This window comes from Eriocheir sinensis, chromosome 43 (assembly GCF_024679095.1).
Source record: "Eriocheir sinensis breed Jianghai 21 chromosome 43, ASM2467909v1, whole genome shotgun sequence".
NCBI classification, from domain to species: Eukaryota; Metazoa; Arthropoda; class Malacostraca; order Decapoda; family Varunidae; genus Eriocheir; species Eriocheir sinensis.
The window spans coordinates 2,003,926-2,070,000 of record NC_066551.1 but is presented as its reverse complement, the minus strand read 5'-3'; the positions used below and the strand labels follow the sequence as shown (position 1 = coordinate 2,070,000).

At 45.4% G+C, this 66,075-nt stretch overlaps 4 protein-coding genes and 1 non-coding gene across 7 annotated transcripts in view; 2 read left to right on the top strand and 3 right to left on the bottom strand.

Moving 5' to 3' along the window:
• Nucleotides 1–5,539: 5,539 nt before the first annotated feature.
• Nucleotides 5,540–29,654, top strand: LOC127010309 (uncharacterized). Of its 2 annotated transcripts, none has more exons than XM_050884175.1 (14): nucleotides 5,540–5,684; nucleotides 6,602–6,838; nucleotides 12,079–12,208; nucleotides 13,026–13,169; nucleotides 14,991–15,152; nucleotides 16,321–16,549; nucleotides 17,199–17,449; nucleotides 18,611–18,798; nucleotides 19,489–19,730; nucleotides 21,692–21,805; nucleotides 22,309–22,441; nucleotides 24,703–24,890; nucleotides 26,662–26,994; nucleotides 28,292–29,654. In XM_050884175.1, exons 1-14 carry the CDS (start codon nucleotides 5,588–5,590, stop codon nucleotides 28,514–28,516), a joined length of 2,673 nt encoding a protein of 890 aa, XP_050740132.1. In that variant the 5' UTR covers nucleotides 5,540–5,587; the 3' UTR covers nucleotides 28,517–29,654. The 2 variants fall into 2 exon arrangements, with proteins under 2 accessions (XP_050740132.1, XP_050740130.1); XM_050884173.1 differs by having other exon boundaries at nucleotides 24,685–24,890.
• Nucleotides 29,655–31,817: 2,163 nt separating this feature from the next.
• Nucleotides 31,818–37,756, top strand: LOC127010306 (putative methyltransferase-like protein 7A). 2 transcript variants are annotated; one of them, XM_050884170.1, is made up of 5 exons: nucleotides 31,822–32,919; nucleotides 33,665–33,825; nucleotides 35,378–35,512; nucleotides 35,989–36,107; nucleotides 36,500–37,756. In XM_050884170.1, exons 1-5 carry the CDS (start codon nucleotides 32,816–32,818, stop codon nucleotides 36,803–36,805), a joined length of 825 nt encoding a protein of 274 aa, XP_050740127.1. In that variant the 5' UTR covers nucleotides 31,822–32,815; the 3' UTR covers nucleotides 36,806–37,756. The 2 variants fall into 2 exon arrangements, with proteins under 2 accessions (XP_050740128.1, XP_050740127.1); XM_050884171.1 differs by lacking the exon at nucleotides 35,378–35,512 and having other exon boundaries at nucleotides 31,818–32,919.
• Nucleotides 37,429–43,262, bottom strand: LOC127010308 (low molecular weight phosphotyrosine protein phosphatase-like). The gene is made up of 4 exons (XM_050884172.1): nucleotides 43,097–43,262; nucleotides 40,679–40,863; nucleotides 38,752–38,913; nucleotides 37,429–38,060 (listed from the first exon to the last, which is right to left on the bottom strand). Exons 1-4 carry the CDS (start codon nucleotides 43,140–43,142, stop codon nucleotides 37,980–37,982), a joined length of 474 nt encoding a protein of 157 aa, XP_050740129.1. The 5' UTR covers nucleotides 43,143–43,262; the 3' UTR covers nucleotides 37,429–37,979.
• Nucleotides 43,263–51,992: 8,730 nt separating this feature from the next.
• Nucleotides 51,993–66,075, bottom strand: part of LOC127010304 (uncharacterized) — a 90,210-nt gene continuing 76,127 nt past the window's right edge. Inside the window, exons 3-8 of the mRNA XM_050884168.1 lie at nucleotides 59,555–59,629; nucleotides 57,633–57,817; nucleotides 56,652–56,850; nucleotides 54,983–55,089; nucleotides 53,257–53,493; nucleotides 51,993–52,957 (exon numbers count right to left, since the gene is read on the bottom strand). Coding sequence (XP_050740125.1) covers nucleotides 53,350–53,493; nucleotides 54,983–55,089; nucleotides 56,652–56,850; nucleotides 57,633–57,817; nucleotides 59,555–59,629 — 710 coding nt within the window. The 3' untranslated portion in view covers nucleotides 51,993–52,957; nucleotides 53,257–53,349. The remainder of the gene's footprint in view (nucleotides 52,958–53,256; nucleotides 53,494–54,982; nucleotides 55,090–56,651; nucleotides 56,851–57,632; nucleotides 57,818–59,554; nucleotides 59,630–66,075) is intronic.
• Nucleotides 65,753–65,825, bottom strand: Trnav-aac (transfer RNA valine (anticodon AAC)). Its single transcript has one exon. It is a non-coding gene; the product is annotated as a tRNA-Val (tRNA).

Here is a 66,075-nt window from a genome sequence, read left to right as displayed (position 1 = left end):
ACTCGTCATCTCTGTCTTACCTCATCCTCTTCCTCGGCCGTTACCTTGGTAGATCATTTGCAGGGTATTAGTTTGTCCATTCGAGTTTCCTAAGAGCTTACTATGGGCGACTTTTACGGGGTTAATGACTCCCCTTACTCCTTCAGTTCAGAGATGTCAAAACACTCACCTAAGTACACGTTGTTTAAAAGAAGAAAAAACAAAGAATCAAAACAAAGGAAGAAGAGGAGAGATTCATTAAGCTTGGGTCCAGGGAAATCAAGAAACTCACGTTGCTTAAAAGAAATAGAGAAAAAAAACCCGGACAGCTGAGGAGATAAAGAGGAAATTTAAGCTTGTGTTCAGAGATGTCACGGAACTCCCACTCAATTACTCATCCACATTATTCATTATCATTATTATTTTTTTTACAGCAAGGGAGGCAGGTCAGGGGCAAACAACACAACAACAACAATAACAACAACAAGAAAGAGACCCCCAAGACGCTGTTAAGAAAAAACGAAAAAAAATGAGAGGTCAAAAACGGGCAGCCAATACCCCCTTCCCTCCCTTTCTCTCCTCCTCCTCCTCCTCCTCCTCCTCCTCCTTCTCCTCCTCCTCCTCCTTCTCCTCCTTTCCCTTCCCTTCCCCCTTGTCTCTCTCACTCATAACCAATTGCCTTTTTTTCACACTCATCATATCCTCCTCCTTCTCCTTCTCCTCCTCCTCCTTCCCTTCCTCCTCCCTTCTCTCCCCCTTTCCCCTTGTCTCTCTCACTCATAACCAATTACCTTTTTTTTTCACACTCATCATATCCTCCTCCTCCTCCTCCTCCTCCTTCTCCTTCTCCTTTCAATATTACTCCTTAGCCTCAACCCGTCCACTCTCCCTTCCATACCTCCCTTAAGAGCGCTCGGTCACTCACTCTCGACCATTCTAAGAGTTCGATGATCTTGCGTTGTTCACTGTCAAGATCACGAAGGTAACAGAGGAGACAAAGAAGACTGATAGAGAAGGAATATTTGCGAGCTTTTTTTTCATTATTATTATTGTTATTATTATTATTATAGTAGTAGTAGTAGTAGTAGTAGTAGTAGTAGTAGTAGTAGTAGTAGTAGTAGTAATGGACGAGTAAGCAGAAAGACAAGAACAAAGAAAGAAGGAAAGAAAGAACGAGAAAAAAAAACCTTAGCGATGATTATATTAAAAAATGATAACTAAATAAAGGAGAAGGCAGAAGAGAAGTAAAAAGAAAAGAAGGAAAAGTATAAAGAAGAGGAAGAAAAGGAGGAAGAAGAGGAGGAGGAGGAGCAGGAGGAGGAGGAGGACAAATGGGAACAAGAGATGAATGAATGAGTTTGATTAAGGCAAAAAGAATAGGTCATGTTAAAATCCCTTTCTGCACCTCCATCACCACCATCACCACCATCACCACCACCACCACCATCACCATCACCACCACCACCACCACCCTTGTCCAGCATGCAGAGTCAGGCAAAGGGGAGTATAAAGGGGTTGACGCTCCCCTTATCTACCCTATGATAGTACAAGCCATTAATAGGACTGATGTTATCCTCAAGACGGACATCATAGGCATAGGAATACTAATGATGGTTAACAAGTGCTACTACTACTATTACTACTACTACTACTACTACTATTACTACTACTACTACTACTAAATTGTTTCTTCTGCTTCTTTTTTCTTTTTTCTATCTTCTTTCTTCTTCTTCTTCTTCTTCTTCTTCTTCTTCTTCTTCTTCTTCCTCTTCTTCTTCTTCGTCTCTCATCTATAATGTAATACCTTTTCGCACACTAAAATCACCCTCCTCCTCCTCCTCCTCCTCCTCTTCCTCCTCCTCCTCCTCCTCTTCCTCCTCCTCCTTCTCATTATCATCATTCTTTCGTCTTTTTAATTTGTACATTTTTTTTCTCTTCACCACCAAAAAAAAAAAAAAAAACGATTACTACATATAACTGCAAGAGGAGGAGGAGGAGGAGGAGGTGGAGGAGGAGGTGGAGGAGCTGTTGGCATGCTGTAATGTAAATATAATGTGCGTATGTCATCAAAAGAACACACACACACACACACACACACACACACACACACACACACACACACACACACACACACACACACACACACACACACACTTTGCAACCTCCTTAAATCATTCATGACCACCATCAGACAGGTAATACCCTCCCCTCCTTCCCCCCTTTCTCTCCTCCTCCTCCTCCTCCTCCTCCTCCCCTTCCTCTATCTCCATTCCCTCCCCCTTCCCCTCCTCCTCGCTTTACTCATGACCTATTACCTTTTTGTACACTCAGCTCCTCCTTCTCCTCTTCCTCCTTTTCCTCCTCCCCCTCATCGTTTTCCTTCTTCTCATTCACACCAAGTCTTCCCTTCCTTTCTCCTCTTCACCTTTTCCTACCTTTCCCATCTCTCGTTTCTCTTATTGTCTCCACTATCACCTCATCCCTCCTTCTCTTCTTTCTTCCTCTTCTTTTCCTCCCCGAAGTAATGTTATCCTTGTATAAGTCCATGGTAAGACCGCACCTCTAACACGCCGTACAGCTCTGGTCCCCTAATTACGGGAAGGATATTGAATTACTGGGATCAACGACGCGCTGCGCAGTGATCCCGCCCTTGACGCCTAAACCGTATGAAGAATGATTCGACTCAGTCTCTTTACACTGCAAAAGAGACGCTTACGAGGGGATATGATTCAGCTCCTCAAGTACCTGAAAAAGCTAAGTAACATCGACCAATCCAAGTTCTTTAAACTGGAAACCAACTCAAGAACATGAAATAACGTTTTACACATTCAAGGGAGGTGATGTAATGCAGACATTGGCAGGAAGTCTGAAACCGAGCCATCCGCCATTGGAACAGTCCCCCTTCAGAGGTGGTTATATGAATACCACCAACTTCTTTCGTGGCGTCAGGAGTAAACTGAGTACCGAAGCGCTTTCGTCTGCCCGTCGGGTACCAAATGGCTGTCGAGCAGATTAATTACCAGAGCGGACAACCCCGTAATGAGCCAATAGTCTTTTTTATGGCTGCTTTTCCACGTGTCCATGTTTGTTGATTTCCCCTTCTCAACCTCCCCTTGTAAGCGAAAAAGGAAATAAATATCCTTAGATTTTTCGATGCGTTCAACCCCCTTGAGACACGGTTCCTTCCTCTTCACTTTCCTCCCCCCACCCCCCCCAACCCCCCAACCCTTAAAAAACGGTAATACGAATTTTATCACCAGGAGACTCCTCGTTATTCCCCCTTTCTTTCCCTCGCCCCCTTCCCTTCCTCTCTTCCCACTCCTCTCCTTTCTCCCCCTGTCCTTCCCTCTCTCGCTTCCCTGTCCCCGGCCAAATGCTCTCTTCCCTTTCTCACCCTTTCCTCCCCGTCTCTTTCCCTCTCTCCTTTACCCTCTCTCTGCCACTCCCCCAATCAGGCAGAAAAATATATCAAAAATTCTCTCTCTCTCTCTCTCTCTCTCTCTCTCTCTCTCTCTCTCTCTCTCTCTCTCTCTCTCTCTCTCTCTCTCTCTCTCTCTCTCTCTCTCTCTCTCTCTCTCTCTCTCTCTCTCTCTCTCTCTCTCTTCCCCTTTCTCCCTTTTTCTTCCCCTTCCTCTTCCCCTCACCTCCTCCCTTTACTTCCCGTTCTTCTCTTCTATTCCCCTTCCTTCCCTTCTCTTCCCTTTCCTTCCCTTCTCTTCCCCTTCCTCCCTTCGCCCCCCCTTCCCCACCCTCTCTTCCTCCCCTTCACCCAACTTCTTCCCTCCATTTCCACTCTGTCACCCCCCTCCCACCTTCCCTTCTCCCCAGCCAGCGTTGAATGGCCTTTAATCGGCGCAGGGATCGTCGCCCCTCCTCTAATCATCCGCTGTTTGCGCCTCGTTAGTGAAGCGTGAGGGCGTAATTAATTAAGGTCTAACGAAGTACCTGCTCACTGAAGGACCGCTCACTTGCTGTTTGCCCGGCCTGCTGCTAGTTCCGCTTCTGCTACTGTTACTACTACTACTATTACTACTACTACTACTACTACTATTATTACTACTACTTTTATTTCTGCTATTACTATTACTGTTACTACTACTACTACTAATGCTGTTATTATTTTTTTTTAGTACTACAACTATTGGTACTATTATTAATGTTCATACTACTACTACTGCTACAACTATACTACTTCTACAACTATTTCTTATACAGATACCACTACTATTCCTATTACTATTGCTACTACTACTACTACTACTACTACTACTTCTACTAATGCTACTTCTACAGCTACTACTGCTGCTATTAATACAACTGATGGTAAGGGAAGTAAAGGGAGAAGAAAACGAAGAAAAACAATAACAAGAAATGGGACAACAAAAACTAAACAAAGGGAATATATAAAGAAAATTCGATACCACTCAAGCTTCCTGCCCCCCCTCCCCCACTCCCCCCAAAAAAGCGACACCACCCTTGCTTCCTGCCCCTCCCACCCCCCTTACCCCCCGCCAAAAAAAAGGAGCTCTCGGGCTAAGAAACGCAATAAAATAACACACTAACAAACGCCGTAAGAAATAGAAAAAGGAAATAAGAAAGTTCAATGTAACACCCAATTCCGCACAGCCATATTTCACTCCAATCTTAAACACACACACACACACACACACACACACACACACTCAACCCACTAACCAAACATTGACCTAACTTTCCGCCTTTGATGTCTCGGCTGAAGGTCAAACATTGCACTTGGTTCGAACCCCCTTGCTGGTTATGTGCCTTCAGAGTGACTAGAGAATAGGGATTGATCAACTATTGGGGCGTTTGATCTTGGCGCCACAACTGCAGGGTCATGTTGCGCTGAATAAAAGTCTACATGAACTATATTTTAATTCTATAACAAACAGTAATTAATTAAGGATAGGGAAATTAGATATGGGAGTGTGTGTGTGTGTGTGTGTGTGTGTGTGTGTGTGTGTGTGTGTGTGTGTGTGTGTGTGTGTGTGTGTGATATGGTAGAGGAAAGAAGGAAGGAAGGAAGGATGGGAGGAAGGAAGGAAGGAAGGAAGGAAGGATGGAAGGACGGAAGAAAGGAAGGAAGGAAGGAAGGAAGGAAAGAAGGAAAAAAGGGAGGAAGGAGAGAGGGAGGGAAAGAAAGAAAGAAAGAAAGAAAGAAAGAAAGAAAGAAAGAAAGGAAGGAAGAAAGGAAGGAAAGAAGGAAGGAACGAAGGAAGGAAGGAAGGAGAGAGTGAGGGAAAGAAAGAAAGAAAGGAAGGAAGGAAGGAAGGGAGAAAGGAAGAAAGGATGGGGAGGAAGAGAGGGAGGAAGGAAGGAAGGAAAGAGGCAAAGAAAAAAAGGTGTAAGGAAATAAATAAGTCAAAACAATAAAATAAAATAAAAACTATATAGCAATCCAATACTTATGAAGGTTCAAGTGCATGGTGGTGGTGGTGGTGGTGGTGATGACGATGATGATAATGGTGATGACGATAGTGATGACGATGGTAGCAGAAACTATGTCATGGCTATATTAGAAGAAGAACTCTAACCATCTATTTTTCCTTTCAGAGAGTGGTGGTGGTGGTGGTGGGCGTGGTAGGAGAGCATGGCGAGGCTTAGTGGAGGTGGTGGTGGTGGTGGTGGTGTAGTGGTGATGGCGGCAGTGGTCGGGGTTGCTGTGTGTATCCTTTTACCCAATGGAGGTGAGTAGCAATGCACACACACACACACACACACACACACACACACACACACACACACACACACACACACACACACACACACAGACATACCTTCTCATCCTCATCCGTATTCAATAACTTCAATCTTACTCAACCTCACAATTCTTCACTTCACATCAATCACCCTTTTCTTCCTTCACTAAGCCCTTCACATCTACCTAATTTTTTTTTCTTGATTCTACGATGCAACTAATTTAACCACATCAACCCATCTCATCCCTTCACACACGTACTTAATCTCCCCTTTAATTCTATACAACCAACCTAACAGCCATACCTTCCCATATGTTCAATCTTCTCTTCACTTCCCTTCTTCTTCCCTAACCAACCTAACCATCAAGCCTTAATTCCCATATGCATCCTCTTCCCTTCAATTCCCTTCTTCTTCCCTTCCCTTCTTTAATTCTATATAACCAAACTAACCACCAAACTTTAATTCCCATATACTTTTTCTTCCCTTCCCTTCCCTTCCATTCTTATTCAAAGGTTTTACGATACAATCCACCTAATCCACTACTGACCCTTCCATTATACTTCATCTTCCCTTCAATTCCCTTCTCCTTCCCTTCCCTTCCCTTCCATTCTTATTTTTAGGTTTTACGATACAATCAACTTAATTCACTACTGACCCTTCCAATATACTTCTTCCCTTCCCTTCCCTACTTAGTTTTATGTTCAACGATACAACGAACTCAATCACATCAACCCTTCCATACACTCAATCTTCCTTTCATTTCTCTTCTTCCCTTCCTTTCTCTTATTATTATTTTTATGCTATATGATACAACCAACCTAACCACCACTCCCATGCACACAAACACACAATCTTCCCTTCAATTCCACTAACCTAACCTAACCTCCCTTCTCACCCCCGCCAGGAGAGTGCGTTCGAGCGTTTTCCTTCCAGCCAACAAACATGCCTAGCCCGATCTCCCGCGCCTGGCTCTTCCTTCAACCTCCTTTGGGAACTGGAGGAGGCGCTACCCCATCCTCCTCCCCCATCAGTAGTCTTAGCGTGTGTCTATGGCTGAAGGTCAACTTTTTCCGGGAGAAGACTTACGTGTTCTCTTATGCAACGTCGGACAAGGACAACAACGAACTCAATATGTCAATCAGTAAGTGCTGGGAGGTGTCTGTATGTGTGTTATATAGTAAGTTAGTTGGTAGGTTGGTAGGTTAAAGAAATGGGACGGGGAGTGAGTGGAGGGTGGGAAACGGGGATAAATAAGGGAAAGAAATGGGAAGGTAGGGTGAATGGAAGGGTGGGTGGGAGGAAGAGGGGAAAAGGAGGGGAAAAGTTTGGAAAGTTTCGTTTAGTCGGCGCAACATCTGTGGTCATATGCCGGAGAGAGACAGAAAGGGAAGGAATTATAGGAGAAAGGAACAGATCCAGGGAGACGGGACACAACCCCCGATTAATACCTGGTACCCATTCACTGCTGGGTGGACAGGGGCGTAGGGTATCGGAAAAGCCGCAAAAAAGGAGGGGAAAGGCAGAGAGGGGACGGAAGAGGAAGAAAGGTATGGGGGAGGGAAGAGTGGGAAGGAAAGGAAGAAAAGGTAGAGAGAAAAAAGAAAAGGAGAGAAAGAAAAGAAATAGGAAAGGAATAGGAGGGTGAGAGGAAGATGAAGGCGGGGATGAAAGGAAGGAAGAGAAATCAAGGTAAAGGGGAGGGAAGGGTGAGAAGGAAAGGAAGAAAAGGTAGAGAGAAAAGAGAAAAGGAGAGAAAGAAAAGTAATAGGAAAGGAATAGGAGGGTGAGGGAAGATGAAGGCGGGGAAAGGTTAGTAAGGAAGGAATCATGTATTTAAGTTAGATAGCATGTTAGTTAGTTAGTCTGTTAGTAGGCCCGTTAGTGCATTAATAAGTAAGTTGATTTCTTTGCTTATTTCTTTGTTAGTATGTTAGATAGTTAAATAGATAGTCAGTAGGTGAGTAAGTTCGTTAGTTAGTTAGATTAGTTAGGTTGTGAAGTACTTAGTTAACTAGTGTGCGTGCGTGTGTGTGTGTGTGCGTGTGTGCGTGACCCATTGACTAACGCGAGAGAGAAAAATAGTTCCCTAGTACTTTGCTCTAACGTAAGGGGAAAAAAAGGAGGAAAAGTAACAAAGAAAATGGGAGAAAAAAAATGTAAGAAAAAAGTAATGGAGTTGGTCCAGGAAAGGGTATTGATTATTTACGTGGTGGTGGTGGTGATGGTGGTGGTGGTGGGGGTGGTGATGGTGATAGTGGTGATGGAGGCAAAATAAGCGATCAAAAGGAGGTTATTTTCACATATTAATCAATGCAAAACAACTCTTATGGCATTTGATATGAAGTGCAATGATGATGATGATGATGATGATGATAGCTTACTACTACTAGCTATAAAACAATGACTACTACTACTACTACTAATAATAATAATAATAATAATAATAATAATAATAATAATAATGTTACTACTACTACTACTACTACTACTACTACTACTACTACTACTACTACTACTACCACTACTACTACTACCACTACAACTACTAACACACACACGCACACACACACATTATGCATACCTACACTACACTTCCTATGAGTACTTTCCTTGTCTTTCTTTCTTTCTTTTCTTTGTTTTTCTTACTCATCCTGTCTTTGTTTTTATTTCCTTGGGATCTTTTCATTATCCTTTTTTCTTTCGCTATATTTTTTCCCCTCCATTCACGCACCTGAGTCACACCTGTCCAAGATCCTGACACCTTAATGAGTGGATACCTGTGTGTGTGTGCGTGTGTGTGTATGTGTGTGTGCCTATGTGCGTGTCTACCTATCTACATCTATCTATCTATCTACATACCATTGTGTACATTTTTCCGGGGCTTACTCCTCTCCCTTCCCTCTCTTCTCCTTCCCTTTCTTCCTCCTCCTTCCCTCACCTCCCTTCCGCTTTCCTTTCTTTCCCTTCCCTCTCCTCTCTCTTTCCTTTACCTTTCTTCCCCTTTCCTTCTCTTACCTCATTTTCCTTCCCTTCTCTTTCCCTCTTCCCCTCGCCTTCCTATTTTCCCCATTAATTCTTCCTCATTTGTCCATCCTTCCTCCCCTCACTTGCATCCTCCTCCCCTCTTTCCTCTTCTCACCTTCCCCTCTTCTTTCCTATTGCCTTTTTCCTCCTTTTCCCTTCCCTCTTCTTCCATCTCCTAACTCTCGTCAACTTCACCTTCTCCTATATTCTTCCCTTTCCCTCTTTTCTTCCTTCAGCTCCTTCTTTCTCCTTTCCTTCCCATCTCCTCCTCTGTTATCTTCATTTTCCATTCTTTTCCCTCCCTTCCCATACCTTTTCTTTCCTTTCCTTCTCTCCCTCTTTTCTTCAATTACCTTTTCCCCGCCTTCATCTTCCCCTCTCTGTTCTTTCATTTTTCCTCTTCCTACCCTCCCCTCCCATTCCTCTCCCCTCTCCCTCCTATTCCCATCCCTTATTTATGCCCTTTCTCCACCCTCCCCTCCCATTTCTGTATCCTATTCTTGTCCAATTTCTTCCTTCCTTTTACCCAACCTGTCTGTCACACCTGTAATAATCCCTTTAATAATGCATACACGAAATAGTTTTTTTTTATGTTCTTTATTTATTTTTCATTTATCTTTCCATCTCTCTTACGTTGCCCTTCTTCCCCCTTTCTTCTATTCCTCTCTTCCTTCCTCTTACCCTCCCTGGTCTTCATCCCCTCTCTCTCCTCTTTTTTCACTTTCCTTCCCTTTGCCTTCCCATTTTCCCGCCCTTCCTTCCTATTCCCTTTAACCTATTCTTGTCCCCTTTCTTCCTCCCTTTCACCTTACCTGTCCGTCACACCTGTAATAATCCTCTCAACAATACATACACGAAATACCTTTTTTTTCCTATCTGTTCGTCATTCATCTTTCACTAACCTAACCTAACCTACTTGACCCTCCAAGCGACTCAAGACACGGAGAAGACTTAGCGTGACTCTACTCTGACTTACGAAAGAGCTGTGCGTAAGTAGGTGAGTGAGTGAGTGAGTCAGTAGGGCAGCAAGTCAGTCAGTTAGTGAGTGAGTCAGTAGGGCAGTAAGTCAGTTAGTTAGTAAGTTAGTACGTCAGTGTCAGTTAGCTAGGCGTTAATCTACTTCCTGTCCCCTCCTCCACTTGGTCAGTCAGTAAGGTAGAAACCGTTTAGAGACTGTCGTTCGTTTTTGAGTTGGTAATAAATGACGTTTCTTACAAGTCAGGTGTGGAAAATAAAGGTAATTGTGTGTGAAGTGAAAAAAAAGTAATGAAAGAGAAAGAGTTTAGAAGATGCCGTTGGTTTTTGAGTTGGTAATAAACGTTTTAGAAGCTACCGTTGTTTTTGAGTTGGTAATAAGCCGTTTAGAAGCAATATATGTTTTTTTGAGTTGGTAATAAACCGTTTTAAAAGCTACCGTTGTTTTTTGAGTTGGTAATAAACCGTTTTAAAAGCTACCGTTGTTTTTGAGTTGGTAATAAACCGTTTTAAAAGCTACCGTTGTTTTTTGAGTTGGTAATAAACGTTTTAAAAGCTACCGTTGTTTTTGAGTTGGTGATAAACCGTTTAGAAGCTACCGTTGTTTTTTGAGTTGGTAATAAGCCGTTTAGAAGCTACAGATTTTTTTTTGAGTTGGTAATAAACCGTTTAAGTAGCTGTATATGGTTTTCGAATCGATAATAAAGCGTTTGGAACCTGCCGTTGGTATTTGAGTTGGTAATACTGTTTAAAAGCTGTCGATCTTTTTTTTTTTTTGTAATAATGACGTTTCTTAGTAAGGGAGAGATGAGTTGAGTCGTCGGTCGGGAGTCTTGCCTTTATAACGGCCCTCCCCGATTTCTTTTTCTTTGGTCTGGTCTGTCTGTCTTTCTTTTTTTTGTTTCTTTATTTAAAATTCTTCTCTCTCTCTCTCCTTTTCTTTTTTCTTTTTTCCAAAAAATAAAAATAGTACTGTCTTTACTGTCTCCATTTCTGTGTTTTCCATTTCTGTGGGAGAGCTTGAAGTACTACCATAAATTACTCCCAATCAACATTAACAGCTGCTATTATTCTTCCGTCTTTCGTCCACACTTCGACCTCGAAACACCAGACACAAATTACAGGTATGCTTACGAACACACCTTCCGCTACCCCCACACGGCGCCATGCATGTATTCCGCTTCCCATTAACGTGTTTCTGCTTTTTACTTGAGCCGCGTTTTCTTCTTTCGTTTTTTCGGGTGTCAGAAGAGAGAAGAGGAATGGAAGAAAGAGGCGAAGGAAGAAAAAGAGGAAGGGGGATGAGGGAAGGGAAGACGGGATGGTGAACACAGGAAAGAAGAGAGGCAAAAAAAAGAGGAAGGGGAATGAGGGGATAGAGAAGACGAGGGAGGGGAAGACGGGATGGTGAGAACAGGAAAGGAGGAAAAAAAGAAGTAAGAAAAAGAGGAAGGGGAATGAAGGGACAGAAAAGACGAGGGATGGTGAAAACAGGATGGTGAAAAGAAGAGGAAAGAAAAAGGGGAAGGGGAATGAGGGATAGAGAAGACGAGGGAAAGGAAAGACGAGAAAGTGAAAAGAGAAAAGAGGGGAAAAAAATAGGAAAATAAGTGTAGTTTCCTAACGCACAATGTCTTGCTGTTTGTTTCTTTGTTTTGCTTTCAAGAACGACACGATGAGAGAGAGAGAGAGAGAGAGAGAGAGAGAGAGAGAGAGAGAGAGAGAGAGAGAGAGAGAGAGAGAGAGAGAGAGATATGACGAGAGATAAGAGATAAAGAGATAGACACACAAACAAACAGACAGGGAGACAAACAAAGAGATAAGGAAAACACACTCTTCCAGGAATCAGTTATTTGTATGCTTAAGTGTATTTTTAGCTTCACTTTACTTCCTTATTTATTGTCAGTAATTACGAGACTTTGAGAGGAACAAAAACTGGACAGGAATACTAAGGAGGGCATGAAATAAGGTAGAAGTATTGGTGGTAGTAGTAGTAGTAGTAGTAGTAGTAGTAGTAGTAGTAGTAGTAAGTGGAAAAGAAAGAAAGAGGTGACGAGGAAAAAGTGGAGGTGGGAAGAAAAAGAGGGAGAGGAAAATGTGACGAGGAAAAGAGGTGAGGAAAAAGTGGCAGTGGTAGTGGTGGTGGCGATGGTAGTAGTAGTAGTAGTAGTAGTAGTAGTAGTAGTAGAAGTGGTGGTAATTAACGTCAAGGTGTTTATCATATTTACCTGGAAGAAGGGATTACCTACTTAACACCCACACCCACCCACCCACACACCCACACACCCACACACACACAAAGCTATTATCAGACCACCCCTCTACTCCCCCCTCCCTCTCCTCCCCCTGCCCCCTTTCACCCGTTTCCCTCCCCCCCCACAGAGGAGACGAGCATGTTCTTGGCGGTGGGGGCCAAGTACCTGTACGGGCTGCGCAATGCCTCCTACGTGCCCGGCATCTGGTACCACGTCTGCGCAACCGTCAACGACTCCTTCACCCTTTATGTTGACGGGTGAGGACGCGGGGTAGCTCCTAGTGTGTCCTTTCTTCCTCCTCACTTCTGCTTCTTCTTCTTCTTCTTCTTCTTTTCTTCTTTTTCATTTTTTCTCTTTCTTTTTCTTTTTCTTCTTTTTCTTTTGCTTCTTCTTTTCTTCTTCTTCATTTTTTTTCTTTTTTTCTTCTTCTTTTCTTCTTCATTTTTTCTTTTTCTTTTTCTTCTTGTTCTTCTTTTCTTCTTCATTTTTTTTATTTTTCTTCTTGTTCTTCTTTTTTTCTTCTTCTTCTTCTTCTTCTTCTTTTTCTTCTTCTTCTTTTCTTCTTCACTTTTTTTTCCTTTTCTTCTTCTTCTTCTTCTTCTTCTTCTTTTTTCTTCTTCATCTTCTTCCTTCTTCTTATCCTTTTTCCTCCTCCTTCTTTTCCTTTTCCTGTTTCTTTTCCTGTTATGTTTTTGTTTCTTAGCCTCCTTTTCCTCCTCCTGTTTCTGTTTGGTTCTGTTCCTCCTCCTCCTCCTCCTTTTGCTCTTGCCCCTCCTCCCCTTCTTCTCCTCCTCACCCCTTCAAATCGATTTAATTTTGCTTCTTATACTTCTTCTTCCCCTCATCCTTTCTCATTCAGTCCTCCTCTACTTTATTCCTTCTCCTCAAATAACTTAAAAACATGAAATGAATCAGTAACCATAAAAAATAATAAGCTTTTAATGTCCCCAATGAAAACTAATCTTTCTTTCCGCACCCACCCCCACCCATCCTCTCCCGAACAACCCCCTCCCACTCCACACATACACCCTCACACACCCTCCCTCTACACTCCCCTCCCCCCCCTACACACAGCGAGGAGCAGCCCCCGACCGATCTGAGCCAGAGTCCCCGCAGCATCCTCCTCAACGGCTCCCTCGTGCTGGGTCAGGAGACGGACCTGGTCAACGGCGGATTCCAGGAGCAACAGAGCTTTTCCGGCATCATCACGGGCTTCAAGTAGGTGGAGGGGGGGCGTGAAGGAGGGGTGAAGTGTGTGTTGTTGTTGGTGTTGTTGGTGGTGGTGGTAGTGGTGGTGGTGGTGAGGATGGGGAGGAGGCGAAGAGTAATGAATATGGAGAATGACATATACAGAAATACAGAACATTATGATGAACAGATAGGAGAAGCATGGAAGAGGAGGAGGAGAAGGAGGATGAAGAGGAGAAGGAGTACTGAATAAGGAGAAAGAAGACATTGAGAGGGATAAAGACAAGAAGAAAGAGAATTAAGATGAACAAGAAAAAAAGGAGAAGCAAGGAGGAGGAAGAGAAGGAGGAGGAAGAGAAGGAGGACTGAATAAGAAGGAGAAATACATTGAGAGGGATAAAGACAAGAAGAAAGGGAATTAAGATGAAGAAAAAAAAAGAAGAAGAAGCAAGGAGGAAGAAGAGAAGGAGGATGAAAAAGAGAAGACCAACACTAACCCCACAATAATAACAATAAAAAAAAAGAATAACGAGAAAGACACACAAACAGCCAGCCAGACAAAACAAAGACACAGAGACCCAAACAAACACCGCTGCCCTATACAACAACAGCCTAACACCCACCAATCGAAGGCACCTTTAACCGAGAAGGGATAAACCACGAGACAGCAAACCGAGAGGACCCAGGCACTATTAGGACAGGAGGCTGCACAAAGGCCCAACGAAGAATAAGAGAGACAATAATACTTAGGACGCAACGTAATAGATTGAAAGACTTATAGACAACAATGAACAAAAAGTGACATATTGGACGAAGAGACACGAGGTTACGATATGAACTAAGGGTTGAGGTATAGTGATGGACCATGGAAGAATAAGAGAGACAATAATACTTAGGACGTATCGTAAAGGATTGAAAGACTTAGAGGCAACAATGAACAAGAAGTGACATATTGGACCAAGAGACAAGAGGTTACAAAATGGACTAAGGTAAAGTGAGGAACCAAGGAAGAATATAAGAGACAATACTTGATCGAAACGTAATAGATTGAGAGATTGAAAAACATAACATTGAACAGATGGTAACATATTGGACCAAAGGACGATAGGTTACGAAATGGGCGAAGTGCTGAGGTGGAGTAATGGACAATCTCTTAATAAACCGATTATTATTATTATTATTATTATTATTATTATTATTATTACACACACACACACACACACACACACACATTTGATAAGGCTTTCGTAGGAGTTGTGGGCACGTCCATTTGGTAGTTTGATGACCCTGGTGGTAGGCTGACAAAGGCTCTTGACCGGGGACGTGAACAAACACTCGTGAGAACCTCTTTTTCGGGCCGTTGGAAATACGAGTAATTGATGTGAGAGCCGGAAGTGATGAAGAATGCAGACCTTTGGGGGATGACAGTGCTATAGACGCAACGTAATGGATTAAAAGGGGTGAAAGAGGCGATCAAGGGAAGCTCAACAGGGCAATGCAAACACTCTTCACGGCTACCCATTCACACACACACACACACACACACACACACACACACACGCACCGACACAGACATGGCTCAAGAGACAGACGCAAACACCGCTCCTGTACACACACACACACTAAAACACCTAGTCTTCTCTATTCGAAAACAAAATAATAATAAAAAACAATAAATTACATCTATAAGTAATGACCAAAAACATGATAATGATGATGATGACAATAAGGATGATGATAATGATGATTAACTAAACAAAATTAAACTAATTATCTAAACAAACCCATTCCTTCCCCCCTCCCCCCTTAAATACCCCCTTCCTCCTCTCCCCTATCTCCCCCCTCCCCCAGCCTCTACAGCCGCGCACTGAGTAAGCCGGAGGTGCGCGCCCTGGCCACCTGCTCGGGGTCTGGCAGCGAGGGCGACCTTCTGGCGTGGTCACGGGCGGAGTGGACACTGGAAGGGGACGTGGAGGAGCTGGAGGTACAGGAGAAGGAGTACTGCGTCAGGAGGTGAGTGGAGGAAGGAGGGAGTGTGGGAGGGAGGGAGAAGTGTAGAAGGGAGAGGGAGGATTGAGGAGCAAGGAGTGAGGAAGAGAGAGAGAGAGAGAGAGAGAGAGAGAGAGAGAGAGAGAGAGAGAGAGAGAGAGAGAGAGAGAGTGAGAGAGAGAGAGAGAGAATGGAGAGAGAGAGTGACGGAATGAGTGGAAAGGAAATGTAGATAATGAGTATATTAGTAAAAGAATGACGGTCGTAAATAATTCTCTCTCTCTCTCTCTCTCTCTCTCTCTCTCTCTCTCTCTCTCTGTCTATCCCTGTCTATCCCTTTTCTACCAACGCCAACTTCCTAATGAGAGAGGTGACAAGCGCTCTTTCATCCCTCAAGTCTACGCATTTCCCCCCCTATTTTCAGTAACCCTATTTCAGCCCTATTCCCAGTCGCTACTTCACTATGTCCACCTCTATAGGTATTACTGTTATTATTTATATTAGTATCATTATTGATACTTTATTGCTATTTTATGTTCGTTATCTTCACTGTAATATCACGTTTTACGTTATTATTATTTATATTATTATCATTATTATTATCATTCCTATTTTCAGACGTGGCTTTAATATTTTATGTTCGTTATCTTCACTGTAATTTCATTTTTCAAGGCTTTTTTTTCTGATATAGAGTAACGTAGATGTAAATAATCTTAATTTTCATTATATTTACTAATAACTAATTTTTCCAGCTTTAACACATTTTCCTGTCTATTAATCTTCACTTTCCAGGAGCGTCATATATTTAGCTATACTCGTAATATGCATGTTCGTTATCTTCACCGTTTTCTCCCTTCCCAGGCGTATAACAAGTATCTTTAACCATTCTTCCTGTTCGTTATCTTCACCGTTTTCTCCCTTTCCAGGCGTATAACAAGTATCTTTAACCATTCTTCCTGTTCGTTATCTTTACCGTTTTCTCCCTTTCCAGGCGTATAACAAGTATCTTTAAACATTCTTCCTGTTCGTTATCTTCACCGTTTTCTCCCTTTCCAGGCGTATAATAAGACATAGTTTTAGCCACGCTTCCTGTTCGTTATCTTTACTGTATTCTCCTTTTCCAGGCGTATAACAAGACGTCGCTTCAACCACTCTTCCTGTTCGTTATCTTCACCGTTGTCTCCCTTCCCAGGCGTATCTTCACCGTGTTCCCGGAGCTGAGGGTGAACAAGGAGGCGCGGCAGTGGTGCGTCAATCTCAAGAGCATCATGGCCGTGCCGCGCCACGCCGACGACAACGAGAGGCTCTACGGCGCGGCGCTGCCCTTCCTCGACCAGTGCCGCCCGCCCAACCACGCCAAGGGCTTCATGTGGCTGGGAGCGACGGACGCGGGGGAGAACGGCGTGTGGACTGACTTGGAGGTGGGCGGTGGTGGCGGTGGTGGTGGTGGGTGGTGGTGGTGGTGGTGGTGGTGGTGGGTGGTGGTGATGGTGGTGGTTGGAAAGTTTCGTTTAGTCGGCGCAACATCTGTGGTCATATGCCGGAGAGAGACAGGAGGGGGAAGAAATTATTGGGGAAGGGAGCAGACCCCAGGAGACGGGACACAACCCCCGATTAATACCTGGTACCCATTCACTGCTGGGTGGACAGGGGCGTCGGGTATCGGAAAAGCCGCCCAAATTTTTCCACTCCGCCCGGGAATCGAACCCAGGCTCTCTCGATTGTGAGCCGAGTGTGCTAACCACTGCACCACGAAGCCCCCGATGGTGGTGGTATAGCAGTGTTCACCTTTGTCTCCTGTTCAAAGGTAGATTGCACGTGTGAGCTTTTCCTCTTTTATTTTTTATCTCATGCACTGCTTTCTCCTTCAAAAAGTTCATCCATTTCTTCTTCTCTTTATCCAGCTTCACTCTCTCTCTGGGGTGGCAATCTTCCCATGCAAACGCCTATTACTTCTCCCCACATAAACACACTCGTTCAAACCACCTTTTCCTTACTCTTTTCACCTTCTCCCCGCTTCTTTTCACCTTCCCATAAACTCCCACACATTCCCTTTCATCCCCACCCAAGGGCGTTCCTCTCAACTTCACGAGCTGGAGCGGAGATTACGCGTCGTCGGTGAGGGAATGCGCCACGTATCTCATCCCGCCGGACAACCTCAAGTGGAACCACGTGTCTTGCCGCAACACCTACAGGTTCTGCTGGGCGTGCGAGGGCGAGATGCCGGCGATGCTCAAGATGCGGGGCCTGTGCGAGGATCAGGACCCGAAGGCATCGTGGTTTGTCCTGCATCAGCGAGAGGGACAGAAGCCATCCTTTAGGTACGCTGGACTGTTTTTTTTTCTTTTTTTTACAACAAAGGAGACAGCTCAAGGGCACAAAAAAAAGCAAACAATAATAAAAAGAAAGCCCGCTACTCGCTGCTCACAGTTACTTGTTAATTCCTGTTATTTTTTTTTTAGGTATTTTTTAGATGTTTTTCGGTAGACCTTTTTAGCCAGAGTGATTTTTTTTTTCTCTTTGGTGTTTTGGGTTTTGTTGGTTGTTAGATTTTGGTTCTCGGTTTTCTTTGTTCTTATTTTACTGTTTTATTTTTATATATTTTTGAATTCCTCTTAGTTTGTTCTGTTTCTTTTATCCTTCTTATACTTTTTGTTTCTTTTGTTTTCTCCGTCGCTTTTTTTCATCATCATTTCGTGGAAAATATGGGACCTTGCCGATAAATGTCTCTCTACCGTGAAACATAATGCGATCATTCTAATGTTTGTATGTATGTATGTATGTATGTATACTATGCTTAGCCCATGCTCTGCTTCCTGACCTAATATCAAATACGAAACCTTGCTAACGAATGAGTATATATAGGTATGAATATTTTTGACCGTTGTTCTATTTCAAACGAAAAAAAAAATAATTCCTTGCACCTCACGGAATATGGAACCTTGTTATGTATGTTATGTATGTATAAGTATGTGAATGAATGTATGTATGTATCAATGTTTCTTGCCCTTGTCCCATCTCCCTAACTTTACAAAATTTCCTTGCACCTCACGAAATACGGAACCTTGATATGTATGCTATGTATGTATAAATATATGTATGAATGTATGTATGTATCAATGTTTCTTGCCCTTGTTCCATCTCCCTAACTTTACAAAACCAACTCCATTCCCCTCACGAGCCCCACCCCACCCCGACAGAGGCTTCACCAAGTACGTCATTGTGCCTGAGCGACGCTATGTATGTATAAGTATATGAATGAATGTATGTATGTATCAATGTTTCTTGCCCTTGTCCCATCTCCCTAACTTTACAAAATTTCCTTGCACCTCACGAAATACGGAACCTTGATATGTATGCTATGTATGTATAAGTATATGAATGAATGTATGTATGTATCAATGTTTCTTGCCCTTGTTCCATCTCCCTAACTTTACAAAACCAACTCCATTCCCCTCACGAGCCCCAACCCACCCCGACAGAGGCTTCACCAAGTACGTCATCGTGCCTGAGCGGGATGGCGAGAGCGGGCGGGAGGACTCGTGGCAGCTGGTGAACCAATGGATCAACAAGACCGTGGCTGTGCATCACGCCCACGACGTGTCCTACCCGCTGGGCACGAGGGAGTGGCGCCTTGTGACGGACTACGACGTGTGCGGCGAGGAGAAAGGTGAGGGGCGGGGATGGTGAAGAGGATGGGGGAGGGAGGGACATGGATGGAAGATAAGTAAGGTAACATAGGGGTAGAAGATTACAGGGTAGGAATTAAATCTATATTATTAACCCGTCCGCTGCGATTGGCACGGATTTGGCCTTCCCTGGTAGCCTGGTAACACATATATAGCCCCAGGTGAAGAGGATGGGGGAGGGAGGGACATGGGTGGAAGATGTGCTGGGTGGTAGTAAGGTAACATAGGCGTAGAAGATTACAGGGAAGGAATTAAATGTATATTATTAACCCATCCGCTGCTATTGGCATGGATTTGGCCTTCCCTGGTAGCCTGGTAACATATGAGGCACTTAGTAACATACTGTACCAAGCGCCACATATAAAAAGACGCCTGGTACACTATGTTATTAGGGGCCTCATATAGTCCCAGGTCTTTCTCTGCTTCTGTGGTGGATAGTGGAGTGTTTCCCATGTGGTACTGGTGTGCTGGATATTCCCTCCCATGGTGCAGGAGTGGAGTGACGAAATGAGTGGAGAGAAAAGGAAATGGAAGTAAAAAAAATGACGGTCGTGATTAGATTCTCTCTCTCCCTATCTATCTACCTGTGTATGTCCTGTCAATCTCTTCCTCTCTTCTCCCCGTCTCTTTCCCTCTCTTCTCCGCTCCCTCACTCTCCCTTTCCTCCCCAGACACACCACACCTGCTCTCCCTCTCCGCCTGCCACGACACCGAGTTCACCTGTGGGGATGGCACCTGTGTTCCCCTGAGCCAAAGGTGCGATCTGCGTGTCAACTGCCCCGACAACACGGACGAGATTGGATGCGAGAAACTCCAGCTGCCGGAAGACTACCTCGCTTCCCTCACCCCCGCCGGCGTCGACCCTGGCCCCCTCACCCTCAACCTTTCCCTGGACATTCTTGGCTTCTCGGAGGTAAGGGAGAGTAGAGTTTGAACCCCTCTTACCCTTGGCCACTGGTAGAGTTTGAACCCCTCTCACTCTCAACCTCTCCCTGGAAATCCTTGGCTTCTCGGAGGTAAGGGAGAGTAGAATTTGAACCCCTCTCACCCTTGGCCACTCCCTGGACATCCTTGGCTTCTCGGAGGTAAGGGAGAGTAGAATTTGAACCCCTCTCACCCTTGGCCACTCCCTCGACATGATGATGAGAAGGATTAACTACACAAAGAAACATAAGAAACTAAACAAACAAACTAAGCAAAAAAATTATCGGGTACCAAACTATCCCCCAAAAGCTAGCTATAATTCATTTTTTGACCCATAATTTGGATTTCGTGACGTTACTGCTGCGGAAATGACCGTTTTGGGGCTAAGGGTCATATTCTTAAACATTTCGACGCCCAAACACACATATCTGACAAGGCTTACGTAGGAGTGGTGGGCATTTTCACGGGTAGTTTTATGACCCTTCTGACTGGTTGACCCTTCTTCTGTACCATGAATCTAAATAAGCACTCATTAGAACCCGTCTGATCTCCTTTAAGGCCTTTGGAAATAGTTGATGTGAAAGGTGGGAGAGTCTGAGAATACCGCCCTAAAATCCACAAATGCGATGTTCTGAATACGATACTATGAAGGAGCGGGTAGCGAACTGGTATCTAACTGGTATCTGGGCCACAACCACCCCCAAAAAAACACTATCACTAACTTCTTGACCCATAACTCAGATTCCACACTAATCTTAGAGCAGGGATTGAACTAACCTAACCAAACTTAACAGAGAGAGAGAGAGAGAGAGAGAGAGAGAGAGAGAGAGAGAGAGAGAGAGAGAGAGAGAGAGAGAGAGAGAGAACTTGCTCTGACTCATGGCTAATAGATAAACAAACATCCGTCCACTTGATATACCTCTCTCTCTCTCTCTCTCTCTCTCCAAGCACGCACGAACACACACACACACGGCATATCAACACGTCTGTGCCTCTTCACACATACAACAGACAGACCTGACACCTGCGCGGCACGAACTAAATAAAAATCAATAAAAAATTGCTACCCCCTCATGGTTTTGAACCATGGCCACGCTCCAGTGACGCCTCGAGCTAGAACCACACCACCAGGTCGGGGGTCTCCTAGGGATGCTGCGAACAGTGAAGGCATGCATCCTGAGGCACGCCACTCCTGCAGGCTCGCGCTCTGGGTTCGAATCCGCCTAGGAACAGCCAATATTTTTATTTTTTATTTTTTTTTCATTCTCTTTACATATGGAGTGTTGTAGATGACAGAAAACGGGCGATTTTTTTCCTCCTTATCATCCCATCCTCCTTCCCCTCTCCTCCTCCTCACCACCACCTCCTCTCCTCCTCCTCCTCCTCCTTCTCCTCCTGTCAGGGATTACAGGACGTGATCAAATAGTCCCCCGACCTATGTGGTATGGAAAGCATATATGGGCAATGTTGGGAGCAAACTATAGCTGCGCGTGACCTCGGTGCTCCTCTCCGACTCATGTTCCCTTCAGCCCATGGGGAGTATGAACAATATCCGGGTTACCACAGTCTATGAACGGCCCGGGCAAGTTTAAGACTACTTTGGTTACAAGAGCGCGCCGAGAGCTGGGATCGAACTCGCAACCTCTGGGCCGCGAGTCGAGCACCAAACCCACTGAGCCACCCGGACCCTCGTAACGGAATTTGGGTCAGGCAGTCTCTTCCTCTTCCTCACCACCCTCTCCTCCTTCTCCTCTTCCTCTTACTCCTCCTTACTATCCCCTCCTCCTCCTCCTTCTCTTTCCCTCTTCTCCTCCTCCTCTCCTCCTTCTCCTTACCCTCTCCTTCTCCTCCTCATCCTTCTCCTAGTCTTCGTCCTCCTCCTTCTCCTTCTCCTCCTATTTCTCCTCTTACTCCTCCTCCTCCTCACCTCCTCTTCCTCCTCCTCCACAGATCAACCTCCGGGACCTGAAGCTCACAGTGGACCTCGCCACGAGCCTCTCCTGGTACGACCAACGCCTCCAGTACCGTAACCTCAAGGCCATCCAGGAGATCAACCACATCCCGGTGAGCCCACGACCACGCTACGACCACACTACGACTTCGACTACGACTATGACTTTCCTCTATTAATTCCTTCCTTCGTTTCTTTGTACTCCTCCTTTCTCTTCTGCTCATCATCTTTCCATCCTTCCTTATTTCCTCAGTTCTTTCTTTTGCACTCATTTTATTCCTCTTTTCTCCTACTCACTGTTTTTGTTACGCCTCCTCCTCCTCCTCCTACTACTACTATTACTACTACTACTACTATCTATCTATCTATCTAACTATCTGTCTATCTGTCCATTAATCTACGTATCACACTATCTATTATTCCTCCGTGCTCTCAATCAAATAACGATGAATCAGAGAAAGAAAAAAAAAATCATTACCACCAAAACAAAACAAAAATATGCTAAAAACAAACTAATCCAGAAAAAAAAACAATAACCACTCCCACTCCCTCTCCCTCTCTCTCTCTCTCTCTCTCTCTCTCTCTCTCTCTCTCTCTCTCTCTCTCTCGCTCACAGACGTCGGAGGTGTGGACGCCCAAGGTGGAGTACGTAAACGCAGACTTCCCCCGCATCTCCACCACCACACCAATCCTCAATGTACGAAAGGAGACGGAACCCGAACCAGACGACCCCTCTGCGCCCCTGCACGGTGAGGGGAAGGGATGGGGAGGGATGGGAAGTGATGGGAAGTAATGTGGAGTGAGGGGGAGTGAAGGGAACTGATGGGAAATTGACGGAAAGTGATCAGGAGGGATGGGTAGTGATGGAAAGTAATGTGGAGTGAGGGGGAGTGAGGGGAACTGATGGGAAATTGATGGGAAATGATGGGAAGGGAGAGGGAGGGATAGGGAATGATGGGAAGGGATGGGGAGGGATGGGCATTGATGGGAAGTAATGTGGAGTGAGGGAGACTGATGGGAACTGATGGGAAATTGATGGAGAGGGAGGGGAAGGAATAGGTAGTGATGGGAAGAGCTGTAAAGTGATGGGAGGGGATGGGGAGGGATGAGAAGGGCTGTAAAGTGATGGGAAGGGATGAGGAGGGATGCGCAGTGATGGGAAGTAATGTGGAGTGAGGGGGACTGATGGGAACTGATGGGAAATTGATGGAGAGGGAGGGGAAGGGATAGGTAGTGATGGGAAGGGCTGTAAAGTGATGGGAGGGGATGGGGAGGGATGAGAAGGGCTGTAAAGTGATGGGAAGGGATGGGGAGGGATGCGCAGTGATGGGAAGTAATGTGGAGTGAGGGGGATTGATGGGAAATTGATGGGAAGTGAGGGGGAGAGATAGGGAGTAATGGGAAGGTAGTGGGAAGGGCTGTAAAGTGATGGGAAGGGATGGAGAGGGATGAGCGATGTTGGAAAGGGATGAGATGTGAGGGGAAGGGCTGGGAAATAGATAGGGAATGTTGGAAAGTAATGAGAAATTGATAGGGAGTGATGGGAAAGAAATGGGAAGGGATGGAAAGTGATGCAAAGTGATGGGAAAGTGATGGTGAGTGAGGGGAAGGGATGGAAAGTGATGGGAAAGTGATGCGAAATGATGTGAAGGGATGGTGAGGGATGGGATGTGAAGGAAAGGGATGGGAAGTGAGGGAAAGAAATGGGAAGGGATGGGAAGTGATGCAAAGAGATGGAGTGATGGGAAGGGATGGAAAGTGAGGGGAAGTGATGGGAGTGATGGAGAGTGATTGGAAAGGGATGGGAAGGGTTGGGAAGTGATGAGAGGGGATGGAAAGTGAGGGGTAGGGATGGGAAGGGAGGGGAAATGATGGGAAGGGATGGGAAATGATGGAAAGGGATGAAAAATGATGGGAAGGAAGGGGAAATGATGGAAAGGGATGGGAAGTGATGGGAAGGGTTGGGAAGTGATGAGAGGAGATGGGAAGTGAGGGGTAGGGATGGGAAGGGAGGGGAAGTGATGGGAAGTGATGGGAAGGGATGGGAAACGATGGGAAGGGTTGGGAAGTGATGGGAAGGGATGGGAAACGATGGGAAGGGTTGGGAAGTGATGGGAAGGGATGGGAAATGATGGGAAGGGATGGGAGGGGATGAGAAGTGAGGGGTAGGGATGGGAAGTGAGGGGAAATGAAGGGATGGGATGGAAAGTGAGGGAAAGTAATGGGAAGTGATAGAAAGTGATGAAAAGTGATGGGAAGAAATTGGAGAGGAGGAGAGGGAAAAGGAGGAATTGGAAAAGCACAAAGATATAAAAAGAAGACAATGGAAAGATGAAGAAGAAAATGGGATAGGAATGAAAGGAAAGGAAAACAGGGGAAGGGTGATGGGTGAGGAATGAAGGAGAAGAAGAAGGCGTAAGGAAAGAAGGAAGAATGAAGAAGGAAACTGGGCTAAGATAAGTTGTCTTTCTTTAATGATGAAGTTGAAGGAAGTTGACTAATTTTCTTTCTCTTTTTCTTTTGCTTCCATCATCCCTAACATCCTCGTCCTCTTCGTCCTCGTCCTTGTTCTTGTCCTCGTCCTCGTCCTCGTCCTCCTCTTCCTCCACGTCATCCTTTCTTTCCTCCTTTTCCTCTTCCCTTCCTTCGCATGCTCGTCTTCCTCCACAAACATCACCTTCTCTTCTTCCTCCACAAACATCACCTTCTCTTCCCTATACCCTTTTTTCTCCTCTTTGTTTTCCTCCTTTTTTCTCTTCCTCCTTTTCTTCACATACACACCAAACCCTCCTCTTACTTTCCCCTTCCTCCTCCTTCTCTTCCTCTTGTTCCCCTGTTTCTTCCTCCCCTATCATCTTTCTCTTCTTCCTACTCCTCCTCTTCTTAAAACTCACACCAAACCATCCTATTGCCCTTCCATACCCTCTCCGAACTCCTTACCTCCTTCCTCCTCCTCCTGCTCCTGTTCCTTCTCCTTCTCTTCACCCCTCAGCCACCTTTTCCCCGACAGATGAGGTCTACCTGGGGCGAAGCAACCCTCTACGCCTGAACCAGAAGGTGAACGCGCCCTTCACTTGTAACATGAACCTGCGGAACTTTCCCTTCGATACCCAACACTGTACGCTTCTCCTCCGCCTCACCTCGGCTCGCAGCGACTTTCTCACCTGGGGACACCTGAATGTTTCCTACCTGGGCGAGGTGAGTTGGGGGGGAGGTAGGAAGAGAGAGGGATGTTGAGGAAGGAAGTGGAGATGGGAGAGAGGGAAAGTTGGAGTGAAGGTAAGGGAGGAGAGGGGAAAGAGGGGGTGGAGGTAAGGAGGAGAGAGGAAGAGTGGGGGTGAAGAAGGGAGAGGGAGGTAAGAAGGAAAGAAGAATAGTAATAGAGTTATGGGTAGGAGGTAAGGAGGAGAGGGGAAAGGGCGGGTGGAGATAGGCAGTAGGTAGGGAGGGGAAAGTGAGAGAGGGGGAGAGGGTGACTGGAGGTAGAGGGAGAATAAAGGGAGAAGAAAGGAGAATTGAGGTGGAGGTAAGGGGTGGAGGTCGTGATGCTAGTAGGGAGGAGAGAAGAGGGGAGGGGAGGCAGGGGGAGGAGGAGGTAAGTGCAGGGTAAGTTAGAGAAAGACTGACAGAATGGAGGTGAAGGGATGTTAGTGAGGAGACAAATAGGGGAGGAAGACTGAGAATGGAGGTGAAGGGATGTTAGTGGGGAGACAAATAGGGGAGGAAGACTGAGAATGGAGGTGAAGGGATGTTAGTGAGGAGACAAATAGGGGAGGAAGACTGAGAATGGAGGTGAAGGGATGTTAGTGAGGAGACAAATAGGGGAGGAAGACGGAGAGAATGGAGGTGAAGGGATGTTAGTGAGGAGACAAATAGGGGAGAAAGACTGACAGAATGGAGGTGAAGGGATGTTAGTGAGGGAAATAAATAGGGAGGAGACTGAGAGAAGAGGTGAAAGGGATGTGAGTGGGGAGACAAATAGGGGAGGAAGACGGAGAGAATGGAGGTGAAGGGATGTTAGTGAGGAGACAAATAGGGGAGAAAGACTGAGAGAATGGAGGTGAAGGGATGTTAGTGAGGAGACAAATAGGGGAGAAAGACTGAGAGAATGGAGGTGAAGGGATGTTAGTGGGGAGACAAATAGAATAGAAATGGTTTGAAAAGAAGGAAAGGAGAAAGAAAAATAAGTATAGGAGTTTCAGTGGTGTTGCGTGGTGGTGATGATGATGGTGTTGCGTGTTTAGTGGTGATGAATGAGTGTGTGTTTCGCTGGTTTAGTGTTGCGTGCATGGGAATGAGTTTGTGTTAGGACTGAAAAAGAAAATTACACACAGAAAAAGAGCATTAAAATTCTCTTTCATCTCATGTCTCTCGTAAATCATCGTCGTAATGTGTGTTTTTAGGACCTGTTGTTTGATTTACGAGTACTGGTCCTCCTCCTCTTCCTCCTCCTCCTCCTTCTTCTTTTTCTTCTTCTCCTCCTCCTCCCCCTCCTTGTCCTTCTACGCTTCCTTCCTTTTTTTTCGTTTTTATCTTCCTCTCATGTCTGCTTCCTCGATTCCTGTACCTCCTCCTCCTTTTCCTCCACTTCTCCTCTTCCTTCTCTCTCCACTCCTCCTCCTCCTCCTTCTTTTCCTCTTCCTCCTTCACCTCTTCGTCATACTACGTTTTTCTTTCTTTCATTCCTCTCCTTTCATTCCCTCTGCTTCTTCTTTTTCACTTTGTCCTCCTCTTCCTGCACGTTATACTTATCCTTCACACTCGTTTCCTTCTTCTTCTTCTCCTCCTCCTCCTCCTCCTCCTTCACCTCTTCGTCATTCCACGTTTTTCTTTCTTTCATTCCCTCTGCTTCTCCTTTTTCACTTTCTCCTCCTCCTCTTCTTCTACGCTTCATTCACCCTCGTTTCCTTCTTCTTCCCCTCCTCCTCCTCCTCCCCTTACCCACCACCTTCATCCCCTTCTCCACCAGACGCTGCTGACGGAGTACGAGATCGGCACGGTGCTGGCGGCTAAGCGGGAGGAGGACAGGTACAGCGTCGCGGTGATCCAGGTGACATTCTACCGGCGATTCTGGTTCTATGTCACCTCCGCGTACCTGCCCACCATCATGCTCATGCTCATCAGCTACGCCTCGCTCTTCTGCAAGCGTGAGAACAGCGATCTACGCGTTATGATGTCCCTCACGACGCTCCTGGTGCTGTACGCGCTCTACCAGCAGATATCGGATGGGCTACCGCGGACCTCATATACTAAGGCCGTCGATGTCTGGTGCTTTTTTGCCATCACGCTTATCTTCACGAAGGTACGTAGAGGGGAAAGGGTGAGGAGAGACATGAAGAGAAAAGTCGGAAAGTTTCGGTTAGTCGGCGCAACATCTGTGGTCATATGCCGGAGAGAGACAGAAGGGGAAGGAATTATGGGAGAAGGGAACAGACCCCAGGAGACGGGACACAACCCCCGATTAATACCTGGTACCCATTCACTGCTGGGTGGACAGGGGCGTAGGGTATCGGAAAAGCCGCCCAAGAACGTAGGAGAGAAGAGAGAGTGGAGAGTGGAGTGAGGGGAGAGAGAGGGAGATAGAAGAAAGATTGGAGAGTACAAGAACATAGGAGAGTACAGGGAGTGGAGGATGAGGAGTAAAGGAGTGGAGGAGTGGAAATAGAGAAGGAGTGTAGAAGGGAGGATACAGAAGTGAGGAGAAGAACATAGGAAGTACATTGGAACATAAGAGAGGAGAGGGAGGGAGGGATTTTAGGGAAGAAGTGTGAGGGGTATGAAGGAGTGGGGAGAGAGAGGGATTGGGGGAAGAAGAGATAGAGAGGGAAGGAATGGAGGAAAAAGAAAGGAAGTGAAAAGGAAGACCGAGAAAAAAAAGGGGTATGAGGGAGTGGGGAGAGAGAGGGAGATTGGGGGGAGAAGAGATAGAGGAGGAGGGAGTGGAGGAAAAAGAAAGGAAGAGAAAAAGAAAAGCGAGAAAAAAAATACACGGAAGAAAAGATTGAATGAAAGTATGAGAATGATGACAAAACTAATAACAAACACAACAAACAAGACAACGATGACGATAATGATGATAACAATGACGCTAATTAACCTCCAAACACAGGTAATTGAGGTATTGAGGTATGGGGAGGAGGTAAGGAAGGGGAGGGGAGAGGAGGAGTATGATGATGATGATGATGATTAAGATGACGCTAATCAACCCCCAACACAGGTAATAATCGAGGTATTGAGGTATGGGGAGGAGGTAAGGAAGGGGAGGGGAGAGGAGGAGTATGATGATGATGATGATGATGATGATTAAGATGACGCTAATCAACCCCCAACACAGGTAATAATCGAGGTATTGAGGAATGGGGAGGAGGTAAGGAAGGGGAGGGGATAGTAGGAGCATGATGATGATGATGATGATAATGGTAATGATGATGATGATTAAGATGATGATGATGATGATGATGATGATGATGATGATGATGATTACAATGACGCTAATTAACCCCAAAACAGGTAACCATCCACATGCTATAATCGACGTTCTGGGATGATGATGATAACCCTAATCACCCCCCCCCTCTCCCCCACCCCACCCCCCGCAGGTCATCTTCCACGTGCTGATCGACGTGGTGGGCAAGATTCAGCTGCGTCGGAAGCGGCAGGTGATGGAGAGCGGCGGCCTCAGCATGTGGACCGCGGTGGAGGAGAAGGCGCCGCAGGAGGGGGCCGACCGCCTCCTGCTGTGGGCGCGGGGCTGTTACGCGGCGGTGGTGCTGATCTTCGTGGTGGTGTACTGGGCGGTGGTGCTGACCAATATGGACTACTGAGAGGGACGCTAACACCACTCATACACCCCTTCGCTACACCACCACAAGATACAACACCTCCAGACTTCACCATTTCAATACCAATATGGACCACTGAGAGGGACGCTAACACCATCCATACACCCCTTCGCTACACCACCACAAGATACAACACCTCCAGACTTCACCATTTCAGTACCAATATGGAGCATGGAAGAGCCGATAACACCACTCATACACCCCTTCAGTACACCACCAGAAGCTACACCATCACACCATCCAACACTTCATTAGACCGTCACAGGCTATACCACTTCACGACAGACCACACCACTTCAGTAAACTACCACACCGCTACACCACAGATATTGTTCTTTACACCGCCCCAACACCAGTTCATTAGACCATCACATGATATACCACATCAGTACTTCACCACTTCAGTACACCACGTCATATGATATCTATACCACCTAATCGCTAAGCCACGACTTTCCTCCCCAAACATGAAGCTTCGAAGTCCAGTGGTTAGCATAGATACACAATGCTATAAGGAGACTACAAAAGGCAAGAGGTTCTCCACGATGCAGCTCCTGAGGCCGTATACACAAGGCAGCTCCTGATATGACGGGTGTTGTGTCCCTCCTACCGAGTGTGTGTGTGTGTGTGTGTGTGAGATGTGTGCCCAGCGATCCGTCACATCTTACAGTAGTCGGAGAGGGTACTGTCTGGCGATCAAGAGCCTATTACGTGATCAGGCTATAGTGAATTATGCCCCTTCCCATTTCAGAGCCATAGATGCGCCGACACCCCAACCAGCAACCCCTCCCCTTATACACACACCAGCACCCCCCCCCACACACACACCACCTAAATATATATTGTTACGACCGTTTCAAATTCCCAACACGCAACACGGCGAAAGTTTAGTTACAACACGACACACACACACACACACACACACACACACACACACACATATGCCAAACCCCTTCTCTTGTGATTTAGTCTTAGCAATTATTCTCATCATTAATGTTAAGATAGACCTACTTATGATATAGCTGGAATACTCCCAAAGATTGCACGATAATATATAGAGTACATTTATTTTTCTTCTCAATGTATAAAAAAAAAGTAGTCAAATAAATGGATGAATATATGATGATGTTTTCTTGTCATTTTCTTTTACAACTTTCTTTTTTTTTTTTTTTTTGCGTTTGCCTTTGTTTGCCTGTGTATATGCATTTCACAACCTTACGAAATGAACTATAAATGGAAAAGTGAACAGGAAGGAAAGACTGAAAAAGAAAGTAAACACGAAAATGACAAAGAAGGAAAGATTTAATACGAAAGAAGGCAAACAAGACCTCAACCAAACATCACGAAATAATAAAAAAAAAAGCAAACAGGAAGGAAGGAAGGAAAGACTGAAAAAGAAAGTAAACACGAAAATGACAAAGAAGGAAAGATTTAACACGAAAGAAGGCAAACAAGACCTCAACCAAACATCACGAAATATAAAAAAAAAGAAACATCCCAAACAAATAAACGTAACAAAAATAGATAAATAAATAAATGTGAAATAAATCAAATACATCAAAAAAACATAAGGGAGTGGAAAATCTATAGGCCTATACAAAGCATCTCCTGTGAACCTAACCCCACCTAACCTCACTATCCAGGAACTCATCTAACCTCTCCTTGAATGCATCTATCATAAATAAACAAAGTAAATCAGCAATTCCACTAAAATTAACACAAAAAGAACATAAATAAACAATACAAGTGCGTCTAGTGGGCCTATTTTGTTCCTTGTTTTATTGTTTGCCCTTGAGCTGTCTCCCTTGCTGTATAAAAAAAAATACTACAGAAAAAAAAATTGTACTCACCAACCGAAGTGCCAACGATGACGAGGAAGCGGCAGGGAGAGAGAGCGAGAGAGAGGCAGGGGAGAGAGCAGCCAGGTAGAGCCTCATGTCACGGGCAGGCGGGCAGGTAAGGGGAGAAGCGGTGAGGCGAGAGCCAGGTGAAGGGAAGACGGTGTGTGTGTGTGTGTGTGTGTGTGTGTGTGTGTGTGTGTGTGTGTGTGTGTGTGTGTGTGTGTGCGCGGCAGCTGGTGACATCTGTGGAGGGGGGAAAAAGAGGTGAAAAAAGGGTCTTCAGATGAGCCGTGATAAAAGGGAGAGGGAAGGCAATGTTACGGGAGGAGTAAGAGAGATGGGGAGGGAGTGAGAGGAAACATATGGTGAGGGGAGAGAAGGTGAGAGAATGGAGGAAAAGTGGAGATACAGAGTGAGGTGAGAGTTGGGAGAGAATAGGAAAGTAGACATAGATAGATAGAGATGAAAAAATAGATTGATAAATAGATAGATAGTCAGAAAGCAACATAGATAAAAATGGAATAGTGAGGAAAGAGAATGGGGTAATAGATGGGGAAGAGGTAATAGCAGACAGGATAGACAGACAGACAAATAGATAGATAAATAGATAGACAGACAACAGACATATAGATAAAAATAAACACACAGATAGAGAAAAAACAAATTCCACCTCCCTTACACACACACACACACACACACACACACACACACACACACACACACACACCTGGCCCTCCAGACTCAGGTGATTTAAAGAGAGATAATTATGTCACTGTTCTTACTCTCGACCTCCAGGGGAGTGCCAAAAGAGAGAGAGAGAGAGAGAGAGAGAGAGAGAGAGAGAGAGAGAGAGAGAGAGAGAGAGAGAGAGAGAGAGAGAGAGAGAGAGAGAGAGAGAGAAAATAAATAATAATAAAGGAAGATGCTGATAACGAATAGATAAGAAATTGAAAGAAAAGAAACACACACACACACACACACACACACACACACACACACACACACACACACAGGAAGAGCAGACACATACATATACATCAAAGAGAAGGAACTGTGAGCGTAAATAATCAAATAAACAATTAAATATGAGTCTCACGGTCACGTTGTATTTGAACACGGAACAAAATATGAGTAAGGCAAGTGAATTATGGAATAAGCAAATAGATAAACAAACAAACAAGTCGCGGATATGACGAAGTATATGGAAAAAATGGTCACAATAATAATAATAATAATAATAATAATAATAATAATAATAATAATAATAATAATAATAATAATAATAATAATAATAATAATAATGGTAATAATAATGGTAATAATAATAATAGTAATAATAATAATAATAATAAAGGATTAGATTAAGAATAGGAAATAAGAGAAAAATAAAAACAAAAACAAAAATTAAAATCTTTCCTCAAACTTCTGCTCATTGGTTGATGGGTTGAGGTACAAAAAGAAAGTTCATACATTCAAAATCTAAATAAACATATATTTTGACCTTGCATACATCAAATTATCAGATGTGACTAAGATACGCACTGAGGCAACCCCCCAAACCGACCCCTCACACCCTCACTAACACACACTAACTAACATCCATCACAAAGGCATAGGAGAAAACTAGTGTCTAGGCCTTCCGTAAATCAGTTGGGAAGGCTACAAACAAACGGGCGGGAATTGGCAGACAGCACCTAGGGGCACCGTAGCACACCGTCGCCAGAGTGCTTCCCCGCCTCGCCGCCGAAGAGCATTCAGTCATAGCCGGGCACGGTAACGGAGAAAATACGCCCGCAACCTCCCTAAGCCTTCTCGTGTTCTAAAGCTGTCTAAGGCTAGTAGGACTTCTTCAAGCCTCCCAAGTGTTCATTTATAGTCTGAACTGTGCCCAGAAATGGTTATAATGCGTCTGTGAATTGCCCAAACCTCTTTCTTGTGTCTTAGGCTGTCCAGCGTCGTGCAGTGCTATCCTAAACGAGTCTAGTACAACCTCAAGCATTCCCAGTGTTCAGATACAGTCTCAACCGTGTCCAGGGATGGTTATAACGCGCCTGTGACTTGCCCAAACCTCTTCCTTGTGTCCTAGGCTGTCCGGCGTCGCGCAGTGCTCTCCTAAACGAGTCTAGTGCCTTCCTAGTGCTCAGATACTGTCCCAACCGTGTCCAGAGATGGTTATAACGCGCCTGTGACTTGCCCAAACCTCTTTCTTGTGTCCTAGGCTGTCCGGCGTCGTGCAGTATATCCTAAACGAGTCTAGGACAACCTCAAGCCTTCCTAGTGCTCAGATATAGTCCCAACCGTGTCCAGAGATGGTTATAACGCGCCTGTGACCTGTCCAAGCCTCCATGAAGTCTTTTAAGCTAAGTGGCGGGCTCGAACTCTTCCCTGAACGAGTCTAGTGCAGTCTACCAACGTCTAAGGAGGTCAGGTCAAGTGTGGTATGGAAGACGAAGCAACGAGTGGGTCATGGGTCCTCACGCTACTGCTGCTGGTGGCGTGTGTGTTCCTGTTACTGTGGAAGGGCTGGCCGATGTGCAGAGAGAGGTTAGTGTGTGTGTGTGTGTGTTGCCCTACTAGTATATATAGTGAGCGAGGTGGGAGGTTCTGCCTGAGCGGTGATTGGTGAGGACGTGTAGGTATGTGCGTGTGTGTAGGGGAAGAGGCGTTGGGAGGGGAGAGTCTGAAATTGATGTGCGAGGGAATGAGGGAGGGGAGGAGTAAGGGTGGGGCGTTGAGGCTGGCTGGCTGATTGGTTGGCATTACTTCTACAAACCTTCCCTTACTATGATAAGAAGTCCGCAAGAGGCCAGTAGGTTTATTCAAGGCAGCTCCTGTGAACCTAAACCCACCTAACATCATTATTCATGAATTTATCTAATCTTTTTTTTTAATGACTATCGTATTGGCACTCACCATATGACTGTCAGGCCACACACCTCACCTGTCAACCATTCTACTCCTTACCCGCGATACTTGAGAAAACTGTCAATCTCACACTGTTTTATATTCTATGAGAAAATCTCCCTTCTTCTGTTCATCACCTCCCTTCCTCCTTAATCTCTCCTTCCTCTGTGTTCCTCATCTCCCTCCCTTCCTCTCGGTTTCTCACCTCCTTTCCTCCTTCCTCTTTGTTCCTCATCTCTCTACTTTCTTCCTCTCTGTTCCTCGCCTCTCTCCCCTTCTCTCTGTTCCTCACCTCACTCCCTCTCCTCTCTGTTCCTTCCTTTCCGTTTTTCACTTTCTTCCCATGCTTCCTTCCCTCCCACCATCTCTAATCTCTCTCCTACAGGTTCTTCGCGGCCTTCATGGACCACTTCAACAGGAGCGCCCACGACCAGCTGGAGGCGGTGAAGAGGGTCAACTTCGCCTCCCTCCGCACCGCCGCCTCCCACGACCCCGAGCTGCGGAGGATGAATGCTCTCAGGGTACTCGAGGTCGGCGTGGGCACAGGTGAGTGGCTGGCTGAGTGACTGATTGGCTGACTGACTGACTGACTGACTGGGTGGCTGAATAATAGGCTGACTGACTGACTGACTAAATGATTGGCCAACTGACTGACTTAATAACTGACTGACTGACTGACTGGGTGACTAAATGATTGGCCGACTGACTGACTAATTGGGTGATTAAATGATTGGCCAACTGACTAACTGAATGACTGGCTGACTGACTGAATGAATAATTGACTGACGACCGGTTCTTAATCATATTTTTCACCTCATCCACTTATGTCTAATCCTAACAATCTCACCTATTTGTCTATTCCAATCAATCAATCAGTTAATCCATGGGGCATATCACGGGGGTTGCATTGCCTCATCCACCTCACAAAGCCATTCCCAGGGGTTCCTAAGATCAATTTTCCATGCAATACCATAACAAGTGCCTCCCATCGACTACCTCTATCCACGAGCTTAGTGGGCCCATCATGGATACAAAATGCTTCTTCCATACCATCTTTGTCTCCTCATTTTTTCTCACAAGTACCTCAGATATCCCTCTTTTTTTTTTTTACAGCAGTCGTCAGTTCAAGGGCATAAAATAAGTAAACAAATATGAAAAAAAAAAACCCGCTACTCAAATCTTTATCTTGTAAGGGTCCTTTCTTGCACCCATTTCCCTTTTGGCTTCTTTCTAAAGGAGTTTATTGTGCTATATAAAGTAGGTATATTCCAATGGGACTCACCATCATTACACACAGCATCCCAGTCTCAAGAAACACATGAGAAACTGATCTATTCCGTATACTATGGTTGGTATTATAAGACACCTTCACTTCCCACATCAGCTATTTCTAAAGGTCAACGAGGGGGTCAGTCGGGTTCTAATGAGTGTTTTTTCAGGTTCACGGTACAGAGGAAGGGTCGAACTACCACCAGGGTTATAAAACTACTCCTGGAAATGCCCCAAGCTCCTACAAAAGCCTTGTCAGATAGGTGTTCCTGGGCCATGAAATGTCTTTTAATACGACCCTAAATCTTTTTCCATACATTCAGCCTGGGATTCAAACTTTGACCCCCAAGACAGGAGGCAGACACTTTAACCTTCAAGACACCTCTCCATCCAAAATTGATCTCTCTTTTGGCCACTCTTCACTTTCATCTTTTGTAGGAACAGTGGTTAGTGGGCTTTTTTCTACATTTTCTTTTTGTTGTCCTTGAGCTGTTTCCTTTCCTGTAAAAAAAAAATATCAAGCCCAATGGGATACAAGGCCTTTTACCATGTAGCAGCGACGGGCCAAATTTGTGGCTTTACCGTGTAGCAGCGATGGGCCAAATTTGTGCCATGATATAAACCCCCCCAAAATAGATGATACATAATCTGATCACAAATGCTTTTATATATATTATGAAATGGTTTGTGTGAGGGATGATTTTTTCTCATTTTTCTCACTTAGAGGGACCATTAAGAAACATGATCCTCACTGCTACTGAGTTTAGGAGTCATTTTATCTGTTTCTTGGGCCATCACAATATATAATTCAAGGCAAACATCTCCATAGGGACGAACTTCGCCTACTACCCCGATGGGACACACCTGGTGGCGGTAGAGCCCAACCCTCACTTCAAACCGTACTATGACCACAACCGACACCAATTCCCCAACATTCAATCCGAGGAGGTCATCGTCTGCAGCGGTGAGAGGCATAGGTGGGGCAGGGAGGGTGTGGAGGGAGGGAGGGATGAGTGAAGTGTTAAGGTATAGTCACTCACTGGTCACTTGGATCCAAGTAGTAACCTTGTGTTAGTGTCAGGAGTCATTGGTGAGGCTGGCTAGTTCCTGTGCTGCTTCAAGGTGTGTTTTGCACCATTTCCACACTGGCTCACTCAAGTATATCTTTTCCCTCAAGCATTCATGAACGGAGATGGCTTTAAAAAATGTACATGGTCTCGAGGGCACATATAAAACAGTCTTCACCATTCTTATTTACACAGACATTGCTCAGGATATTAGTGAAGAAAACTCACTGGTTGCATCATGGAACAACCAATCACAAGGTCACATTCAAGCACTATAAAAGAATTTAACAGAAGCACTTATGCAGCACACAGTCAGATAAAGGATTTCCTCCTCCCCCTCTCAAACACTAGCCAATCTTTTTACTCTTCCCAGTGGAGGAGATGGACATGGTGGAGTCCAGCAGCGTGGATGTGGTGGTGAGCACGTTTGTCTTCTGCTCTGTCACCAACACCAAGAAAGTCTTGCAGCAGATCCTTCGAGTGTTGGTTCCCGTAAGTTTCCTCCAGTGTGCTCTTAACACTCTATCATTGATTTGCATTGCCTTCATTTGCCACTACACAGTGTGTTACATTCTATTCCCATTCAGGAAAGCAGTGGCTACTATTTAATGCCTGTAAACTGCCACCTACTCCTAAAACCATATTCTCCAAAATATATCAGTATAATTTTCACAACTAAATATATTTGATAAAGGAAAAAAATGCTGAGGTGCAAGTCTTTTAAGTATGTAGTGATGTTATGGTAATTGCTCAACCATGTCATACTGACGTAGTGATGTAGAGGAGTACTGCAATAGTGACAAAAGAAGAATGACAAACTATCACAGCACTCCCTCCTTAGCCCACCCCACCCCTGGCTTTCCTTTCCTCACTTCCTCCTGCAGGGTGGAAGGTTTTACTTCTACGAGCACATCGCTGAGTTTGACACCAAGAGGCACGCCACCAGAAGGAAGGCCCAGGAGCTGCTCTCCCGGCTGGGCATCTGGCCGTTCATCTTTGCCGGCTGCATGGTGAACCGAGACATGCTGGAGGACATCCAGCAGGCAGGCTTCTCCAAGGTCCAGGCCCAGCGTTTCTGCAGTCCCTTTGAACAGCTGTTGTTCCAGATGGTCAAGCCAAGCCTCATGGGCATGGCTCAGAAGGGAGAGGCCTTTGCTGTAAAGTCTTATACTTGCCCGGGAACACACTAAGTTGATGCAAGCGACTGCATCCATCCATCATGACTTCAGATATATTCAACAAAGAATCTAAATAAAACTTTTTTCATGAGCTTTGTATGAAAAAAACATCAGTATTGTCACCTACCTTGGGATGCAGACCACCAAAACAAAGTTGGAGGTTGGTTCTTTGTCTTTGTATATAAGAATGGCAAAAACTGTTTTATACGTGCCCTCGGGACCATGTATATTTTTGTTCTGCTTTCAAGTTCCAGGTCCACAGGATAACATTGAGATGCTCCCTTGCTTTGATCACATTAAAATGGTGACAGGTCTTCCTCATTCTACTGCACCAGGCCCTTGAAGGTAATCACTCCACCTTCTCCTTTAATTCCAAATACTGGCACCACACAACAGTCTGTCAGCATATCATGGGCTCTCAGAAGCCATCAGCAGTGCTTCCCATCAATAAGCCTGCCATTTACCTCACAGCAAAGGAGTACTTCCCATATATTGCCTACACACCGGCCACTGTCCTTACATGACACCAGACCAACTCAATCTGTCATGCCAAGCATAATATTTTATTGTGGTGAGCTAATATACATGTATTTGTTTTCTTCCTTACATAAACATAATCACAAAATTAAACGGCCTTAATTTTCTTGTTTATTTTATGGAGTCCCAAAACACAGTTACCCATAGCTGCAACAAATTAGTGAGACTTTGAACATCTACCAAACAAAATGCAACAATGATGGAATTATATGTTACTACTCAGCCAACACCTGCCACTTGGCTTAGGAAACACCCATTCAATAGACTAACCAACCAACTAATCACATCACCATTTAGGAAGAGCAAAGCATCGATAATTAGTAATGGTGAGGAGTTCAAGGAAAGCTGGAACAATGAACTTGCTGTCTATGACTCAAAACTTCACCATTGACAACATTTTTTCCAGCCCCTTTACTTTCCTGAAGAGCACTGCTGCCCTGCCCAGATTCATGCAAGTGTGGGTAGATTATTACTGATAGCATTTCCTGTACTGCTTGGCTCATGCTGCCTCACAGTGCCCCACTTGGGTGAAGTTACTACTGAAGGTAGGTTTGACTGACAGTAGGTGGGTGATCCTCTTCCAGCCACTCGACGGAGATTGAGTTTGCTCCAAATCCTCAACATCCACCCAAGAGCATTCTTGATCTTCTTACTTGAGGGAATCGAGGAAGCCATTGCTGCACCTCAGACACTGCTGATAGCACCTCTCAAACCCAGCGTCATCGTCATCCTGGCACAAACAGTTCATTAGCCTAGGCCAGGACTCCTCAAGCTTAACTTAGAAGCTGGTGGCAAGCTGCATGCATGGCTGACACTAAGGCAACAACATTCACCAAGGTACATTGTGAGCCCATTCTCACACAAGCAGTTGAACATCACTAATTTTGGAGTTTTTTTGGGTCTAACCAATGATGTCAACAAATATGTACCATACATTCTAGCTCTTGGAGGTCACTTCCAATAAGCCTCACATCGTCTCTTCACAATTCATTTTCTTGTCTACATTGTAATAGTGTTGCAGGTTCACTAATCAAAACTTATTCACATCACTACTGATGCAAAAGTTTTAATTTGCAGCTGCTACTGATAAATGAATCCTACTGCAGAAAGATACCAACTTGAAACACAATTCCAATCAGTACTCATACCAAAAGTAGATATTACTCTGGAAAACTATGTAGAATTATAAAAATGATGGGCAATAACCAAGAATTAAGTACAAAACTACATTACATACTAAAACCCATGTTACTGAAAGCACAACTACTGTTAAAAGACAACTAACAAACATGCATTAGCTTAGCAATGGGTCCACTTTACACCTCAACTTGACTTTCCAAAGCAATTTTCCCAGATGTGAGTACTAATTGAAACAGTGAGTACAAACTGAGGGACACACTCATGCTCCCTCCGATACTCACATAGTAGGGGTCCCGGATGAGCAGCTGCTTCTTGGGGTCGTAGATGCCGAAGAGTTCAACCTTGGCCTTGTAGGTGGCGGGGCTCAGGGCCTCAATGTCCGATATGTTCTCATTGTCCATGCCGAAGATGTAGTCGAAGTGGTTGAAGTCCGCCCGCTTCAACTGCAAGGATATTTTCTCATTACTTTCAGATGTGGTTGTGGCTCATGGTGATGTTGACAAGTTTAACCCGGTAGCAGCGACGGCCCAAATTTGTGGCTTTACCGTGTGGCAGCGACGGGCCAAATTTGTGGCTTTACTGTGTGGCAGCAACGGGCCAAATTTGTGGCTTTACCGTGTGGCAGCGACGGGCCAAATTTGTGTCATGATATAAACCCCCAAAAATAGAAGATACATATACTGATCACAAATGCTTTGACAGATATTATGAAATGGTTTGTGTGAGTGATGATTTTTTCTCATTTTTCTCGCTTAGAGGGACCATTAAGAAACATGGTCCTCGCTGCTCATTATGTATTGTTTTGTTCCCCCCATTTTTTTTATTCTTCTCTCTTTACTGTTGCTGTCTCGTGTTTTAATATCCATGTCTGTTCATTGAAGGGACTCATTCTGCATCTATATCAGTTCTTTTTATTTTCCTTTGATGCTCTTTCATGGATCTCAATAATAATAATAAAAAATAGAAAAGATGACATACCAAGGGATAAACAAAATTACAATACCAATAGCAAGATGGCGCCACTATAAACACTCGCCTGCGCCAGAACGGGCTGGGCCGACCATCAGGCCCCACCTGGAAGAAGCCTACCTGCGCAACAGGCAACAACATAAAAAAAAAAAATTAAAAAAAAAAAAAAAAAAAAGTTCTAGGATTTGGGTGCTTTGTATTGCTTCTAAAATTCAAACTGCAATAATTTTCCCCTTTTCCAGTCTTCAAACCTTCTCATACTCTCTGGTACATCTCCAATGCTTGTGATTTATAAATATTACTGTGCAGTTAGCATGAATACTTTTCCCTTGTAGTAAGACACTGACATATATTCTTTATCCAGTATAATAACGGAAATTCAATTCATCACCACCTTTCCATGGTAAGTAAACCCACCAAATAAAGGGACCTAATTCCACCAAGCAATCTAGCTCCACCAAGAAAGGAAAAATTACTGCACTATATAAAGCAACTTAACCCTTAGAGTACGGGTGGCGATATATTTCTCTGGATGCTGTGCACGGGGAATAGTTAGACATTTAAGAGGTGGAAATGGTGTCTTTCTTCTTTGCAATAATTGTATATTCATCTAGTATATATGTTGGTGTAATAAAACTTCTCTCCTAATAATAATATAAAAAGTTATGACAGCCGAAAATATTGCTCATTTTCTCGTGGCCGTGACGCGTTGCATGGAAGCAATCCACTTGCTCTCTCTCTCTCTCTCTCTCTCTCTCTCTCTCTCTCTCTCTCTCTCTCTCTCCCCCCCTACTTGCCCCTCCCTCCTCTGTCAATGTCACTACCATAGCAGTCATCAGAGTCACTGTCACTTTGATTCGCCCGCTCTCTACTTCCGCCCAGAGCAGAGGAACTGCTTGATGTGTCACGAGACATGACAGATGTATTCCGATGATCTGTGGCCTTCAGCAGGGCGTGCGCTGAGACGAATGAGTGTGTGTACGGATGCCAGATGCCTCCACCATTTTTCTGAGTCAAGAAACTGGCGGTATATTTGAAACGTAGGGAGCGTAGAATGTGATGATTATATATATGATCTCCGTACGGGTGGGGCGTGTGGTAGCACACTTATATATGCGATCGCCGTAATGTAAGGGTTAAACCAACTAAATAATTAAATGTTTAAGGGTAAAAGGAATCAGTTTGTTGTCCCTAAATTTGCCGACTGTCCCAATCCCATTAATCAGAGGAGGCAGCTACCTGGCGGGCCTTGTGACTCATGTCCACATCGTATTTCTTCATGATGCTGATGGCCCGGGGGTCTGGGTTCCGGCCAATGTGCCAGGACCCAATGGCACCCGAGTCCACCTCCCAGCCAGTCAGGCCACGCTCCTTCAGAACATGATTGAACACAGCCTCGGCAATGGGTGACCGGCAGATGTTACCTGAAAGTGACACATTTGCGATGAACTACATATCCATGGGGGCATAATTGGTGTTTGCAGAGGTGTGGAGTAACCAAACATTTGACCTCTTGTTTGGCCACTCTAAACTATCTTCTGTTGTGGGAGCGGCATGTAGCGGGCCTTTTTTTTTTTTTTTTTTTTTTTTTTTGTTGCCCTTGTGGTGACTCTTTTGTTGTAAAAAAAAACTAACCAAGCAGCTCTACAAAAAACTAAGATGAAGTGCAGTAAAGTTGGGAGCATACGCCACAAATATGCATTATCAGTGCTCATCTCCGTCACCTCTGCCCTTGAGCCTGCAGTGAGTAAAAATCTCAGGACATGAAACATGTGACATCTAGGTTATCAAAGTTTACCTCCCCCAGGCACCTACTCATCAACCAGACACAAGGAGAGGATGTAGTACAGCAGGGCAGGCTGCACACCAACTGTCCAGGCAGTGATTAAGACCAGGCAGGGCCAAGGTTTTGTAGCTTGGCATGCTAAAAAATACACCACACAGAAACAAAAGAAACCCACATTGTTCCATTAAGGTATGAAATGGATGAAGTACAGTGACCAATGTCACCATCTCTGGTGGACAAGAAATTTTCTAATCAAATAGTTGGGTAATACTTTATAAGAAGTCCGCCTCCCCCTTCGCCACTCCAGCCCCCCCAAAGACAAGCCTGGGAAACTGTGGGGAACCGGGGTTTGGGGGGGAAGCCAAAATCACTGAAAAATGGGCTTCCAAAATTTCCCTAGAAAAATCCCTAAATGAAGGAAAATTCCCTAGTCTCAAAGGTAAGGAAAGTCCCAACTTTATAACCTAACAGCCCCCCCTCGCCCCCCTTGGACCCCCCCCACATGTATGATGCGCCAGAAATTTTTGTTTGTTTGTTTGTTTTTGGTGGGGAGCATATTTTAAAATACTGCATATTTAAACCCCCCTCCTAACCAAGGGGGGCTGTGCCCCCCCAGGACCCCCCCCGCTTCCAAAATTTCCCTAGAAAAATCCCTAAATTAAGGAAAATTCCCTACATGGGGGGTCCAGGGGTGCACAGCCCCCCTTGGTTAGGAGGGGGGTTTAGCATGTCGTAATGTTTGGTTGGAGAAGTTTAAATATGCTCTCCACCAAAAAAAAAAAATAAATAAATAAATAAATAAATAAAAAAACATTTTCCAGCGCGTCATACATGTGGGGGGGTCCAGAGAGGGCGCAGCCCCCCTTGGTTAGCAGGGGGGCTGTTAGGTTATAAAGTCAGTACTTTCCTTACTTTTGAGACTAGGGAATTTTCCTTCATTTATTGATTTTTTTAGGGAAATTTTGGAAGCCCATTTTTCAGTGATTTTGGCTTCCCCCCACCCCAAAGCCCCGGTTCCCCACAGTTTCCCAGGCTTGTCTTGAGGGGTAGGGGGGGCTGGAGTGATGAAGGAGGAGGCAGACTTCTTGTAAAGTATTACCATTAGTTGACTGCATAAAATACATTTAAAGGTTAAACCATACATCAAAATTATATACAAATTTTCAGGAAAAGCCTAATAACTGTGATTAAATACAGGACATGTGACCGTCAAGCAACCCTAGAAAATATAAATGGGTTAATGATAAGTAAGAACCCTTCCCCATTTGACCTTCACAACAGCCAGGCAAGATAGCAAAGGTGTACCCATGAGACAGCAGAAAAGGCTGCAGGAAGGCTGGACATTGGAAATTTTCTTGTAAGGGCATTTTTTCAGTTTTTCTTTGTGGCATCAATACTTTTTCCTATATCAAACATGTTTGATGATATTTTGAATTTATATGACAAAGATGTGTCAATAAACAAAATATACTTAAAATCATTGATACTTGTCAAGCACCACAATGAGGGGGTGAAGGGTCCTCCCCCAGAACACCCGGGCACTGCTCACAACGGCCAGACCCTCACAGCTCCCCCTTCACCCCCTGTGGCAGCCCTCCCCCAGTACCCACTCCCCAGCATGGTATATTAAGTTATTAACCCCAGAAAGTACTCCCCTGCATAGTATATTAACCTCCTCATAACTCCCCCTTCATCCTTTCTGGCAGTCCTTCCCCCAGTACCTACTCCCCAGCATATTATATCAACCCTGTGGCATCCTCCCCCAGTACCTACCCCCCAGCATTAACCACTCGGACGCCGCTCACCTGCCCCCAGTACTATTACCCTCTCCACACAGGTAAAGGGGATAAATTCTCTGCTCCGTGGCTTACCCAGGCATATGAACAGCACCTTCTTCCCTTCTGCAGGCTCGGCCATGCTTGACACTTCAGGAGAGGGACAACAAAGACAGGCAATGGCCAGACAGCAACAGTCACCACCGCCCTTCCTTCACGCTGATCAAATGGTCTGGGTCTGGGTCTGGGAGCACCGTTGCGAGATTATCGTACTCAGAGATTTGTATTTACCGGCGTCTGCTGACCCATAACTATTGCCAAGAAACACTAAGAATTAACCATTTTAACGATAAATATAGATGAAGCCAGTTATAGGGGTTGAGGAGACAGTTTTGGGTTGGAAATCTGTAAATATGAGGCTGAGTGCGACAGTCTGGCATCGTTGGAGCCTTCAAGTGGTAAAAATCAATAACACACTACTGCTACGTGGACACGAGCGAACTCGCACCCGTTGCTATTTTATTTTTTTATCAGCTCGTTGGCTGAATGGGCTTAAAAGAGCCCTGCAGAGGAGCTAGCGTCAGGCCATGAGGCCCTGGCTAGCTGGTCGGGGGGCACGGATGCATTGGCACCCGTTGCCGGAGCCGGGCGAGCAACTCAGCAGTCTCTAAGCCGGCTCACCGGCCAGGAGAGTTGATCGCTCGACGAGTGATGGTGTTCCACTGAAAAAACTCGCACCCGAATGGTGGTTCACGGGGACGAACCATCATGCTTCACCCTCCTCACCGACCCGCCACGTACGTAGACCTCAGCCGGAGTCCAAAGTAAAAACATCCTTCGGACAAGGTAAAAACATCCTTCGGACAGGTAAAATCGTCCCCCCAAACGCTGGCTCTAAATTTGCGCTTCTGAGTGCGGGTGTGTGACGTCAGAGCCTGGGTAGGAGGAGAGGCTGCAGAGCTGACAGCGGCTAAGTCTCAGACTTGACCTCGTGACGTGCAGTGACTTGCAGGACATGCATGGGGAACTTCTCTACACACATACAGCACGTACAGCATGTGACATTAAGAGGCAAAAAAAAAATTTTATATACTAATTATTTAGACAATGAAAAGAATAAATAACCTGCTCGACACAGAAATAAATCAAGACAACGGGGAGCTCCGTTGAATGAAGAAGCTCACCCACATCCAAGACCCATACCACTCTGACGTCACGGGTATGGGCGGAGTTTGGTACCTTGCCTGCGCGAGGGAGGGGGGATGATTTGACCTGTCGGTAGACTATATTTACCTAGGCCGGAGTCACTCCACCCAGCGCTCTGAGCTGATCACACCGCTTAAAGTGACCTCTTCACGCACGGCTCAGCGGTTCCCGGGGCCCATTGGATTACGCTGAGCGCCCTGAGGAACGCAAGAACGCCAGCTGCACAGCGAGCCCTGCAAGCGGATGGGGACGGTACTCGGCGCCCCTAACGGAGCTGCAAGGCGCGGAGAAGGCGGGGACTCGATGAGTGTGTCGAGGGTGTCGGCTATTGTGGGGAAGCCAATTAACCAGCTACCAGCAAACTTGTTTCCCTCAGTCCTTCCCATTCTCTTCAAGCCCCGATCCCTTACTTGTTACGAAAGCAGGCCCCGTGGGGCGCCACCTCCTACCTCTTTCGTTACACTGGTGTCAGGAGTGGGATTCGTGGCCTTTGAAGAGACGGTGAGGCTGTGGGAAAGGCTACCTTGACTGCGCACTGGAGAACTTGGCAAGATGACTAACCCGGCAGCAGCGGGAGGCACGCCGACGCTAGCGGACTTGGTGGAGGTGTTGAATCAGCAGTGGGCCCCCCGCCCTTGGATCCGCCAATGAGTGTATCATCCGGATTACCACAATTTGCAGTCCCCAGGTACTACTCATTTATCGACCAGCCCGAAAGGAAAGATGAATAGCTGGGTGGACTGCTCGCCGACTGCCCAGGGCGGGATTCGAACCCAGGTCCCCACATCCGTTGGCAGGGGCACTAACCACTGCACGACGGAGGCGGAAGTTATTGAATTTTATTGCTTCCATATAATTCCAGTTTTTCCGACATCTGTGTACAGGCATGTGAGGGCGCCCGCATGTCACAGATTGCAAGAGTGATTTTAATAAATCGTTGTTAACTTTTGTTATACTCCACCTCTACACGTGATCACTACTTACTTACCTGACCCTTATGTCAACTCCTTCATATGTGGCAAGCTTGAGGGATTAGACATGACGTTAGTGCTGTTACTACTACTACTACTACTACTACTACTACTACTACTACTACTACTACTACTACTTTGACTGTAATGCTGGCTTGCCTGATGGGTGAGCCTCCCATAAGTCACTTAGCCAGGGGGGTACCTCTTTGGCTGACTGGTAAAGGAGTAGCTCTCCCGTGACGCTGGTCGCGGGTTCGATCCCCGGCGCCGGCAAAACCTTTCTTTGTCTGGATTAATTTATCGTGTGTTTCGTTACACGTAGAGATCGTGTTGGAGTATAGAAAATTCTGGCATTTCAGGACAATAAACGCCGCTCGCTGGTGTGTGACAGAGCAAGATTTATTGACGGAAAGTTGCTGACACAGACCACATTTACTCCCTGACCTCCGACACGCACTGCACCTGACCTGACCTGACCTGCCCAGCTGACATCGCACCCACCCCACACACACAGATAATAAGATAGAGAGATCGACAGAGATAGATAGATAGATAGAGATGGTTAGTTAGTTAGTGTGTGCGTGTGTGTGTGTGTGTGTGTAGATGCATAGTACAGCCGGGCGTCAATAAGCTGCTGGTCAGACGGAACTTTCAGACACACACACAGGAAAAACGTGACGTGCGAGATCGCGGTGAAACAAGGAAACGAAAGTGACAGCAGAGTTACGAGTCACGGCGGCGAAACAGGACATGACGAAAAACGGGTGAAACTAACCTAGACCCGCAGAGGGAAGAGAACGGTAGACGGTATGAGGTGAACGAACAGGGAGGCGGGGAAAGAAATAACGAAATGTGGGATGCGAACACGACTCACTACAACGAAACAGGTCATAACGAAACGGGGGAAACTAATCAAGATCTTTAAACAGGGGAGAAAATAGTAGAAAGTAAGGTTAAAACAGTGAAACGGGATGTGAAATACCGAAACATGACAGACGGAACAGGGCGAAACAGGTGAAGGGAATCAGATCCCAAACAGAAGATGGGAAAAACGGTGCATATCAGTGGAAGAGCATAGAAGGCGAGTGGCGAGTGAGGGCTTGTGGCGATGAGAGGACCACTTCGCCACAACCTTAGGGTCACTCATGGCCTTGGCTGGGCCCTGCAGGTAACAGGTGACACCCCCCCATCACCCCCACCCCTAGCAGGGTCACCCAAGGCAGCCACAGCACAGGGTCAAGGGTCAGAAGCTCGCCCGTGACCTCAGTACGGAGAGACAGATTCAGAGTCCGCTTAGAAATAGTTTACAGCATACACATTGACGAACACCCGCGAAGCATTGAAGGTTTGCTGTAGCTGTTGTTGTTGTAGCTGGTGGTGTTGTTGCCGGTGTTGCGTGAAGCCCAAAGCCCATGTGCACCGGTCTGCCCGCCAGCCTGACTGTCGGGCTTACTCGTATCACGCCCTCAAGCACTGGTTTTCAGGCTGACAAAGTGCACCTGCCTAAAAGTGCTCTGATGGACAAACAATAACAGGTATGCTTTTCTATATAACGCAAAGACTTTTAAGGTGATAAAATGTAGCTGCCTGTGTGTGATTTAACGGACAGAAGCAATAATAAGTATGTTTTTTTTATATATGACTATCTTTGTTTTTAGACTTTGTGCAATGGAGTCATGTCAGCCCAAGATTCAAGCTCATACAACTTTCATAAAACTTCAGGTTAGCAAATTGTTTTCTTCTTGAAGAGAAGGAAACATGCCTTAGTGTCATATGAGGCTGCAGGAAGGTCCAAGCCAGCTCGTAAACAGGGCTTCCTTTACTGTAGAAACGGTTGCAAAGGGCTGAGGTCTTGGCCTGCCCGTGGAAGGTCCTGCACTGACTAATATTGGGTTGGACTTTCCCGCACCCCCATACAACATTATTACAATGGTGGCAGCGGTGGAATCGGCGCAGCGCCACGTGGGTTGCCGGTGGTCACAATAATAGTTATACTTCATACAATAACAAAACTGCAATGCGTTGACCTCACGTGAGCCCAAGATTCAAGCTTATCTTTGCTTAGTATTATTTTTCTGTACCAATATGATTTGAACACTACTCTCTAAATTATCACACAGCATCTTTATTTTAGGGGAGGGTAATGGTAGAGGTAAAGTTGGGGTCATACTCATATCTACTTTCTTTTATGGGAGCAGTGCATAGTGAGCTTTTTTTTTTCTTTATATATTTTCACCCTTGAGGTTTCTTTCTTTACTGTAAAAGAAAAATACGGTAGAACTGGCGGGCAGCCTGTCACCACGAGCCTCTGCGACGCCAGGGTGAACTCAGGGAAGGGCGCCACCCACTGCACGAGGCCTGGCAGTGAGTGCTCGAAGCTGTCTCGGCTACGACTTGCTAGGCAGAACTCAAATCTACATCGATTCCTCGTCTAAACATCGCCTCTACGTGGGTATTGCGCTACATACTCGTGCCGGCGTGGGCAGCCAGCCGTCCTACACACCTATGCACTAACACTAGCGGGTCTTATCTTATACACACGCTTACTACATACGCAAGGTCATCAAAATACAGAAAAAATATAATTTGTATACATAGCCTTACACTGTGTTCATCCCTGCACACAATTACACTTATTTAATTATATATACGTAATAGCCATACTCGTGGTCTGTAGGACACACACACACACACACACACACACACACACACACACACACACACACACAGGAAGAGGTGGAAGGCCTGATGACACAGACAGCAGTGATGAGTCCCTGCATCTGCCTACCTGCCTGGCCACCTGATTCCCTCTGGCAGTGACACCTGTAATCAAGCCTGCACCTCCCCCTCTCATAGCTGCCGTACGGAGAAGTGTGATGATGAGTCGTGCAAGGTCCAGAGAATCAGCGACAGTTCTCTAGACTTTGGTCCGTGTGTGTGCTTGCTGCGTTGACTCTCTTGTACCCCGGCAGGAACTTGTTTTATACCTTTACAAACCAAGGCCTGGCTATACATCTTCCTACTCGCGGTCTAACTCTATATACGAAGGGATTCATTTCACGGTACAGGATATGTCTCGTCTGTAGCAGCTGTCCACCCTTCCACCAGCCGAACTACAGCGACTCTTTTGTCAAGGGGAGCACCGGAGGGCAGCATGGGCCAAGCAGATGAAGTGAAACTTTACGGCGTTATTGTAAAAAAATCCGTCTGCGCTGCTATAAAAGGTTCCGCAGACCGGTCGACAGCGTTTTAGGCCTGCACATAAAGTAAGTCGTAGTCTTTACAAGTGTGAGGTGTGAAGCGTTTGGTCTCTATGATGGGGGAACTCCTGCAGTGGTTTCAGTGCTTCCTCTAACTACATGGAAAGCTACATCTGCAACGGGACTTGTTTGGTAGCGCTATGGGACACATCTGGAGCGGCGTTGCCAGTTTCAGGAGTGAGATGAGATGCTTCAGCCTCTAAAAATGGGGACTACTCTGGTGATTCTTATTTCTTCTTGCCGGAACTACATGGAAAACTACATCTGCAACGGGACTTGTTTGGTAGCGTTATGGGACATGTCTGAAGCGGCAATGTCAGCTTCAGGAGTTAGATGAGATGCTTCGGCCTGTAATAATGGGGACTACTGTGGTGATTCTTATTTTTTCTTGCCGGAACTACATGGAAAGCTACATTTACGAAGGGACTTGTTGAATAGCGCTATGGAACATGGCTGGAGGTGTGAGGTGTGAGCTTCGGCCGCTAAAAAGGGGAACTACTGAGGTGAGTCTTGTTCTGCTTGCCGTAACTACATTAAAAGCTCGATTCTATGGGCAGGTCCGTTCCGCAGGGGTACAAGGACACGCACACACACGCACACGCACATACACACACGCACGCACACACCCTGAAAGCCTGGTGTCGTGCTGGCGTGTGTGTATGGAGTATAGGGTAGAGGGCGTGTATACATAGTACGGATGAAGCTTCTCTGATAATCTAATGGTTCTTGAAACTCCCAGACACAGAACTCTTCCTTCGTCTATCCACGTTGAAAAAGTTAGTGACAGTATTTGAGGGCGTAGAATATAACCCTAGAAGTTAACGTATTTGCCGTCTTCTAAGAGGACTCTAGATAGGTTAGGTTAGGTTAGGTTAGGTTAGGATATATGTTCACTAATCAGTTGTCTATAAAAGTTGTGTATCGTTATTTGAAGAAGTTAGTGATGTAGGCCGATAGTTATCTGAGGGAACCATGTTAGATTATAGTGAGGAAGAGCTAGAGGAGTAAAGAGTGGCAGAGAGGGTGAGACTTCTCTACGGCAGGCTGCAGAAGGCGTTGGTCTCCATGGAGGAAAGTTCTGTGTCCGGGAGAGCGAATGGAAAATGTCGACATCGTACATCATGACGTGAAATAATGAACCAAGCCTGAACCTCTTCTTTGCCTCGGTATAGTGAACACATATTAACTCTAACACGTAACGCTCCACCGCCCGTTCCGTCGTCACCATTGCTGGGTGACGTGTGGGTGACGGGCCGGCCAGAGGAGAGATATGTATGTACCGCTGCCCAGAACGGTACCATCCGGGCCGTTTTCTTAACCAAACAATTCGGCGGCCCAGCACACCCATTTGACAAGGCTTTCGTAGGAGTTGTGGGCCTTTGATGGGTGGATCCGGACATTTCGGCGCCCAAGCACACCCATTTGACAAGGCTTTCGTAGGAGTTGTGGGCCTTTGATGGGTGGATCCGGACATTTCGACGCCCCAGCACACCCATTTGACAAGGCTTTCAAAGGAGTTGTGGGCCTTTGATGGGTGGATCCGGACATTTCGACGCCCCAGCACACCCATTTGACAAGGCTTTCGTAGGAGCTGTGGGCCTTTGATGGGTGGATCCGGACATTTCGACGCCCCAGCACACCCATTTGACAAGGCTTGCGTAGGAGCTGTGGGCCTTTGATGGGTGGATCCGGACATTTCGACGCCCCAGCACACCCATTTGACAAGGCTTGCGTAGGAGTTGTGGGCCTTTGATGGGTGGATCCGGACATTTCGACGCCCCAGCACACCCATTTGACAAGGCTTGCGTAGGAGCTGTGGGCCTTTGATGGGTGGATTCGTGCCATATTCGTAACTAAATATTTCGACGCCCCAGCACACCCATTTGACAGGCTTTCGTAGGAATTGTGGGCATGTCTGTAGGTAGTTTCATGACACTGATGGTAGTTCTACAAAGCCTCTGTGTCCCATGAAACTGGTAAACACACTCATGAGAATCCGAGTAATTTGATAAGGCTTTCGTAGGAGTTGTGGGCATTTCCATATAGGGGGGTAGATAGTTTTATGACCCTGGTTGCAGTTCGACAAAGCTTCTGTGTCCCAACCCGACTAATCTCCTTCTCACCCTTTGGAAAGAGTTGACGTGAGAGGCAGAAGCGTGTGAGGATATCAACCAAATCCCGGAGTACTTTTTGCTTCCCTTTAACTCCAGGACATAAAATAGAAACATCTCCGTGCTCTCTCTTTCCCTTTGCTCGCTTTGTTGGGTTTATGGGCATGTGGCAGTCCAGTCCAGAAGAGAGATATGTGTGTAAGACTGCCACTCAAACGCTTCCTATCTGCTGAGGTAATCTGAACCAATCAATAACTTCACGAAACAGTGTCAGCTTCATGTTATATTTTCTCCTTCTGCCTTGTTGGGTTCAAAGGCGTGTACAGTCCAGCCCAGATGAGAGATATGTGTGTAAGACTGCCACTCAAACGCTTCCTATCTGCTGAGGTAATCTGAACCAACTTATAACTTCGCGAAACAATGTCAGCTTCGTGTTATATTTTCTCCTTCTGCCTTGTTGGGTTCAAAGGTGTGTGGCAGTCTAGCCCAGATGAGAGATATGTGTGTAAGACTGCCACTCAAACGCTTCCTATCTGCTGAGGTAATCTGAACCAACCTATAACTTCACGAAACAATGTCAGCTTCGTGTTATATTTTCTCCTTCTGCCTTGTTGGGTTCAAAGGCGTGTGACAATCCAGCCCAGATGAGAGAGATATGTGTAGGAATGCCACTCAAACTCCATCTATCTGTTGAGGTAATATGGGTCCCTCTAAGACTTCACGAAACAATGTAAAATCTTCGTGCTATGTTCTCTCCCTCTTCTGCCTCGTTGGGGTGTGTGGGTAGCGGCCAGGCCCAGAGAAAAGATATGTATGTATGTATAGTTGCGTCACTTAACCCTAAACAAATGCTGAAGTGATATGTTCTCTCTTTGGTTTCAGCTGCAGGACTCCATTCACAGAGCCTTGACGGTAAACTTGTCCCCGTCCGTCCAAGAGTGAAACCCAGATGTGATGAGTTTACAGAAGCTGCTTGGTGGAGGTTGACTGTTTGCTGGCCTCTTGCAGACTCCTGATGTTCGTTTTCCTGGTTCTTCAGTGGCTTCCTTCAGTGTCTCGCTAGAAAACTTGTGTATGAAGACTTGAACCTTTTCTGATGCTTTTGATAACTATTGTGTCTCGTCAGGAAACTCGTGGGTGAAAACTTTTGAATGGAAGCTGGACATCCTTCCATTCAACGTCTCTGCAGATGAAGATTTGTGAATGAAAACTAATCGTCCATCCATTCAAGGTCTTGCCAGATGAAAACTTGTGAATGACAGCTGAACCTCCTCCTTACCGTGATTTTAACAGTTCCATTTCACTCTCGTTCTCTACTTTCTTTTCCATCCGCATCCACTCCGTTAGACCCAACCTTTGTGGCCTTAGGAAGAATTTACTGTGAGAGCCGAAAGAGTCTGAGGATACACATACATTTGACAAGGCTTTCGTAGAGGCTGGTGAATGTGGGAAGAATTTATGGTGAGAGCGGAAAGTCTGAGGATACACATACATTTGACAAGGCTTTCGTAGAGGCTGTTGAGGGCATTTCCATGGGTAGTCTTATGAGCCTAGTATACCGTAGTAGCTTGACAAGGCTTCTGCTCCGTGAATGTGGGAACCCGGCTAATTTCCTCTGTGCGTCTGGAGAATACGGATCCGGCAACAAAAGGGAAGAAAAATTGTCTTTGTCGGATGAACTCATGAAGAAAACGGATAGCGGGATTTTCACACCACCTTTCCCACGAACAAAGGAATGAAAGTAGTTGCGTTGTATTATTAGCGCGGCGCGTCGTGGGTCGTTGGCAACAATGCTATGAATATAAAAGAATGGTTGAGGGCTTTCTTCCATGCTCTCTCTCTCTCTCTCTCTCTCTCTCTCTCTCTCTCTCTCTCTCAGGCGACCATTTCGATATCGAGACAAAAAAACGTGATAAATAAGCTAATAAACGAATAAATAAATAAATAGATAGACAGATAAAGAAATAAAGAAAGAGAGAAAGAAAGAAAATAAACAAATTACAACAGAATGGAAACAATCAAAACAAAACAAGATCTATACAAAAAATAACTAAATAAAACAAAACATAAACAAATTAAAAAGAAAATAAAGAAAAAAAACTCACGAAAGGGAAGGAAGAGGAGGCGGCGGCGGCGGCGGTGGTGGCGGTGATGACGAAGACAACAACAACAAAAACAAGAGGTGAGAGGAGCATTTTTTTCTTCCTTCTTTCATTTTCTTCCTTTCTTCCTTTTTCTTCTTGTTTTCTTTACGTCGAGACACTGAAGAGAAGACACAATAAAACCTGCTTCATTTTCTTCCATCTCCTTTTCTTCATCTCTTCCTCCTCCTCCTCCTCATCATCATCATTATCATCGTCATCTTCAGCATCTTCATCCTCATCTTCTTTATCCTGCTCTTCTTGGGTCCTGAAAATGGGAAGAAAGTGAAGGTAAGACTTACTTGAAGACTTCGAAGGAGAGCTGAAGGAAGGAAGGAAGGGAGGGAGGAAGGAAGGAAGGAAGGAAAGAAGGAAGGAAGGAAGGAAGGAAGGAAGGAAGGAAGGAAGGAACAAAGGAAGGAACAAAGGAAGGATGGAAGGAAGGAAGGAAGGAAGGAAGGAAGGAAGGAATGACGGAAGGAAGGAAGAAAGAAAGAAAGAAAGAAAGAAAGAAAAAAAGAAAGGAAGAAAGGAAGGCTTAGTAAAGTTAAAAACAAAAACAATCACCTGAGCAGTATGTGTGGGCGCCTCTCCTTGGGTGGGTGTGGGGGGTGCGTGAAACCCCACACACGCACGTACGCACGCACGCACACACACCCACTAGGAGGCGCCGGCGGGGGGGCTCTGCGTGACCTCCTGACACACCTCGACGAAGGCGGGGTCGCGCATCACGTCGTGAATCATCTCCTTCAGCATGAAGTAGCGCGGCACGATCGGGTACATCTTGCTCTCGCCGTAGTCGTCCTGAGGAACACGGGGAGAGGTAAGGGGGGGGTGCATAGCTGCGCGTGGCCTCAGTGCTCATCTCCGTCCCAGTGGCCCTTGAGTCTGTGATGAGTAAGTACCCCTCACCCCGGGACACAGGGACCATATTCTCAAACGCTTCGCCGCTTACACACTCACATTTGACAGGGTTTTTGAAGGGGTACTGGGCATTTCCAGAGGTACATTTATGACCCTGGTGGTAGTTTGACCCCTCTTCTGTACCTTAAACGTGAAAAACACCCTTGGAAACCCGATTAAACTCCATTTTAGCCTTTGGAAATAGATGACATGAGAGGTGGAAGCGTCTGAGAATACCGACCCTGGGCAGGTGACACCGGGGTTACCACAATTTACCTTCCCCAGGTGTCCCCAGGTGTTCCCAGGTACCCATTTAATGACCACCCCACGGAAGCGTAGTGCCATCAACAGCAAAAAGTCAGTATATTATCTACCTTTTTCTACATCAGAGGAAATAGCCGAGGGCAAAAATAAACAACGGAAAGGAGTCCACAAAACTATTGGTCCCCGACGGGAAAAGGAAAGAAGAGGAAGGAAAGAAAAGTTATCAGCCGCCCGAAACATCCCCGTCCACGTATGCGAGGGCTTGGTGGCAGGTAAAGGGGCTATTACACTGGGCAAATTTTCCGTGGATCTTCAGTCAAACCACGATTTCCGCTGGCGTGGTTCTCATATTTGCGTGTTTTTCTGACGTGTCCGCGACCTTCCAAAGCTACGGTAGATTTCACTGAAGGACGACGGTATTGCTCTCCATCTTCATCAGCAGCAATAACAACAAACAATTATTGAGAACCACGCCAGCGGAAATCGTGGTTTGACTGAAGATCCACAGAAAATTTGCCCAGTGTAACAGCCCCTTCACTGGTTGAGGTGCTGAGTATTTGGCTCAATGACTGACTGAATGGTTGACTGGTTGACTGGATGGCTGGCTATACGTATGACTGGAGGCTTGGATGGAAGAATAATTGAGTGACGGACTGGAAGAATTGGCGTTCAGTGGATCGGAAGGTTGAATGGATAGCGGACTGGGTGAATGGCTAACCGGTTGAGTGACTGGCTCGGTGACTGGCTCGGTGACTGGCCGGTGGGTTGAATGAATGAGTGAATGAATGAATGAATGAATGAATGAAAAAATGATTGAATGAATGGATGAAAGAATGAAAAAGTGAATGAAGGAATGACGAAATGAATGAAAAAGTGAATGAATGAATGGATGGATGAATGAATGAAGGAATGAAAAATGAATGAATGAATGGATGAAAGAATGAAAAAATGAATGAAGGAATGAATAAAAAAATGAATGAATGAATGGATGAAAGAATGAATGAATGAATGAATGAATGAATGAATGAATGAATGGATGAATGAAAAATGAATGAATGAATGGATGAAAGAATGAAAAAAAAATTGCCCCGTGTATTATCCCCTTCAGGTGAGGGCGGCGACTCACCTTGAGCTCCCTCATCAGCGTGCGCAGAGACGAGTACTTCCTGAGCAGGCGGTACACCTCGTTGATGAGCGAGTGGTTCTCCTCCAGGATCTGCGACGTGGTCATGCCTGCAACGACGCCGACACGCATTACTTAGGGTAGGCGGTGGCTGAGTAGTAGCGTGCTGGGCCCACATTCACCACGTAATGGACGACGCGAGTTCGAATCCCCACGCTACCGCCTCGGATTTTTCAGTCACCGCCGAGTGGCTTAAAACTACCCACATGCTGTCCTGAAGATCACCATCAACCCGGACTCTAGAGGAAACCGTCCAAGTGAATCAAGAACAAGTTCCGGGGGGCAGCATGAGCCAAGAGAAGATGGCGCCACTATAAACACTTGCCTGCGCCATGACGGGCTGGGGCCGAACACCATCCAGGCCCCTTAAGCAAGGCTACCGGCACTATAGGCGTAGACGTAAAAAGAAAAAAAAAAAAAAAAAAAACACAGACGCACTTACTAAATACTTCATTCTTTCTTTTACCGACACCTTACTCAGAGACCTTCTTAATTACTTCATTCTCTTTCTTACTGTCTCACGTCATTCACAGACACATTGAATGACCTAACCATACTAACTTATTTACTGACCCATTCATTTTTATTTATTCCTATACTTTTTTACTTTTCCTAATTAAACCTTCTTTATTTCCTCATGATCTATCTGTTTGTTTACCTATTCTGTCATTCGTACATGCATTAATATATTCATTAACTCTGTGCATCACTCTTTCCTTCATTAATTGTCAGTCCTCTTCCCCCCCCCCTCACTCACTAAGCTACTCACCAACAAACTCCCTCACTCACTCACTCACTCACTCACTCACTACGTAACTCACCAACTCCCTCCCTCCCTCCCTCCCTCCCTCACTCACTCACTCACTCCCTCATTCATTCAGACTCTCAAACGGCGGGAAACATAAGACCATAAGAACATAAGGAAAGCCTCATTAGGTGGTAGAGAATATAAGAACATAAGAACACAAGAAGATAAGAACATCAGAGGGACGGAAGAGATATGTGAGGAAAAGGAGCGAGGGAGAGGAATGGAGCGAGGGAAATCTTGTCACTCATTCACTCACTCACTCACTCATTCACACAGAGACTCATCCGATAGAGAGAGATAGAGAGGGAGAGAACATCTATGGGGAGCAAAGCGTGTGGCACAGAAAGAGGGACTTAGATAAATTACTAAGAGCCTCATTAAAACTCGAGAAGGTATTACGGAAAGGGAAGGAAAAAGTATATTATTGTGGAAGGGAAAAGTGGAAAAGGACTGAATGAGGGAAGGAGAAAGGGGAGGGAGGGAGGTAAGGAAGGAGAGAAGGACGAAAGGAAGGACGAAGGAAGGGAGGGAAGGAGGCAGAAAGAAGGAAGGAAGGAAGAAGAAAGAAAGAAGGAAGGAAGGAAGGGAGGGAAAGAGGAAGGAATAACGAAGGAAGGAAGGAAGGAAGGAAGGGAGGGAGGGAAAGAGGAAGGAATAACGAAGGAAGGAAGGAAGGAAGGAAGGCCCTTGAACTGTCTCCTTTGCTGTAAAAAAAAAAAAAAGTTCCCCTTCTCCAACCTCCAATCCCCTCTCTTCCGTTCCTAGTTCCCTTCCTCTCCTCTTCCCCCGCCCTCCCCCACCCACCGTTGAGCCGCTGTGCATTCTCCCGCTGCCTCTCCTCCTCCTGGTCGGGTCGGTGCGTCTTCTCGTGTTGTTCGTGGCTCCTCTGGCTCTTCTCCACGAGGGAACACGCCCGCAGCACATAGGTCAGCACGGGCTCCTGCTTCTCCTGCCGCGGCACCTCCAGCAGCTGCCAGTACTCCGTCTCCAGCCGCACCACCTCCTACGGGTTGAGGGATTGTTTAATTGTTTGTTTGTTTGTGTAGTGATGGAAACAGCTTCAGGACCTTTTGTTTTGTTTTATTGAAGAGACCATCATGTGAGTTTTTTTTTTTTTTTTTTTTTTTTGTAACCATGCGCTTAAAATAAAATTAAAAAAGATAGCATGCAGACCTACTGACTTGAAGATAAAAATTACATGACATCCCCCTATTATGCTTTTTTTATATTGTTTTCCTTTAGGGCAGAGGAATGTTAAGTTGTTTTTTCCTCGTCTCATAATTCAAAAACTGAAAAACAATGTATGAATCGACGGAGAAAAACCTTACTCAGAACACAACATCATAACACACAGACACAAACATACTCATCTTCACACACACACACACACACACACACACACACACACACACACACACACACACACACATACACACACACACACACACAAGAAGAGCAGGATAAAGAAGATGAGGATGAGCAAGCTAAGGATGACGATGATGATGAGGAGGAGGAGATGAAGAAAAGGAGATGGAAGAAAATGAAGCACGTTTTGTTGTGTCTTTTCTTCACTAACACTAACACTAACACCCTCCCCACCCGCCCCCTTAACTTCCCCCCACCACCACCACCATCATCACCACCACCATCAACATCACCATAATTACCACCACCACACAATCATCATCACCACCACCATCACCGCTGTCACCAAGAATCCTTCCCGCCCCTTGCGCCCCCTCCACTTCCTTCATACATTCCTCCTCCACCTCTTCCCTCTCCCACCTTGATCATGGCCTTGAGCAGCTTGTATCTGGTGAAGACGTTCCAGGTGGTCTTGCTGTGGTTGTAGTCGGTGTGCAGCGTGAGGAGGGCGTGACGGGCCATCTCGTGCGCGGCCTCCAGCTTCTCCCGCACATGCCGCAGGCGATGGTTGGTTGCTATGGCGTCATCCCGCGTCTCACCGTCAGCTGGAGGGGGAGGGGAAGAGAGTGAGTGGTGAGTGTGTGTGGAGGGTGGGGGAGGAGGGTGTAAGTGGTGAATGCGTATGTGTGTGTGAGTGTAAGGGGGGAAGGTTTGTGTGTAGGTGTGTGTGTGGGGGGGGTTAGAGTGGTGTGTGTGTGTGTGTGTGTGTGTGTGAGGGGGAAAGATTGTGTGTGCGTGTGTGGTGGGGTAAAGTGAGGTTAGTTAAAGCATAGGTATAGGTGGGAGGTTGGTAGATAGGTCAGAAGGTGGGTAGATCGGTAGAGTGAAAGAGGGTGTGAGTGGTGAATGTGTGTGTGTGTGCGTGTGTGTGTGTGTGTGTGTGAGGGGGGAAAGACTGCGTGTGTGTGGGGTGAGTGTGTGTGTGTGTGGGGGTGAGAGAGAGAGAAAAAACAAGTGAGTCAGTAATGAGAGAATGAATGCAGGAAGGAAGGAAGGAGGGAAGGTGCAAAGAAAGGAAGGAAGGAAGGGAGAAGGGAAGGAAGGGAGGGAGTGGTGTGTCTGGAGGGAGGGTGCAAAGGAAGGAAGGAAGGAAGGGAGAAGGGAAGGAAGGGAGGGAGTGGTGTGTCTGGAGGGACGGTGCAAAGGAAGGAAGGAAGGAAGGGAGAAGGGAAGGAAGGGGGAAGTGGTGTGTCTGGAAGGAAGGAAGGGAGAAGGGAAGGAAGGGAGGGAGTGGTGTGTCTGGAGGGAAGGAAGGGATAAGTGAACGAAGGGACGTAGTGCTGTGTCTGGAAGGAAGGAAGGGAGAAGGGAAGGAAGGGAGGGAGTGGTGTGTCTGGAAGGAAGGAAGGGAGAAGGGAAGGAAGGGAGGGAGTGCTGTGTCTGGAAGGAAGGAAGGGAGAAGGGAAGGAAGGGAGGGAGTGCTGTGTCTGGAAGGAAGGAAGGGAGAAGGGAAGGAAGGGGGGGAGTGCTGTGTCTGGAAGGAAGGAAGGGAGAAGGGAAGGAAACAGAGGGAGTGGTGTGTCTGTGTGAGTGTTCGTTCTTATATACGTGTGAAAAATGGTAATATTGTGATGTTGGTTATTGCAGAGATGAAGCGTAAGTGTTATTTCTATATACGAGGTAGTTCAAGGGAAAAGAATAAGAGGAAAGAAACAAAAAAAATATAAACTCCTTTGCCGCTTCTGCCGTAAATAGTAGATAATAGAAGGTAAGTTAGTAGGTGGGTAAGTAGGATGGCGAAAAGGTGGGTAGGTTGGTGCGTAAGTGGTATATAGGTTGAGAGAGAGAGAGAGAGAGAGAGAGAGAGAGAGAGGGGAAGGAAGAGAAGGAGAAAGAGGAGGAGGAAGTATGATATCTGTGAGGAAGGAAAGACTCTCTCTCTCTCTCTCTCTCTCTCTCTGCGGTTGGTTGCTATGGTAATGCGCCATTCCCTCAGTCTTCTCTATGCCTCTCACTCGGCTCCGGAGAGAGAGAGAGAGAGAGAGAGAGAGAGAGAGAGAGAGAGAGATTTGTATTCAGTAACGCCCCCCCCCCCTCTCTCTCTAACTCACATTTAAGAGAGAGTGAAATAAAATGAGAAAATAACGAAGACGGAACACACACACACACACACACACACACACACACACACACACACACACACACACACACACACACACACACACACACACACAAATAAAGAATGAAATCTCTCCCACTCTATGTATATATGAATTAATCTGTGTGTGTGTGTGTGTGTGTGTGTGTGTGTGTGTGTGTGTGTTACCTGGCCCCTCACTCACCTGGTACGCCCTCTTCCTTCACCTCTTGCACAATCCTCTTCACGCTCTGGGTAAACTTGCCCACGATATTGCTTCCTGGAACAACGGACAAGACGCACGATTAGGAGCCGGGAGTCAACACCGATCTCGAGGGTGCGGGGGCGGGAAGCAGAGGAGGAGGAGGAGGAGGAGGAGGAATGATATAATTGGACTCTTATACTACTCTTGAGCCTTGCCAGTCAGTCAGTTAGTCAGTCAGTCAGTCAATCAGTCAGTAAGTTAGTCTGCTTTTCACCCAGCAAACCAGCCATCCAATCTGTCAGTTGAGTTTCCAGTCAGTCAGTCAGTCAACAAGTCAGTCAGTCAATTAATCAGTAAGTTAGTCTGCTTTTCACCCAGCAAACCAGCCATCCAATCTGTCAGTCGAGTTTCCAGTCAGTCAGTCAGTCAACAAGTCAGTCAGTCAATTAATCAGTAAGTTAGTCTGCTTTTCACCCAGCAAACCAGCCACCCAATCTGTCAGTCGAGTTTTCCAGTCAGTCAGTCAGTCAGTTAGTTAGTCAGTCAGCTTGTCAGTCAATCAGTGGGGTCAGTCAGTCACTCAACCAGTCAGTCAACCAGGCAGTCAACCAGTCACTCACCAGTCAGTCAGTCACCAGCAGCCTGTAACCAACTCACCCATGTCACATAAATCTGGTAAAAGGTCAAATTTCCGAGAATAAGTTATGAAAGTTGGAAGTCTCATTGGATGGATTTGAAGAGTTATATTGGGATCTGTGCGCACATATGAAAAACTATAAATACATACACAGGGATGAGGATATGGAGGGAGAGAATGTACCAAGCCTGATCTCTTGGTTGACTTAGAATGAACTGATAAAATATGCTGTCGTTGTTATTCTCTAAAATGAAAAGAGGCTGTGACTAAAATAAGATAAAACACTAGGAATGGTAAAATTAAAATAAACTGGAAATAGTAAATAAATGAAGAAAAAAACAGAAAATGAAAAAAAAGGGAATAAGCAAAAAAAGAAAAATGTACATATGTGAAGCAGAACAAGAACAACAAACATAAGAACAAGAGGAACAAGAACAAGAAGAAAAAAATTAAAAAGATGAAGAAAAAGAACAAAAAGAAGAAACAGTTTAAAGTTTTTTTTTCTTTCTTTCCCTTGAAGTAAGATAACTGAGCCCCTTTGTTATTTTTTTCCTTATTTTTTACTACCATGTAAGAAAACAAACCTGCCCTGCACACACACATACACACACACACACACACACACACACACACACACACACACACACACACACACACACACACACACACACATTCCTCATCTCATTCCCCATCCCCCCCTCTTGTTCCTCCTCCTCCTCCTCCTCCTCCTCCTCCTCCTTCTCCTCCTCCTCCCTCCTGCGTTTAACTTGTCGAGTAATTAAAAGACAAAAAAAAAGAATACAAAAAATTTCAATGAAGCTTTTACGAAAGTTAACAAAAGTTCATTTTCATATCTAAGGCGACTTTTTTTGAGAGAGAGAGAGAGAGAGAGAGAGAGAGAGAGAGAGAGAGAGAGAGAGAGAGAGAGAGAGAGAGAGATTTACATAGATAGATTTACATAGAAAATCAGACCACACAGACCCCATGGTCGAGACTTGGTGGTCTGTCCTTAAACCTATTTTTACATTAATCAAAAGACTCCAAAACGTTGCATTTCTACTCTAGTTGATATTGTTGAGAGAGAGAGAGAGAGAGAGAGAGAGAGAGAGAGAGAGAGAGAGAGAGAGAGAGAGAGAGAGAGAGAGAGAGAGAGAGAGAGAGAGAGAGAGAGAGAGAGAGAGAGAGAGAGAGAGAGAGAGAGAGAGAGAGAGAGAGAGAGAGAGAGAGAGAGAGAGAGAGAGAGAGAGAGAGAGAGAGTTAAGAAAAGTTACAGGTGGAAAAGACTAGAGAGAGAGAGAGAGAGAGAGAGAGAGAGAGAGAGAGAGAGAGAGAGAGAGAGAGAGAGAGAGGTCTTAATTATCACAGGTAAGGAGGACATCCCACAAAATCAATGACCTTTTTCCTTTCCCTTTCTTTTTCACCTTCGTTTTTTCTCTTCCTCCTCCTTTCTCCTCTACTCCAGATTTGTCCCTCAATGATCGTGGAGGAGGAGGAGGAGGAGGAGGAGGAGAAGGAAGCCAGAAAAATAGGTCGTATAAGGCTTCTGTTTTTACCTCTTCCTGTTTTCTTTTTCCCAAACTGAGACTCCTTTTCAGAAAATTTCGAGGCCCCACTCAATTATTCATAGACAGAAATTTATCTATCTATCCTTCTATCCATCTATCAATCCATCTTTCTATGTACGTATCTATCTATTTGTCTTTCCATTTGTCTATCTATCTCTCCAGTAGTAGTAGTTGTAATAGTAGTAGTAGTAGTAGCAGTAGTAGTAGTAGTAGTAGTAGTAGTAGTGGTAACTTAGTATTTGAGGAAAACATTAAGTCGACAAAATTGCTGAACTTTTTAACTTGAAATGAAGCAATATAGTCTCTCTCTCTCTCTCTCTCTCTCTCTCTCTCAGCCCGCTGACGTCACGCACGCAACCAATACCAACCGCTCGACGTGTTTTTATCTGAAGCATGTTTCATTTTCATTTTCCCCGCGTTTCGAGCATGAGAGAGAGAGAGAGAGAGTTGACTGAAAATGCGTATCTCCATATTTTCGTTATGGATCTCTCTCTCTCTCTCTCTCTCTCTCTCATTAAAAATAGAAGGAAAAAGTATGGCGGTTTGTATGATATAATGGGAAATATAATTAGCTAAATTAATTGAAGGAGGAGGAGGAGATGGAGGAGGAGAAAGGGAATAAAGAGGAGGTGGAAGAAGAAAAAGAAAATACAGGAGAAGAAAGAGAATGATAAATGAGAACACGAAGACAAAGAATGAAAAATGAATGAAAATTAAAAAGAGGAACAAGAAAAACAAGAATAAAACAAGAACAAAAACACGAAGAAAACAAAAACAGCAAGGACAAGAAAAAGAAAAAACAAAAAAAAGAAAACAAGAACAGGAACTAGAAGAACAAAATAATAATAATAACAATAATGACAATAAAGAAATAAATTAAAACAAGCGAAATATTTTATACCTTGAGATCGTAAAACACATTGAGTCTGCAAGAACCCAATCAGTCAGTCAGTCAGTCAGCTACTTAACCCCAACTATCTATCTATCTATCTATCTATCTATCTATCTATCTATTGTATTCGGGACATCCTCTCTGCATTAGTTTCAACAATATCGGGCAGTCAGACAACGTTCCCAATTTAAGCTTTCTACGAACCTCCTCAGCGGCTTAAGTTCAGGTTATGTATTGATGTTGTCTCTTGATAATGCCGCTGCGATAACTGGCGATGAAAACGGTGAATGGATGTAAAGTGTGTGGGATTCGACGAGGGCGAAAAACAGTTAAGGATTCGCCGTTAGTTTTTTGTGTTAGTTTGTGTTAATTTTTTTGTGTTAGCGATTGATTTTGTTACTTTGTTTTCTTTATGGTATTTTTTTGTTTGTTTGTTTTAGGTTAGTGTTAGTTTTTGTTTGTTTGTTTGTTTTGTTAGGTTTTTTTTGTTAATGTTAGAAATTGTTTGTTTTTGTGTTAGTGAATAGTTCTCTTTTTGTTTGCAAGTTTTCCTCTGTTTTGTGTTAGTTTTTTTGTAAGTTTTTGTTTGTTTGTTTTGTTAGTTTATTTTTTTTAATGTTATAAATTGTTTGTTTTTGTGTTAGTGAATAGTTCTTTTTTTTTTTTTTGCAAGTTTTCTTTTGTTTTGTGTTAGGTTTTTTATGTAAGTTTTTGTTTGTTAGCTTTGTTAGTTTATTTTTTTGTTAAGGTTAGAAATTGTTTGTTGTTGTGTTAGTGAATAGTTATCTTTGTTTCTGTTACTTTTTTTTCTTGTAAGTTTTGGTGAAAAGAGAACTTGAAATACGGATGTTAATATGCTGAAATAATTAAGCTATCGACCATCTCTATCCTCCATAAACTTGCTAACTGTGGGTCAAGTCAGGTCAGGGGGATAACACGACCCCCTTAATCCCACTCCCTTCCCTCCTCACTCACTCCTCAATCAGAGAAAACGCGATTACCTTTGACGGAAAACGGGTTAAGGCTTATGGAAAACGGGCTTCACGGGGGGACTTTGAAATAGCGACTCCCCGATCCACCTAGCAACACTCCACCTTGTCATGTCCACCCAATTTCATGATCATGCTGCCCAATTACCCTTAACCTCTCCTCCTCCTCCTCCTCCATGTCCTCCTCTATGTCCTTCTCCTCCTCCTCCTACCGCTCCTCCTCCTCCTCCTCCTCCTCCTCCTTCCCCTATCGATCCTTCCTCCAATATCCAATACACCTCTCTCTTCCCTCCTTCCCTCCCTCCTCTCTGACATCCTCCTTTCCTCCTGTACTCCCGTTCCTCTTCCTCCTCCTCCTCCTCCTCCTTCTCTGGCAGTCTCTTTCCTCCTCCTTCTCTCCTCCTTCCCTCCTCCTTTCCAACACTACAGTCCCATAGCTCTCCCTCCTCTCCCTCCTCTCCTCCTGCCTCCCTCCCTTCTTCCTCTTCCTCCCTTCCTCCTTCCTCCTTTTCTACGCTCCCTTTCCTCTCCCTTATGGCCATTGAGTAGCCCATTAAAATCCATCATTGTGGAGAATGTAGCGGGCGAGGGAAGTGGATTGAGACCTTAAGTGGAGGTGGTGGTGGTGGTGATGATAATGGGGCTAGTAGGGGGGGGAGAGGGGGGGAGGGTATTAATGGTGATGATGATGGTGATTATGGTGGAGGTGATAGTGGTGGTGGATATAATGATTGTATGTGACTTTATTCCTAGTTGATTATATTGCTACTACTACTACTACTACTACTACTACAAGAGTGTCGAGAAGGTGTCTGGAGGAGGAAGTCAGCGGGATAAGTAGCTCAAGGAGGAAGAGGAGGAGGAGGAGGAGGAGGAGGAGAGTATTAACACCATATTACAAGCTCTCCCTTCCTCGTCCCTTCCCTTGGCATCCGTTCTAACAATATCAGGTCCAATAGTATCGGTTAACCAGACCTCATTTTGTCTTTTTTTTACATTAGAGGAAACAGCTCAAGGGCAAAAAAAAAGAAGGAAACGAGAATGAAAAATAAGCCCGCTACTCACTGCTCCCACAAGAGTCAAGAGGAGTGGCCGAAAGATAAGGTCAATTTCGGGAGGAGAAGTGGCCTGTTACCCTCCTCTTGGTGGTTGAGAGATAGAGATTGTTTTCACCTTCTTTCATGTTCCTCTTTAAATACGTTCTCAATCAGCTCTTCTTCGTTCCTCCTCTTTTATTCCTTTATACAGACTGATAGATAGGAAAAGAATAAGCTGTTTCCTCTAATGTAAAAAAATATATATTACCCTAAATGACCCTAAAACCCTAACTTAACCTTAACCTAACCTAACCTAACCTAACCTAACCTGACGTATTCGAAAGTGGGCGCCACATACCGGTACAGAGAACGGAAAGACGCATGTACGGGTCAAAGGTATACATGAAATCATTAATCTACTGTCCTTAAGAGTGTGACGTTAGTAAAAAGGAAAAAAAAAGAGTAACTGGATGTGAAGTGTGTGGAATTTAACGAAGGCAAGGAACAGTTTAGACTAGAGGAAGGCGGTGGCGTTTTCAGGTTTTTTTTTTTTTTTATATTTTTTAGGCTGGTAATAAGTGACGCGCCTCGGCAAAGGTGAGCGCCAATTAATAGCAGGCCCCCATTCACCTGTAGGTCCCGCGTCGCCCGCCAGGTGGTAGGGCTCTCTAGGCTGGCACTCTCGCTTTCTGTCTGTCTAGGCCAATAACCGCTACTCCCTCTCTCTCTCTCTCTCTCTCTCTCTCTCTCTCTCTCTCTCTCTCTCTCTCTCTCTCTCTCTCTCTCTCTCTCTCTCTCTCTCTCTCTCTCTCTCTCTCTCTCTCTCTCTCTGAACGGTTACCGATAAAAAAGTGCTAATTTTCCTTTAAACTGACTGAACACGCTGCTCTCTCTCTCTCTCTCTCTCCCCGTTCCCTCCCTCCCAGCCTCCTCTCTCAACCCTCTCTCTCTCTCTTTCAACAACCTCTCTACCTCTCCTCCTCCTCCTCCCTACTTCCCCCCTTCCCATCCATCCATCCCCCCTTCCTTCCCCGACCTCCCCTCGCCGCCTGAGCTAAATATAAAATGAATAAAAGAGTGTGCTCACCAGGGCTCGAACCTGGGACCTTCTGTGTGTTAGACAGATGTGATAACCACTACACCATGAGCACTTATACAGGACGGCGGCAGGTGAGCAAGATAAACAGGTGAGAGCGAGATAAAGAGAGGGGGAGGGAGGTATATAAGAGAGAGAGAGAGAGAGAGAGAGAGAGAGAGAGAGAGAGAGAGAGAGAGAGAGACGTTTATTTCTTTCTTTTCTTCCTTTACTTCCTTCCTTTCAGCTCCTCCTTCTCCCTCGTATCTTCCTTCCTGCATTTCTTCATTCATTCAAGTATTTCCTCTCCGTTTCCTTCCTTCCTC

What these genes read in the sequence shown, in the direction of transcription:
- LOC127010309 (XM_050884173.1), top strand. Translation starts at nt 5,588, where the DNA reads ATGGCGAGGCTTAGTGGAGGTGGTGGTGGTGGTGGTGGTGTAGTGGTG. An exon ending in TTCACCCTTTATGTTGACGG is followed by an intron (nt 12,209 to 13,025) that starts GTGAGGACGCGG and finishes CCCTACACACAG; the next exon opens with CGAGGAGCAGCCCCCGACCG. An exon ending in ACATTCTTGGCTTCTCGGAG is followed by an intron (nt 19,731 to 21,691) that starts GTAAGGGAGAGT and finishes CCTCCTCCACAG; the next exon opens with ATCAACCTCCGGGACCTGAA.
- LOC127010308 (XM_050884172.1), bottom strand. Translation starts at nt 43,142, where the DNA reads ATGGCCGAGCCTGCAGAAGGGAAGAAGGTGCTGTTCATATGCCTGG. An exon ending in TGAGTCACAAGGCCCGCCAG is followed by an intron (nt 38,914 to 40,678) that starts GTAGCTGCCTCC and finishes ATATCCTTGCAG; the next exon opens with TTGAAGCGGGCGGACTTCAA. An exon ending in TCATCCGGGACCCCTACTAT is followed by an intron (nt 38,061 to 38,751) that starts GTGAGTATCGGA and finishes TGTTTGTGCCAG; the next exon opens with GATGACGATGACGCTGGGTT.
- LOC127010306 (XM_050884170.1), top strand. Translation starts at nt 32,816, where the DNA reads ATGGAAGACGAAGCAACGAGTGGGTCATGGGTCCTCACGCTACTGCTG. An exon ending in CGAGGTCGGCGTGGGCACAG is followed by an intron (nt 33,826 to 35,377) that starts GTGAGTGGCTGG and finishes ACATCTCCATAG; the next exon opens with GGACGAACTTCGCCTACTAC. An exon ending in GGAGGTCATCGTCTGCAGCG is followed by an intron (nt 35,513 to 35,988) that starts GTGAGAGGCATA and finishes TACTCTTCCCAG; the next exon opens with TGGAGGAGATGGACATGGTG.